At 44.4% G+C, this 70,358-nt stretch overlaps 2 protein-coding genes and 1 long non-coding RNA gene across 9 annotated transcripts; 2 read left to right on the forward strand and 1 right to left on the reverse strand.

Annotated features, from left to right (window-relative positions):
* Positions 1–330: 330 nt before the first annotated feature.
* On the forward strand, positions 331–12,162 carry LOC104145674 (V-set and immunoglobulin domain-containing protein 4). 2 transcript variants are annotated; one of them, XM_009677310.2, is made up of 11 exons: positions 331–402; positions 825–872; positions 1,426–1,688; positions 3,055–3,411; positions 4,066–4,347; positions 4,691–4,759; positions 6,088–6,165; positions 6,247–6,315; positions 7,148–7,258; positions 9,127–9,148; positions 10,269–12,162. In XM_009677310.2, exons 3-11 carry the CDS (start codon positions 1,634–1,636, stop codon positions 10,471–10,473), a joined length of 1,248 nt encoding a protein of 415 aa, XP_009675605.2. In that variant the 5' UTR covers positions 331–402; positions 825–872; positions 1,426–1,633; the 3' UTR covers positions 10,474–12,162. The 2 variants fall into 2 exon arrangements, with proteins under 2 accessions (XP_009675605.2, XP_009675606.2); XM_009677311.2 differs by lacking the exon at positions 9,127–9,148.
* A 7,494-nt stretch (positions 12,163–19,656) lies between these two features.
* LOC104145673 (V-set and immunoglobulin domain-containing protein 4) lies at positions 19,657–33,717 on the forward strand. 3 transcript variants are annotated; one of them, XM_068956876.1, is made up of 8 exons: positions 19,661–19,806; positions 21,884–22,133; positions 22,358–22,714; positions 23,469–23,750; positions 25,039–25,110; positions 25,781–25,894; positions 26,551–26,572; positions 27,420–33,717. In XM_068956876.1, exons 3-8 carry the CDS (start codon positions 22,474–22,476, stop codon positions 27,628–27,630), a joined length of 942 nt encoding a protein of 313 aa, XP_068812977.1. In that variant the 5' UTR covers positions 19,661–19,806; positions 21,884–22,133; positions 22,358–22,473; the 3' UTR covers positions 27,631–33,717. The 3 variants fall into 3 exon arrangements, with proteins under 3 accessions (XP_068812976.1, XP_068812979.1, XP_068812977.1); XM_068956875.1 differs by lacking the exon at positions 21,884–22,133 and having other exon boundaries at positions 19,657–19,806; XM_068956878.1 differs by lacking the exon at positions 21,884–22,133 and having other exon boundaries at positions 19,657–19,806; positions 26,551–26,624; positions 27,420–27,445.
* A 5,573-nt stretch (positions 33,718–39,290) lies between these two features.
* Positions 39,291–43,638, reverse strand: LOC104145672 (uncharacterized). Of its 4 annotated transcripts, XR_011143434.1 has the most exons (5): positions 43,482–43,638; positions 42,566–42,643; positions 42,359–42,430; positions 40,243–40,408; positions 39,291–39,524 (listed from the first exon to the last, which is right to left on the reverse strand). It is a non-coding gene; the product is annotated as an uncharacterized lncRNA (long non-coding RNA). The 4 variants fall into 4 exon arrangements; XR_011143433.1 differs by lacking the exon at positions 40,243–40,408; XR_694388.2 differs by lacking the exons at positions 40,243–40,408; positions 42,359–42,430.
* Positions 43,639–70,358: the final 26,720 nt, after the last annotated feature.

A 70,358-nucleotide genomic window follows, 5' to 3' on the forward strand; every position in this document is an offset into this window, starting at 1 on the left:
GCTGTCAGTTATTTGCAGTCAGTTGGAGATTGAGATAAGGGGGAGGGGAGGGGAGGGGAGGGATTGCACTCCGCCACACTTCGGGCTTGATACTGAGGGGGGGGAGGTAGTTGCACTCCATCACACTCTAGAATAAGGATGCATGAAAAGCAATCATATTATAAGTAAAAACCATGAAAGAAATAGGGTAATATCAGAGGCCCAGAGCTGTATATACAAATCTCCCATATTAATGTGACATTACATAACAACTTAACGAAGCTGCCCATAAATGATAACGTAGGTGGAGCCATCTTTAAGGTATATATAAGCAAACAAGCAAATTTTCCCCATATTTCCAGTACTTCAGAACCAGGTACGAGAACTGATTGGTCTGGTGTTATGTACTGTGATTCCACAGATGTAAGTATTGTCTTAACTATCATTCAAGGGAATTGTATTTTAGTATTTGATATAAGATTTTGTTGACTGTGTTTTGTTAGTCTGGCTACTTGCCTTTGAGGACTGGAGGTTGAATATGGACGTAATTATAGCAAAGTGCTTACATCAATTTAACTGAATACAATGAATCATTAAGCCTAAGAGATTTATGTCATGAATCAGAAGGTAAGAAAAAAGTGGAGCTACTGAGGAGAGAAAAAGGCATGCAAAGTCTCTTGAAGATTATACTTCAGTAGAGAATAGATATTTCTCCTAGACTGATCCAATACTCAAGTTAATAACAAAGATTAAATTCTGTTTATCTAACTGACTACATTCCATTAAAGTTAAGAAGTCATGATTTCATAGCCTCAGAGACTTTTTTTTTCTTCTTTTCTTTCTAGGCATATCATTGTGCACCTGTTTCCAAAGCAGCCCACAGGGAAATCCAGGTGCATATGTCTTTAATCTGTATTGTTAATTGAGTGCAGTTAATCCCTTATTCAACAAAACAGCTAAATTGCTCTGTGAGAAAAGAGTAGGATGGTCAAATGAGGTACTTGCAGTTTCTGGAAATGATTTGTTTTCAGATTTATATTCCTAAATTCCCCACCTCTTAAATGGGGTTAGTATGATATTTTTGTTTTATAGTGGTAATATAGAGATTTAGGGGGAGTTGATGAATATTAATTTAAACTACAGTGATTAGTTCCATAGAAAAGCTGATGAGAAAATGAATAGTGAGGATTGTTTACTTCTCCTAATTTTGCACATTCAGTTCTATAGTAATGCTCTATCAGACTTCCTTGTATGTAGCATGTATATTATTTTTTTATTTAGAAAGCAATGCAAGGAGGGAAAGAGGAAGAAGTAGGTGTTCAGGAATAAAAAACAAAACAGTTATTTTGAAATGGAGTTAAAAAAATGGGAAAAGCAAGCTCAGTAGGAAATATGAACTAGAGTAGAAATAATTCTTAATCTTTCTTCTTCTTCTCCTCTGTTAAGATTTCTTTTCTGCCCACCCTTCTGACAGCCGTTACTAAAACGCACTTGTTTTGTGAAAAAAGAGGAAGGAAAAAACGATCAGCAGCTGTTCTGGATTCTAGATGACAAAGTGAATAAAGAAAAGGAAGCGTTAGTGATTTACTCCCTGACCTTGAGAAAGTAGGTCTGTTTTACTTGAGGGGAGGAAGGAGCTGCAGTCCTGGAAAGGATGGGAATGCTGGTGAGAACTGCTGTGCTTATGAATCCTCTTCTTCTCTGCAATGGTGAGTAAATGAAAAACTTCTTATGTTCTGAGGAAGCTCCTTCCCTGACACTGGTGTGTGTGTAGGTGAGTGTTTGTACAGGGGCTTCAGGAACAGAAATATGGCTTTAAAAAAAAACAACTTATTTGCATACTTCTGGTTTGGTGTTCAGTAGCTTCAAATTTAGTGGCTGCAGACTGCAACAGTGCATGAAGTGTATGAAAATGCTGCCCAATACAAAGCTCTTGTGTCCAACATACTGAATTCTTTCAAAGAACGTAGCAAGCTGCACAGCACTAGACATCTAGTTGGCTCTGGTGTTCCTAGAGCTTAGAACCAAAAAGGACTGCCCAGGGTCCTCAGAGAGTTGCTGCTCTTGCTGGCATGTCAGCTTCTAAAAGTTCCCTGTGAAGAGAAGCATAAAGAGCTGTTCAATCTGAACAACAGTGGCAAGGAAAAAGGCATATTGCTGTAATCGCAAGGCTAGTGATACAGCCAGACATGCAATTCATCTGGGTCAGATCATGGTCTACTTATTCTCCACTTGCATGAAGAATAAAGAACCTGGAGTCTGAGATTAGATTCATAGAGCCCTTCAGTTTGACCTTAGATATGCCTCCATGTAATTTGTAGGATGGCACCAACAAAGGGGATGTTTGGAAACTAGGAGGGAAGGTAAAGGCTGATGTTACTTGAAGAAGTGCCTATGGAAGTATAGGTTCACCCCTAACAGTAAGGAAAATGGGGAGCAAGCTCTTCCAATTTTGCTATTTAAGAAAGAAAAAAGTTTTAGGCATCTCTTATCTTTTGCTTAAGTTGCTTAAATTAGGGTAGCATGGAATAGCAAGGAATGATTGTTTAGATGATAGGGGAGAGGAAGCATAAAAACTCTCTCGTAGTTTGCTGTTAACAAGCAGCCTTTCCCAGGAAAGCCCCAAAAGTGAAAGTAAGCGACAGAAGAATAAATGCAAAGAGTGACTGGGGGACTGTGGGACTTAAATTTGGAGACAAACTGTTTCCCTCAAGTTTAAACTTCTACTAATTCTGATCTTATGCTCCTCCTGAGGCTGAATTTAGTTCTTGTGCTTTGTGTAAACACCAGACAGAGCACAAGAGCCAAATTCAGCACACATGCCATATTTCAGTTCTTCTCATAATCAGCTGTCTCCTATCTGTCGTCTTAACATCATGTTGCTCTTCTGTTAGCCTGTCCCCTGAAAGATGTTCCATTGACTGCCAGTGCTGGTGACCTGGTGAATTCCACTTGCTGATGCCCTCATCATTGTTTCATGATCCAGGAGTTGCCTTCACCATGGTAGTGCAGTTTTGTTGGCTTAGGGTTTTTTTGATTTTTCTTTTCCTTTTTCTCTCTACGTTTTTCTTGCAGCTCTTCTGGACCTGATTGGCCCCGGTGAAATTGTAGGAGTGTGGAAGGGATTTAACATCTTGCCATGTACCTATGTGCCCGTGAAGGACTTTGTGCAGCAAACGGTTATTTGGACTGTGGTACATGACCAAAGTTCAGGCACTGTTTTTAGGAGGGATGACTCTGGTGATCACATTCTACTCTCTGAGTACAGAGATAGGGTCAGTGTTGTGAAGAACTCTCCAGGGAACGTGTCTCTTCATATTTGGAAACTTGAAATCTCCGACAGGGGAACCTACACTTGCCAAGTCACCTGGAAAACCAGCAACAACAGCCTGATAACAAATGAGATCACCACCAGAGTTGAGGTTGTTAAAGGTAAATCCAAAAAGGAAGCTGTGCAAGAGTGGAAGTCTCTGTCGTTCAGAAAGTATTTAACAACTGAATAGACCATGTAGCCATGGTAGACCATTTCTTTCCAATACAGGAGCGTTTTGCTGAGTGGAGTTTGACTCCTCTAACAAGCAGGAAATGGGTCAGGCAAGGAAATTGAGGCCTACTGGACTGTCTAGTTCAGCAATTGGGGGAAAGTTTTTGTGGCCTCTTACTTACTAATTTGTCCCTGACTCTACTTGTATCCAATTCCCAATGTTTCCATGGGATATTAAGCAGAAAGGAAATAACTAGGATATTGCGTTGCTCTTCTTTGATCAAATACCATTGCGCATCCCAGAATTCCCTTTGTTTGGGCAGTGATGATTTATAGAGGAATGGAGATGGCATCAACACAGCAGAAGAGGTCTTCCATATAGGAGTTATGGCAATTGGAATGGGTGGCATAACTAGTGTAAAGCTGTTTGTAGGTACAGGAGAACTGAGCTTAATCTGTGCAGAGAGGTGACATAACATTGGTGCCTCTGTTCCCTCTGGGGAAGGACTCAAACCCAGCAAGTGAACTGCTATGGAGCACAGGGAAGACTTCTAACACATCCAAGGCCCGCGTGACCTGAGCCCAATCTGCTTGTCTTTCAGTTGCAGTGACTAAGCCCATCATCAGGGCTGGTGAGCTGGGACTGATGGTCCCGGCAGGAGCCAGGACCAGCCTGACCTGTGTGGCCACTGGATCCCCACCCATCAGCTACCGCTGGTTCCTGGGAGAGCCGGGAGGAAAAGCTCGGCTTCTGGGCAGTCAGGCCGAACTCACGTTTGACAGTCTGCGACCCTCCGACTCGGGGAAATACTACTGTGAAGCAGAAAACAGGGTTGGGGCACGTGTCGCGCAGCAGAGCGATGCTGTAGAGCTGACAGTGAGAGGTGAGTCCCCATGCTAGAGCTTGTCATCTCAGCTGCAGGAAATGATCAAGGCAAACAGTTTCCTCTTTCTGTACACAGATCGGACACTTAATGCTGAATATGCATTGTGATTTTTGTAACAGTTGCGCATGAATGCAAAATTGTACAGCAAAGGATTAAGAATTATTTATGACCATACCTGCTTTCTAACACTGCTAGCAACCAGTCCCCTACCTGTCCTCTAGACAGTTGGTTGGTTTTTCACTGTGTTATTGGTCAAGTGGATAAACTCTTTTGTATTAGTACAGCAAAAGAAGCCATGGTCAAATCCCTTTGTTGCCTATTGCTCTTGTTCAACTTACAGATCTGCCCACAACAACAGTGGCTTTGGAGAGTGGTGTGGGAACCTCAGAGAGATACCAAACAACCACAGGTGAGGGGGTAATAGCAGTTATAACTGACAGCAAGAACAAGGAGTCAGCTGGAGGGTTAACACCAGCATTTTGCAATGGGTTTTGTTGCTGGGGAACATACTCTTGACAAAATATTGTTTTTAGTCTGTTTGCCTCAGGTTTTAATCCAGATGTTTCTGAATACAAAGCATCCTGCTTTCTGAGCTCTCCACTCTGTAGAGGGCTTTTTGCTTGCTTGTAGGGGATTAGTTTGTATCCAGTCCTTTCTGAGGTCTAATGAGAGGTTGAGGCAGCATATCTAGTTGTACGTATACATATTTTATGCGTTGTCATAAACTGCTCCATCCTTTGGGCCAGTTTTAGACTGGCAATGTTTTGAGCCTGTGTTCCCAAGGATGGCTATAGAGAGTCCAAACTTACAATTTTCATGGTCTATGTGGGCTGTCAGGTAAGGATTTCAGGTGTTGGATCACTGTGTTTTCTTTGTGGGTTTCGGGCTTTTTGGGTTGACTTTAAGTGAGCTCCTGCCCCAAGAACACTTTCACCCCACCCCTCCATATATGTGTCAGCCAGCCTAAAGGAGGATTGTCCTTGGAGAAACAAACCAATAACTTCATGGCTGGTGCTCCGGGTTACCTCAGTAGGCCTTCAAACTGTGTGCCTCCCCCCAGCAAAACAGAGGTCTTTCAGGGTGATGTGGAAACTTCTAGAGGGAGATAACAGAAATCACAAGTGCAGGGAGCTTAGTGAAAGTTAATGGCAAAGAAAAGTGTCAAGTTGGAGGTTTAATGCCAGTGCTTAGCATTGTAATCTGCTCCTGGGGAAAAGGTACTTAATGTTTCTGTTGTTTTTGCTCCAGCTTTCTGTCTGAATGAATTTGTATGTGTCTAAGGGCAGGGCTGTTAGAAATACCATTTCTTAACTTAGAGACCCTATAGGTTTTTCTAGAATTTGTTCTCCCCCCCCACCTCTTTAAAAGAGTTTTCTGCCTTTTTTTTTTTTTTTTTTTTGTGCTGATCTTGACTGAGAATCCTAAAGTAGGAGGCAGAGGTAGTATCTCTACTGGTAGATACAGGTGATGCAAAAAGTGCTTCAAACTTGACCAGAAATGGTCCAGATTACCAAGGACCGTTGTTTTGAAGGTGGCTTGTAATTTGCATGGTTTGTCTTTGTGGCTTGTGGAAATTTGGGCTTGGAATAGAGTAGATCTGCTTATGGAAACTGTATTTTTGGGTAACACTTTGGTGGCATATTATAAATTCAGACAGTCCCACAGCAGGCTGTGTGAATGGCCTTCAGGAACTAGAAACTAAGGGAAGATGTTGACAATTCTTGACTATTCTTACAGAAAAGAATCCAACGGAGCTGGTGTTCAGAGGTACCTCAGTAATCCCTTGGACTCCACGAGGCCCTACCACTGTGACAGGTACACACCTGTATATAGTCCTCTTAGGGCTTGCTGTTTTCACTGCATTGTAAAGGTAATGGAGATGATGTGTTTTTGCAGATCTGCCCCTAACAGTAATGACTTCTGAGAATGATGTAGGAAATCCGGGAAAGAATCATACAACTAAAGGTAAGCGGAGAGCAGAACAAAAGCTAAGAAGGAGACTAGGGACCCAAACTGGCCACTCAGTCACTACCTTCAGTCCTCAAGCCCCTCAAACATCTTGGCTGCAAACGGTGCTTTCAGGGTGTCTACGTTCCTGCAGTGCTGACCTGTTCCTGTATCTTATCCTAGTACAGCTTTTTTCATGATGGCTCTTGATAAGACTCTGGATATAAGAAAAGATACAGTTTTATAATCGGAGCGGTCACAGAGTTCTTGTGGCATTCCCAAACAGTAGTCCGTTCTGGTCTTTTCTTTGAGTGGGGAAGTTGGATGAGCAGAAAAGCGTCAATGTTCAGCTCAGGCAGATCTTTCATAGCTCATCTAGCTTTGCAGTGCTGTGGTAGGTTTAAACTGTTCCAAATACAGCTGAATTGTATCTGTGGATGAAAAGGGCTGATGGTTCAGGCTGAGCCCTCAGATCTCATGGCTTGTGTTGTAACTATTCTTTTCAGCTTTGTTCAGAGTGGTTCTTACAGCACTGGTTAGCCTGAGCATCTCTGAGTAAGAAGTTATGCCAGTGGGCTTTATGGTCCCAGTGTCTCAGTGAGATACGTGAACGGTAAGTCTAGCTAGCTTACACAAACGCACCTATTCAGAGCCAAATGACAAGGTGGTGTTAGGATGGGGAAAAGCAGGGACAAGAGCATGCAGTATAACTGCCTGCCCGTTACAAGGGCTGACTGAGCAACCAGCCCATTTCTGCCTTCAGGGAGATGGTCAATATCATGTAACTGCTGCTGGTATTGCAACCCAGGAGCCTTTCTCTGTTTGAAAGGCTTGTGCTTTGTTGTTCCAGATTTCCAGAAGACTCGCCTGTCCCTGTACCTGATCATCCTGATTGCTGTGGTTTGTGGTGCTGTGGTTTTCCTTATCGTCTTTATCTTGTGCATTAGAAAGCCCAAAAGTGGTGAGTAGGTTGTTCTGGAAAACTTGAGTGTGTTGTACATATCCAACTTGGTTTTACTTTTGAGGGCTTTTGTGGATAGGTGTGCTACTGTGCTCATTACTACCTGTAGCTACCTGTAGCAGCTCTAATGTTTGAATTATGAAGGTACTTAATTGAAATATACATGAATCAAAATGGGACTTCTCTGCCCTTTACAATCTTTCTTTTTACTTTGGGGGGTGGGGGGGGATCTCATAAGTCTAAGAGGCTCTTTTAGACGCAAAATACACCCCCTTAGAAGGGCATCAATCACATTACATGCTCTCGGGCTGCTTTCTGGACTTGCTCAGCTTCTGCTCACTGTGAGACTCTGGGGATGTAATCATTCCCCAAAGGGCTTTGGCCAGTCTAGTAGATAGTCCACAATGAATCCAGACCCTGTCGGGTAACGCTGGGTGTTTCAAAGTGCCTGCCTGCAACTACTTCTAGAAAACTGAACACCAGAGGGCAGGCAATCTTCAGCAAGGGCCAGACTGGCTCAAATAACTGGCCCCGGAGCCATCTCAGATTTCCGCTTAGACCTGAATCTAAAATATTTTGCCAATAACTTCAGTGCTGCATGTGTTTCCTGGCATGGTTTCTAGTAACACCAGGTGCTAAAAGCAGCCTCCTTCTGACACTGAGGACCATGCCTGTGACTGACTGGCTGGAGCCCGCAGGATCTAGTTGCGCTCAGCAATTAGACCTTAGAAACAAAATGAGAGAGAAGCATTTCACACTTGCTGCCTCTAAGCAGGCACCATAGCAGTGCTGCTCCTACAAGCTGTGGAGAGAGAAAGGGGCTACCAGAGGAGAGGCCAGCTTGATGTCAATTCTGCTGTAGAAAGTACTTTAAACTTCTTTAAATAAGTTATTGAATATTCATCTAAATGTTGATTTGAATAGGATCATATCATGGTCTCTTTCATCAGAGTGCAATGTTGGTGTTACTCAGCTTCTTTCCTACGTTTTTCTTTGCTCTGTCAAGCTTACTTACATGATGGTTATTTTCCTCTAGTCCTCATGGACATCTCATAGTTCCCAAACCTATATGCTCTACAGAGTTTCTTAATCGGATCTTTTAAGGTTTTTGATAGCAAATTAATCTTGTCCTGCTGTTTTAAAAATACCTGTTTACCCCAGCTGCTGTTTAATATTTTCCATAGCAGTTTTTCATCTAGGTACTAGCTGTCATTATTTCTCCTTATTTGATAGGAATTCCTTGCCTGTTTAACATTCAAGCATAGGTTAAACATATTCATTGACTGCTTGTCTTCTGTACTAACATTAGAAAATTCCTGACCAAACACTTTGTTAAAAACTTGTCTCGCTAATAATATAGCAGAGTTCAGAAAGCTTTTTTTATTTTAAATACCACTGGCCATAGTTTTCTCCTTGTCCCTTTGTTTCCTTAATCAATCACCTTTCTGCAACTCCTTGCTATTATTTAATATTATTATCAAATACCCCTTCTTTTTTTGTTTCTTCTTAAGAAATCCAAAGTAGCTCCTTCCAAAATTGTCCTTTATTGAACTAATGAATAACAAAAGTGCGGGAACTGAGAACTTCTGGTTTCTAAACTCAACTTTACCTGCAGACATAAGCAAATTACTTTGACCCAGTTGTGCTCTAGCTAGGATTTTTTTTTTTTTCAATTTTCTTGGATTGAATCCTGGGAATAAGAGTCATCACTCGCCTAACACAATCTTTAAGGTGTCCGTTTTTATTCACTATAAGCAAGTAACTTCTGAAGAGAGACTTATAGTGTCTTAGAAAAGATACAGTAGAGACTTTCTTTTAAGAATAAAAATGTAAATTATTGATACACATTTTTGATTGTTCTTTTCCAGCACATGTCTATGAAGTAAAACTGTGAGTATAATCCTTTATCTAACATTCTGAGGAGGCTTTGAGGACTGTATCAGAGCAGAAAAAAAATTTTGCCACTTAGCTGTCAAGATGAAAAATCTCTTCCTCAGTATGGATGAGGAGATTAAAAGTTATCTCAGTGGTACATTTTATGGATGTTTTGTGGGCTTTCCACATCAACATATAACGGAGGAAGAGAGATCTTTTGCTTTGCAATATTAGAATAATAAAAATGAGTGAGAACTGTTCAATTACTTCTCAGACCAATGAGGCTGAGTGAAGATTGTTGTCCAGGATAAATTCCCAGTGTTTTTCCAAATTCAAAAAATAGGAATTCCCCTCTTTCTAGAGAGCCAGTACTCCTGATACACGAATCACATGCTGATGTTATCCCCAAAAAATCCTTGGCTCAAGTTGTCTCTTTTAATCATAGCTTGGGCAGGATATTATAGCTATTTCTAAACTCAAATGTCAGCATCCTGTTCTACTTGTAACTTAGGCTTTTCATTTTGTCATGCATAATAATCTAGACAAAACATACAGGGAGAATCACTTATCTGGGTATAAATTAAAATACGGATGACTTGAATGTCATGATACAATGTGCCAGTGATGCTTACCTAGATGCTACGTTTCCCAAACGGTCTATAAAATGGCATGTTGAAGTAACAGTTGAGCCGTGAGCAACTGAATACATGATATGATGGTATTTGTTCCCGCAGATGTATCTTCATTTTAAAGGATGTTAGGTGCCTTAAGCCACATGGTGCATATGGGCTGCATTAAGCTTGCCATTTTCTTCACTGTTCTCTGTATCCTTATTCTGCAAAGAGCAATTGTCTGATTATAGCGTTCCAAGAAGTGATATCATAAGGCTTGTATTGCTTAAGTATCTTTTGCTGCCTCTGAAACTCTCCCTGAACTTGTAGCAATGTTGATATAACGTCCAACATTCTTCTGGAAGCCAAGGATGAGATTTTTTCCTTCAGGATACTGTTATAACTAGGTGGCTCGGGCTTACCTGGCTCTGAGTCAGATCAGAATCCAGCTCAAAATCTCTTTAACTTGGAGATACTTTGTCTACTCTAGTTGCAACTTTTCTTTCATATTGTATTTTTTTCAGCTATAACAACTCAATGAGAGCAGAGGCTTCTTCAAGATTTGATAGTGTGGGTCTTTATGAAGAACCCATCTCCTCTACTGAAAACAACTATGTGACAGAGCCCATGAAAAGCAACAGATCTGAAGAAACAAACATGAAAGAGAACAAATATGACGCACTTGGAAATGCAAAGGAATCTGAATATGAAGTGGGGGACACTGTATAAGAACCAACAGTTCTCTACAGGTAGCAATCCTGAAGAGCACCCCCATCCAGGCAAAATTTATCTTCCTATTCACTTTTTTTTCCTCTGAAAAATAGGTTGAACAAGCAGTTTTTGATCCTCCATGTTTTATGGAGCCTTAAACTTCTGCAATGAAAATGCAAACCTTTTTTTAGAAACTTCACAGCTATAGATTGCTGTACAGGTCTCTTGATTTTGCTTTTCTTGATTCCTTTTCACCACCTCTGTAGAAGAGAGCCCTTTGAAAACTAGGGTCTTCAGATCTCAGGCTGAAAGCACTGAAGTAGCCTTCTTGCTCTATATGGTCAAAAGGAACTTCATTCTCTTTATAAACAATCTTTGTCTGGTGTAGTAGAACTAGCACAAAGTATTGCTAAATAGCTCTATTCAACTTAGTGCATTAAAAAAGGCAGGAGAATGCTGGCCTGGGAAGTGGTGTCTCTCTGCACGCTATCTGCCTAAAATACCACCAAAATGGCGTTACATCCTTTTTAAATGCAAGACGACTGTTAAAAGAACAGCTGAAAGACAGCTTAAAGCTAGGTTATAATCAAGGCCCTTACCACACAAAGCAGCAGGTTGAAAAGAAATGTCCTGTGAATCCATCATGCTGTACTCAGTATGCCTTTCTGCAGTACACTCGCAATAAAATACAGACACTTTCTAATTACAGTAAAAGCTGTCAGTTTTAGAGCTGGACAGCTTAGGCAATTTTAATATTATAACAAATATTATTTCTGAGAGCAACTTTTCTATTCTACTTTTATTGCACTACTAATATTTGAAAGAGATTATATACTTTTCCTTAAGCTTGTGGCTAGGATTGTGTACATATGCCTAAATTACTTTGATACAAACATGAATATTTGTACATGACCTGCTCATCTTTAAAATGCCAGCAAGCACTCATTATTGCAGATATCCAGTAGTTACTCATGAAGTGCTTTCCTTACAACTTAAAAGGTATGAAGGTAAGTAGGGAGGTGCAAAGCTTTGTTATTCATAATTTTTACTATCCTGAATAAATCAATAATGCAGATAGTACCAAGTTACAGGAGAGCCTTTTTATAATGAATAGTAGGGCAGTATCGTGTCAGACCAAAAGCAGTGCTGATGGAGAACAAGGGAGAACATGAGCAGAGTGTACTAAAACATGACCAGCATAAGGATGATGGCTAGGCAGTATTGTTTACAGTTTCTCAAAACAAAATGGAGCAGACATCAGTTAAAACAATTTGGTAGCAGTTTTAAGAGAGATAAGAAGTACTTCTGATATGTAATACATAACTGAGCATGGAACACATTGTTGCTCGTCTACTGCTATGAAAGCCCAAACTACATGGAGGCTCCATGAGTAATTAGAAAAATTAATGATATAAAGGTCATCAATGACTATTAAACACAAAGAATCAGGGATATTTTACCAGTGCATATAAGTGGTCTTGCACTTCTTCCCTAAACTTCCTGTATCACAAGTTTCATTTCTCTTTGTTAATAACATAAAAATCAAGGGCTGGGCAACCTCCCTTTCAAAGGGAGAGGGAACAAAAGAACGGTAGGTTTTGCTGGTGATAATGTCTTGGAAAAAATTTATCAACATGTGCATGTAGCTTAAAAAATGTGGGGAAACAAATGAAAATCATTAAAACTCAGATTTGTGAAGTTAGCAAATTTTGTTGTGCTTCTCCTTATTTTGCCTATAAGGCTGGGTGTGCATGAATATCTGCATGTGCCTATGAATTCAGCTCCTAGGTGCTTATCACACCTCTCTACTTGAAAGCAGAGGAATTGTACATCTGCTGGAGTTTGGGATATGTTTTGGATGTTGTGTTGGGTGATATTTGTAGACTGTAGTCAGCCATAGTTGAGGAGATAGAAGATGCAAGAGTTTCTGCTAGTCCAGTTTGAGATTAGGAGTTAGTGAAATAAGATATTTTGCATGTGGTAGAAAATGAGTCTTATTATGGAGAATGAAAAAAGCTAGTGAAGTCTTACCAATGTTTTTTCCTAAGGAAGAAGATGAGTAGGGAGGGAGAACTCTTGCATTCATACTGCAAGACACACAATTACCACTAAAAGTTTTCTAGAGGGCAAAAGAAAAATTGTAACTGGACAATGAGATGCAATGATAAATCAACAGTCATGAAATCTTTTGGATAACTGTTGCATTTGCTTGTCTTTCAGCTCTAGGTGAGGTTGTGGTTTTTGGAACTCTGCAGTAATGTCCTCTTAGAAGAAGAAATTAAAAGAAAAAAGTTTGTGTGCTTGTTTGGCCAGGGGTCATGTTAGGAAGAGAATGCTAATGTTACTGGACAGCAGCCCACTCCTTTGAGGTCCATCTCAGAAACTAGCTCATTACAATGAGAATATAGGGCTTCAGCAATATATGGAGCAACTGGAAAGCAGAAGTACTCCAAAATCAAGTGACAGGGTGTTGGAGGGAACATTTGAGAAAAGAGGTGTGGGGATGACGTGTGTTGCTTGGAGAATGAGGAGAAAGGAGCTTGTCTTTTTTGTAAGTGGAGGTGGTAGGTACAGCCAACAGCCCCAGAAAACTTCTCCCTTCAGGACAGAGTTGAGCTCTGTATGAACAAAAGAACAGTAATGCTGTCAGCACAGCAAACTATTCCCTAGCAGTATTTCCATTGCTGCTGGTTTTGACCCCATGTGCTGTGCTAGTTAGAGGCAGTTATTTTAAGCAGTGTAGCCTCTACTATCAGTTCTCAAGAGTTAGCTGGTTTTTTCCTTATTTTCATCTTTGTTTTCAGAGAGAAGTTGTGGGTTTTGCGCTAGATGATGGTACCCCTTTCCCCCCCCCCCCCCCCAACAAAAGGATGTAGGTGAAGTTGGAGTGCCATTACAATTGGATGGAGACACCCATGTCAGTAAATACACTGCACCAGAACGATGCGTTTTCTCTGAGGGGAGTGTGGTGATGCTTGATATACTTGGCATGACTGCTACCACTAAACAAACTGATGCCTCACTCTGACTGCCCTGATGTTACTTGCACAGTTGTCCATCTGGTGTGATGTGGGGGGGGGGAATGTTTTATATCTCACAGGCAGAGCTCTGGCACAAAAAAAGAGCATTAAGAAGTCAAGTAGCAATACAGATACAGAAACAAAGAGGATTCCAGTGAAGGGCAGGTTGGTTACAGCACGATCCGAGTATATCCAAGCACTCTCGCTGTCCATATCCTATGGATGATGGCTTTCATTTATTCTACAGCTGTATTTCAGCTGTGCTGCAAATTCAAAAACCAATTCAATTTCAGTTGTGTTGCAAAACTACAGATGATGCAGCCCTGCAAACATGGATAAATAGCAGTTTTGTATTGGCTGGACAACTGTAATGTGGAGCTGATGAGGTAAAATAAACTGTTTTAAGGCCAGCAGTAAAAATCAGGCTCATGAAACTAAGAAGAAATCGATTAACTAGGTTCTCTGCATGGTTTGTATCGCAGAGGGTGCACCAGGATTGCATGCACTGTTGGACAGCAGGATAATGTAAGATAGGGATTGTATCCTAATCCAGCATGGGATATCTCTGGGGAAAAGAGAGCAGTTGCTGTGCGTCCCGTGGAGTACATTGCAGCTCCTTATGGTACTTCAGCAAGCCAGGAAGATGAACTGAGGTTAAGGCAGACCTTCCCAGACCAACACTTCTGTTTACCAAAATCAGAGTTCAGCTAGCCTTTATGGAGCTACTCGAGGAGGAACAGGAAAGCCTGCAAATAACAGGCCTTGTGAGAGCAGTGAGACTGTCAAAACCATCAGTAGCCAGTAAGAGTGTGAGAACTGCAGGTAAAGGAAAGATTTGTACTGACCTAATAGCTGAATCTGTGAAGCCCACCTGTACTCACCTCTAGGTGAGGCAAGGATGTGGGCACAAGCAAGAAATGAATGCTCGGCCAACAGCATATGTAGATTGCTTGCTTACCGCTAGGAAGCGCTTAAAAGGGTTTGACTGAGGTAACGGACAACCCAGAACTGATGTGACCTGGAGAGTCCTGGTAAGGGAAGTTAATTTTCAGAAAGGTCACTTGTACATCATGTTCATTTTGCATGACTCAGGCCTTGAAAGAGAAGCTCATTTACACTAACTTTCTGGTTCTTTAGGTGGATCAAAGTTTGTGTTCTCATGACTGTCTGTACTGTTGTGCGGCTAATACAGTCAACTGCTCTGAAACATCCCCAAAGTATTTAGTAAACCTGATTCTGTTCAATCAGTTCTGTGAGTTTGCTATGGCTGCACCTAGTATCTAGTATCTTGCAGTAAAATTTGTCTTTTTTTTCCCTGGATGCAAATAGTTCATAAAGAGTACTTTCTTTCTCCCTTACCTACTTTTGGTGGTTTGCACAAAACTCAGTATTGCATGTCACCCCGCTGCAGACTGGAAAAGTTATTTGCCTCACCAGGAAAACACTGTAGCAAACTCTATTCTGCCAGAGGCTAGAGAATCTCAAAGCGTGAGGGTAAGGATTCAGGCTCTGCGGAGCTGGGGCCTATGAGTATCCAAGGTCCCGTCTGTACTCCTTTTAAATATTTCGTTATAATAAACCAGGTAACTAGGCATAATGTCTGAGACGTTCCAGACTTTTTCTTCTCCAGACTTTTTCTTCATACTTTCAGATGCAAAACTATGAGGAGTCCCTTTAGAAAGAAGGAAATGGGCAGACTGTGTGACTCAAGGAGGAGAAAACTAGGAGATATGTCTCTGTCCAAAAGGAAAGCTAATGTTAAGTAAATCACATTTGAGGAACTACAGTTCTTGGTGTTTGTTTTAGCTAAGTAGTCAACTTTTATCCTTTATAATTATAGCTTCAGGAAGTCTTGCATGTCCGGTTCAGAAAATAGTCATATCAGCAGTTTTAGCTTAGGTTTTGAGCTTGTGATGGGGCATGTTTTCCCCCAAATCCAACTTCTTTTAAAGTCTTTTGAATAGGAGATAAGTGGTAAGGACAAGCTTCTCTTACCAGTCATGAGCCAGGATGTACAAATGGCTGGTTTTAAATCCTGTCTCTGAAAATGGACTCATTCACTCTTTCAGAGATGTTGTTTGAATCTTAAGAGTGCTTTTTTCTCTCCAGGCAGGAAACTTTGAAATCTAGCTAGTGGCACCTTGGTGACAGAAAATGGGCAGATGGGGTACAGGCATTAGCCCACAAGCTAGATGTTTCTGTTCCAATTCAAACAAACTGGTTCCATACTGGTAGCTTCAGGAAAGAAGTTGAGAAGAAAAGGCAGCAAAAATTAACTTTCCATCATACCAGCAAGGATCCGATCTCAAGAGCATGCAGTGCTCTCCCTGTGTTGTTTTCCTCTGCAGGATAACAGCTGGTGGCACTCTTAGCCTGGAGCCTCACATATGTTTGCTGCACCACACCACACCCAGCTTGCTCCTCCAGGCTGCATATGCATGCCACAAGCAGGTTTTAGTGCAACAATAAGCAGAACTCGGCTCAAATCACATTCAGAAGGCCACCAAGCATGGATGTGCTTCTACTAGAAGAGTGAAATGAGATCTGCGCTTTGCTCATCAGTTGACAGAGTCTGTGAAAACGAAGGTAGTAATTGGTCTTCAGTGCCCTGCGCAGAGTTGGGAACAAGCCATCACTGACAAACTGTAGCACTTCCAGAGAAAGGCCTGGCCTCAGCTGCTATGTAAACGCTTCCTAACTGAACAAATATCTGTTGTGATGGGACATAACTGGGGCAAAATCACGCATATTAACCTTCCCTCCTAGGCCCATCAGAAAATGGCTCCCTGTATTTCAAACATGTCTACCTTATGCTGAAATTTTATTCTGAATTTCTTGTGAACCCTAGACTTCCCATACTGACGTATGTGAGAGAAGACTTGCAGGGGAATCTGCTCTTTCTTTCTGTTTGTTATTCTTTCAAGCAGAGAAGACTGTGCAGACAGAAATCTTCCCTGTTGGCACAACAACAAGCAAGTTGAAGGGAAATGAAATTATTCCTTGAAAGCATTTCAGTGGATGTGTTAAGAAATGCTCTTCTTAAAACTAAATGCTAAGGCATAAATATTGAATAAATAGCAACAAGCTGCTTTAGCGAGTGTTTAAATGCCTATAACAGAATCTACTAGGTCAGTAGATTTGCTTATATATGCATTTCTTATCTTCTGTAATTCCTTCTCCTGTTGTTAATAATTAGCAGGCACGTATTGATCCTACACATAACATCTGCTACTAACTTTTGCATCTAGTTATAAAGGTACTCCTACAGAGTGTGCCCAGATCATCTCTCCTAGGTTAAAATCTGCTGCCCCCCCCCCGCCGCCATTTGTAAGCTGCACCCTCAGAAAACACTGCATGTGTTTGCAGAACATGAAGCATGATGGCTTTTGCACGAGTTTGACTATTGCAACAGGGATGGGTACAAAGACAGTCGGTGATGCTGTGAAAATGAGAGCACCAGGCAGTGATTATCTGCTCACCTGTAGATGGTAAAAACTTGTGTAACGTTAAATGCAGATGACTAGGTGGTTAACCTCTGGTTTCCTTATGTACCTTCTCTATATCCCTGGTAGATATGACTGCATCTATAGCTGTACCACAATCAGGCATAGTTTTGGCCAAGTGGTGAAAAAGGCAGCTGTTCCCTTCCTATTGTAGTAAAGAGCAGGATGTTGTTTTTAAATACCTCTTCTTCCCATTACCAAAGTGGTAGTGTACAAATTCGAGTTACTCCAGTTAGAGCATAAGGTTTTTTCTGTTCCCTGGCATCAGCTGACTGGGCTTAGGTGCTAGTTCTTATTTCCTCATACAGACTTAATAGTAGGAGGAAGAAAAAAAGAAACCCTCCCTGGACTGTAAGAGGTGGTGCACTTATAGGAAGGCAAAGGAAAAGCACTGCATTAGCAAGCTAGAAATATAAACCCACATCTTTTTCTTCATGTGTTCTCAACTTTTTTCACACCATGACTCAGACATCTGTGCGCTTCCAACTCCTCGAGATTCACAAATACTTTGTGCCTGCCCAAACACTGCTTTCTACATGAGACGGTTGGTCCCACAGTAGTTTAAAAGACGTGCTAATGCCTGGACTGCCGTGGTTTATGGGACATCTTTGCCTCTCTAAAGGGGACTATTGCATTTGAAAAGAAGGCAGGACCAGGGCAGGGAGCTGAGCTCACCCTGTGACTGCCCTCACAGATCTGCAATAGAGATTTCCCATGCATTTTCTGTGTTTAGTGGAAAATCACATTAAAAAATATTATTTCATTTAACTTTCTAAATTTTAAACAAATGAAAGATATCAGAAGATTTTACTAAAAAAACCAATAGCAATGTATCAAAAAATTGCTTATATTTTAGGAAATTTCATCACAAAAGAAAAGTTATAGAAAGACTTAGACTGAAAATTTCTTTTACTCTAAGTTCCATTTTCTGTTGAAAAAAAAACAGTAAAAGTGGCATCCTAAGGTTTTGTGGTCTGTAATATTTTGTTATTCCAGACTTTGTGTTCAGCATTGCTAAGGGTGATTTAAATTGTGCCAGTTTCAGGTCTGAGAATGCATCATTCATCTTTCCTGAACTGCCAATCATACTTAGGTACTGAAATTCCTTATTACGTTGCAGTGATATTCCTTATCATATGAACTCATTCTCAGTTGGTTTTAGTTGTCACACTGGTGCTAGTTCAGCTGGTAACTCCTATATTTGAGTTCGTCTCTGCCTGAATAATTAAAAAAAAAAAAAATTAGTCACATCATCTCAGCCGTTACTGGGAACAGAAAGGCTTAGACAAATATGCTTGCAGCCCATATCAATAAAATAGGAAACTGCTTCAGATCTGTAGTATTTTGTCTATGTTTTGGCTTTTAAGTAAATGAAATATATCAGTGCACTTTTTTTTTTAAGATAGTAGCAATATATTTAAAAATTAGCAGCAAGGGGGAAAAAAGGATGTATCTTTGTGCCTTTCAGCAAGAACTTGAATTTGGCAGGGGATGCTAAGGATGTACCTTTTGTTGTTTGCCATAGAAGTCTGCCCAAGCTGGGTCCAAGTCAGAACCTTGGGGAAAAAAGGGCTCAGACTGATAGGCAAAGAAGCTAGGGCTGGCTTTCCTCCTTATTCAGGTCACAGACTGACCTGCTCAGATGAGCGGGGTTGCATCAAAGAAGTTCCTTGCTGCAGAAGTTGGTACGTGTGCATGGTGGAAGAGCTAAGCGCCAACAGGAGGAGAAGATAGTGAGGAAATGGAATTGAGCCTGCCCAGATTGGTCTCTGCCTTACTTATGCTCCTATGTGATCTTAGGTGAGTCAGTTCAAATTTCCCAAGTATAGGCTACTGTGCTTTCCATTTCTGGATGCCTGGTTAGAAGCCCTTATGGTGTGATGGATAGAGATGCTGAGCACTCCCAGCCACTCGCAAAGGTGATGGAAGCAATGTTTTGGATGTCCCAAGTGTTGTGGGATGTTATTTACTCTGGAAAATCAGATCATCTGTGACCGCTGTAATTGACCATCCAAAACCAGGAGATATTTTAGACTTTCAATTCCTTGTGCCACAGTTCTTTGCACTTACAATGTGGCTAATATCATGCTTAGCCTTACAAAGGTGCTGGGAAGATGAACTGACTGATGGGCAGCAGCTCTATTCTAGAACCACAGAGGAAGATGGGATGACATAAATCATAATGTTAGAAGTGGAGGCAGTGAATTGACACCACCTGTCCTGTGCGTGGCAAAATAGTATGTAATTGTGTAAGTAATGCTAATGTCATCACACAAAAGTCTGAAAGTTGAATTCATGCTTCTCAAGCAGCCAGAACTTTGCTTTCCCTTGCTACTGAGTGCTTGACTGTGTAGTCATAATAAAGCTCTTTCATTGTGAAATGTCTGCAAACATGGAAAGAAAGGAAGCAAAAAAACAAAAACAAAAACAAAAAATACCCAGTTATGAAGAGAATAAAAAAAGAGCATTTAGAGCATCCCTTGGAGAAAGTCAGGAGAATGGTAAGAGAAGTGGATGGGGATAGCAGAACGTAAAATGGAAGCAGAAAGATCCTTATAGTCTTTGTTCATCCTTCAACCCAGTCATCAGTGAAATGGACTCGTGATATTTCAGAAAGAAGGAAGGAAAAAGGGCAGCAGCACAGCCCGGATCCTAGATGATATATAGGACAGAAGAAAAGGAAGTATTCTTGACTTGCACTCTGGTCTCGGGAGTGTGGGTCTCTCTCTGAGTAAGTGGAGGGAAAGGAGGACAAACCTGCAGGTCCAGGAGAATGGAAAAAATAGTATGGATAGCAGTGTTTGTGAAGGCTTTCATCAGCTGTAGTGGTGAGTAAATGCTTCCTCACATTAGAAGAAATATCTGAGTACTAAGAGGGCAGGGGAAATCTTTTGAATTTTAGTGTCTTAATTTCTAAAAATTGTCAAGTGGGGAAAATCTCTATTGCATGAAAAAAATAAAGCCTGGGAACTCACAAGAGTCTCCTTTGGCATCAGACACAGTGATGTGCTTTTGAGAGTAAGAGTGAGAACGAAACAGGATTGTTCAAGATCCTTGGAGAGGATCTGCTCTGGTGTGTCAGCTTCCAAAACAGTCTTTGTGGAGCTGGAATATGCACATACTTTTAGAGCTGAATGATGCATCACCACTGTTTTACCAGCCTGGTTCTGGGAAGGAAGAAGTACCGCTGTAATTGTGAGCCTAGATTCAGACACGTGCATAATTCACCTTGGTCTCTCCTGCTCTACTGACTGTCTAGGTGCATTAGGATAGGTGATACTGGAATCTTTGCCTCAATTTATATGCCCATGAAGCATCTGAGCGTGCTCCTAGTGCATTGATACTGGCAGAGAAAGGTCTTGGGAAACAGGAGAAAGGGAAAAGCTACAGATGCTTTGACAGTTGTATACAGAAGCACAGAATTGCTCCTGATATTCAGAAAAACAGACTTAGACTACTTTCCCCATTTCATTATGAAAAAAGCAGCTTTAGAGATTTCTGTGATCAGCCTCTTAAGCTGCTTATTGTGTGTTAATGCAACTGAATATAACCAGTGCCTTTCTGGGGGGAAAAAAAAGAAGCAGGGAGAGGGAGAAGGCAACATGGATAGAGGTGAGCCAAGTCTAGCTCAGTTCAGGTAATTTGCCGCTTGGATGAGGCACTTCCCAAAGGAACTGTGGTCTCACCGGCAGACAGCCAGAGAGATTGGGAAAATGAGCTGGATACCACAACATACCTGCTACCCCTCCTCCCCATTTTCCTGTGCCCACTTGAGTACTTGGAAGGTACTTGTTTATCGGCATGGGGTAGGCATGAACTAAGAAAGCTAGGTCACATATGAAGTCTTCCAAGGCTAAAGCACAAAGTTCAGCTTTGGGTTCATGGTTCTTGTTTCAGGTCCAGGACTTCAGAGCAGATACCTAAAGGCCCCTATCTGCAAGGCGCTTCCACACTACCAGGAAAGCTGGGTGCTGGCAGTCTAGGGAGATGTTTAGTTACTTTATAAACTGCATCAGAATTTGAGAGTTTAAAATTTTGTGCCATTATCGTGCATTATGGGTGATACAAATCCCTCTGACCTATCTGGGCTACTCTCTAATACAGCTCTTCAGATTTTATCTAATCCAGCTCTATCTACCTCTGGCAGGAGGGTTCACATTGTTTTGAAGATTACATTCCAGTTTAATAATTGTCCTAGGAGGAAATATTTCCATTACAAATGCTCTGTTGGAGATTTTTCTTTTGCTGCGTTTCTCCATTCCTTCCGATTAGCTCTCTTTTGATGTCAGCCCCAGTAGTGCTGGAATCAATTATACACAGAGTGCAGCCGATTCCACAGTGAATCAGTGCATACTAGCAGCTGTTTCATGGCACACAGCAATACAAAGCAATATTGGAGAAATGTTTAACTAAAATTATGTCCAGATGAATACACTGGATGCTAAATACACTTGAGCATCAAATGCCTTGAGAGTATATCTGAGCTTCCAGAAAAACCTTCAAAAGCAGATATATCAAGGAGTTGCATTTGCTAGAGGTGCGAGATTCAAAGAATGGAGCTGTGCCTGCCCTCTCAAAGTCATTTGCTAAAGGAAAAACAGTGCTCCATGTCAGAAACAAACTTCCACTGTATTCAGCCCCAGCAGTCCCCTAGGCTGTCCTCCTGGACGGAGATCTGCAGATCCTCACTTCCCCCTGAATGGTCCCTCCTGATAGCTCTGGGACAGGCTGTTGCACAGAGAAGTGCTAATGCCTGCACAGCTGTACTGCTGTGACCTGTGAGCAACAGGGAAGTTACATAAGAAATTAGTGACGTTGATAAGTGCAAATGCTGGACCTAACAAATATGCTTGATTGCAGTAAAACAATAAAATTGACTTGTTCATCCTTCCTCCCTCATGTAAGGTACAGAACAACATTGCATCTGGTGTCGTCAGAGCACCCAGTGTCTTTGGGGATGGGAGGAAGTCCACTGCTGTTTGACTCATCACCTGCAAGTGGAAGCAGAAAGCCAAGCAGCAAAAGCAGAACATGAAGGCTGGAGCTAGGGAGCAGGAATAAGAGTGCTTCTTAAGGTCTTGTGAACACTATAGCTGTGATGCTGCAGCAGGAGCAGGATTTGTGCCTCTCTGTACCAAGAGGGAATTAAAACCTGGCAAGTAACCAGAGAGAATCAAAAACAGCCATGGAGTTTAAGCAACTGTTCACTTCCCTGTGCTCAGTGAGATGTACACAGGTCCAGGTTTAGCCAGCTGTGGTCTGCAGCACATCTAACATGCTGCTTCATGCTGGTTTCTACCTTCTGGTGATTCCTGTTCCTAAGGACATTTTCTCCTTTGCAGTTTTTGATTTCTTTTCTTCAACTGTTTTTCCCTGCAGCCATCCTGGATCTGTCTGGCCTACACCAGATCAATGGGACATGGAAAGGATCCACTGCTTTACCTTGTACCTATGTGCCCTCAGAAGGTTTCACGCAGCAAACGCTCATCTGGAGCATGGAGCGAGACTATAGTACCTCTGCCATCTTTCGTAGGGATAACTCTGGTGACCACGTCTTGTTGTCTCGGTTCAGAGACCGTGTCAGTGTCCCAGAGAACAGCCCAGGGGATGTCACACTTCAAATCAAGAGCCTTGAAATCCCTGACAGTGGACACTACACCTGTCAAGTCACCTGGAGGTCTAAAAATAACAGCTTGATAACAAAGGAGGTGACCACTATAGTTAAAGTTGTCAAAGGTAAATCCGGCAATGAAGCCCTGCTCTTGCATAGCCTTTCTAATTCACAAAGCACGTAGCACAAGAGGCAGCTGGTAGGGAGCACGTAGCTCAGGGAAGAGTCTTTCACACCACATTGTCTACCCACATCCAAACTGGGTGCTGAGGCATCTCGATGGGAAGAGTGTCTGCCTCTTCCTTGCGGCTAGTCCTGCTTCTCCGAGGAGGAGGAAATGATACTTCTCAGGACTGTGGTGGTGTGGTAGACTGGGGAAGGGGGAGCAGTTAGTTCAGACCCGAATCTGGATCTACCAACAGGCCATTTGAACCCACTGCTGTCTGAGATAGCACTCAAATCTGTCCTTGGTTCTGTCCAGATAACCGGTGTTTCTGTGGCTCCTATAGCAAGTGGGAAATCAGGTGGGTGTTGTATTGGCCAAATATGCCCTCTCTCCTTCCAGAACATCCCCAATGTGTGCTAGAACTAAATCTCTTTCTGCAAGGTGGGTTTAGGGCAGGATGGAGAGGGCACCAATCCAGCAGAGCAGGCCTTCTGTGATAGCGCAATTGGAATGGGTGGCATAACTAGTGTAAAGCTGTTTGTAGGTACAGGAGAACTGAGCTTAATCTGTGCAGAGAGGTGACATAACATTGGTGCCTCTGTTCCCTCTGGGGAAGGACTCAAACCCAGCAAGTGAACTGCTATGGAGCACAGGGAAGACTTCTAACACATCCAAGGCCCGCGTGACCTGAGCCCAATCTGCTTGTCTTTCAGTTGCAGTGACTAAGCCCATCATCAGGGCTGGTGAGCTGGGACTGATGGTCCCGGCAGGAGCCAGGACCAGCCTGACCTGTGTGGCCACTGGATCCCCACCCATCAGCTACCGCTGGTTCCTGGGAGAGCCGGGAGGAAAAGCTCGGCTTCTGGGCAGTCAGGCCGAACTCACGTTTGACAGTCTGCGACCCTCCGACTCGGGGAAATACTACTGTGAAGCAGAAAACAGGGTTGGGGCACGTGTCGCGCAGCAGAGCGATGCTGTAGAGCTGACAGTGAGAGGTGAGTCCCCATGCTAGAGCTTGTCATCTCAGCTGCAGGAAATGATCAAGGCAAACAGTTTCTGTACACAGATCGGACACTTAATGCTGAACATGCATTGTGATTATAGTGCCACTCAGAGAGGAAATCACAGGGTCTGACATCCTCCCTGCTTCACAGCATGGCTGATCACGGCAGGGTTGAGAAATATGTCCCTGTGGGACCCAGATTCTGCAAGGTGGGAGCCTTGCTCCTGCCCTTGGCATGTCTTCCTTTTACCTGGGTTGTAATGCTGATGGGGAGTGAGGGAAATCGTCTGGTGGCCAGTCCCTCCCACAGGGTCCCCAGTCAGACAGCGGTCCGGCACTGGGACCTGCAGACACACCAGACCCAAGCTCACCTCACAGGGAGGTGAGACCAGCAAGGGCTGGAAGGGACACAGGCTCAGGGCTGCAAAGGAAGTGCCGCTTTCTTCCTGGCAGTGTGTGAATGACACAGGGCTTGGAAATAAGACTTTGAACTGAGTGAGACAAATTTACTTTAGTGTCTTTTTGGGCTGCAGATCCTCTTTCCAGGAGGGATAGAAGTGGGTGTCCGTGTGCCCTGGATGCGGGTGCTCAGCTCTGGGTGGCTGGGCCAGAGCCCCCTCGTGACGGCAGCCATGCCGGTGCTTGGGGCGGGGGGGAGCCGGGGGGGGTCACACAACTTCAGCCGGGCACAGGAAACCTACCTTGGGGCTTCATCCATCAGAGAGCTTCAAGGCACAGCTGCCATCTGTAAAACACCCCAGGACAGCTGGGGCATCATTGCAGGAGAAATGAAGTGAGACAGTCCTGTGGAAACCTCAGTGAGGCCCAGCGAGACAGAAAATTGAAGCATCCTCTGTAGTTGTAGATGTGGATTCGATCTGAAGCCAGCCACAAGCGCTTATATCTACAACACACCATGTCTGGTAGGGTTACCATCGATGTGTTGGGGTGTGGAGGCCAGGAGAGAGATGGCACATCAGGGAGAAAAACGTGGCTTGCTGCTGAGAGCAGGTCAAATAGGTGTTTTCTTTCCTTTTACCTCAGAAGTGTTAGCCTGAGAGAGCCAGAGCAAAGTTGTTGCCGAAATGGGCCAGGCAACTTCAGGGCAGCCATTACCTGCAGGTGCAAGGAGCGGAGCAGGTGAGGCCTCGCTGATGGCCGAGGCGGGTAGGACAGGGCTCGCCGGGCACGCAGAGATCACCCCAGAGCAAACCCCGCTCCCACCCGACGCAGCCCTGACGTTTGGGAAGCGTTACAGTTGCGCTCTTCCACTTTTGCAGAGCTGCCTGCAGCAACGCCAACCTCTGGGAAGGATGTCGTTTCAGTAGGGCCTCCCACTCCCATTGCCACAGGTAAGCAGAGACCTTCACAGCGCTAAGCAAAAGGCTCATGCAGAAAAATACAAGATTAGCACTGATGAGGGCTGATGGACAGCTGCTGTCTGGCAGACCAGACGGTGAACTTGGCAGTAGATCTTGTTTCAGGGAACAAATTCCTAGCCTGTCAAAGATCGGATTTTTCTCTAAGCAGGGATTCCCCCCCTTGGCCTCCCATCCGCAGGTGTTTCTGTCTTGAAGGGGATGAAAATTTTAACATTGAACTCAGGCACAGACGTCACATTTTATGTACCTTTTCACTGCTGTTGAAGGTTTTGTTTGGTTTTAAAGCAAAATGAGTATCTACTGCAAATATTCACCAGCCTTAGTGACTCTGCGTAGCGGGGGCTGAATGCAGAGGCTCCGGAGCAGGTGGACACAGCTTGGTTTGAGGTGCCACTTAAAATGTTTTACATGGCTGTGCTCAGCACCGCTCTTGCAACGCCAGCCCATCCTACCCATTAACCCCTGGGTCAGAAATGCTGCCCCATGGGCATGGACCGGGCTGCCCGGCTGGGCGGGGAGGGGGCAGGTCCCGGTACCCAACCCCACGTCAGCATTCGTCCGAGCACCCCGGGCATCAGGGAGGGACGCAGCCTGGCCCGGCCACGGCGCCTGCGGACCAGGGCTTGTCTGTTGCACCCAGGGCTGCAGTGGGGCAGCCTGCTGCCATACCTCATCGTCCTGGCCGCCGGGCTCTGCGGGGCCGCGCTCGTCGCTGTTGCCGTGGCCATCGCGCGCCGAGGGAAGACGAGGGACGGTGAGTGGAGTGCCCGGCCGCGGTGGCGGGTGACGGGAGTGGAGCGAAGTGCGGCCCATAGGAGATGGGCGGTGGGCGGGCGAGCGCCAGGACTGGCGTGGTCCATCAGGGACAGGCGCTGCCTCGGCCGGGCTGTGCCACGTGGCCGCTGCTGCCCACGGTGCTGCTTTGCACGGGCTGCCCCGAGTAAAGATCAGGAGGCTCGGCTGGAGCCAACCCCAGGGAGTCCCTCTGCCAGGACAGCTCTGGCCTCTCCTGCCCATCACCCTCCCTCTGTGCCAGACACCTCGGTGCAGAGCATGAACCCCTGGGAATCACCATCGCTCTCCTCCATGCCACACAACCCAGTGCAGAGCATGACCCCCCCCCAGTCAGCTGGGAACTGTGTTAGCTCATGGGCTGGGGAGGTAAAAGACCCGACAGCCCCATATGTTACTGCTCATTTTTGTCTGGACACTCTGAAACATCTCTGTGCTGACGGGAAGTCTCTTTTAGGGAGAAGCAAGGTGGGAAGGTGATTTCCTGAAGGCAGGAATGCCTGGGAGCAGCTGATTTTTTTCTTTAGCAGATTAATAATAAAATATATTGATCTATATTTTTATTGATGAAATATATTGATATTGATTGACATCTTTGATTCTCCTTCTGTTTTTCAGAAGCCCTCTACGAAGTTGCATTGTGAGTACAATTCATCTGTGATGCTGAGAAGATTTTGAGGGCTTCAGTACTGGTATCTGTTTCAGGAAAACCTCTTTTCTCACTGAACAATCAAAGATTTCTTTGACTTTCTGGAGAGGAGGATCTGAATACCTTGACAGTGCATTTGATTAGCAGCATGAGGACATTAACATTTCAATGCGGGAGATACTAAGAGAGGGTCTCTTCTTTAATACGTTAGAATGAAAGGAAGATATTTTGGGTCCTTCACTCTGTTCTTGCAAGTGCCATGGGAAAACTCTATTAAATTTCCAACATTATTTCACGAAGCAGAGAACACAAATTCTCATCTCTTCCCTCAAGATAAGTTCCTCCTGTACATGCCTTTCTCTTAAGAAACATACCCCAGCAGTTATCCAAATATGTTATTTTGTGCAGTTCCTGTTTGCTTCTACCTATAAGAACATATTTCCTGCCCCATCTTAATCTTAGCCCTTAATCCCCTAATCCTACTTTTCTATTTATAGATATACCTTACCCCCACAGTGGCCCCACCAATTGCCATTTTAGCAATTATTAATAGTAGTTATTTTGCAAAGGCTGGACTATGTGGTGCTAGTCCAGCCTTTGGAAAGTCTGTTGAATGCCGGTATGATAATGCCACCAGTGATTGTAGTACCTATGTTAATTGTTTATTTCCTCTCTTTGAGTGTGTGTACAATTCTTTTAATATTGCTTTCTAGTGTCTTTCAGAGCTGCTCAGATTCTTAGTAGATTAGTGTAAGGTTTGCTATTCTCTGGTAAAGGTGTAGATCAAATGATTTCTGATTTATTCCTCCTCCTGATTAATCTCTCTCTATTTTTTCAGCCATAGCACCGTAGATGTCATGAGAACAGAGACTGGTTTGGAAGTCCCTGCTAAGGGCCTACAAGAAGAGGAAAATTCTAGGACTGAGGCATCGTATGAAATTCTCACCATGAAAGACAATGACTACAGCAACATATGTACTGGGAAAAACACTGAGTGTGATACTCTTCTGAAGGCAATGGAATCAGAATACGAAGTAGAAAACTTTTAGTAGAATACCTGCATTTCCACATGAGCAGCTCTGCAGAAGATGGAGCTGCACATCTTGAGTGGTGAATTTTACCAAAGGAAACTATTTTTCCTATCTGCTTTCTCCACTGATAAATATACCAGTCTCATTGCTTTTGTTTAACCTGGGGGAAATGCATAACCTTGGGCTTTGGTGAATGAGATCCTGCCCGTTGGTGCAGAAACCCTTAGCCAAGTGGGTATCTACCTTCATTTATGTAGCTATAAATTTAAGAGCAGCCTGAAGGGCAAAGGTGAGGAAGAAGGGACCTAGAGGAGTAGAAACACAAAAGCCTTTAGCCTGCAGGTCTAGGTGTAGCTGGTTGCAACACTAGCCAAAAATACCAGCAGGGTATATTCTCAAGCATATGTTCCCCTCTTAGGACATCACAGACTGCGAGGAACCAGGAATTGTGCTGGGAGTGGAATATTCCCTGACTTTTACAGTTCAACACATACTGGTTGTACAGCTTGTTTGCCCTTAAGTCTTTTTCATTTGAGGATGGTAAAGGGACCATGGAGGGGGGGTTGATGTCCCAGGAATGTCATTCTTCCGATCAGACTGGAGTAAATTACTTAGAGGAAGAGGGAATGGCCCAGTAGCTGATGATCCTCCTAACCCCCACTGGCTGTTTTTCTCCGGGAAAAGCAGAAGGGATGTTGAAAGAAATGTTAGCGTTTTATTATATGGGGGGGGGGGGGGGGGGGCAGAGGCATAATAAAATAAAAGCGATGCAGAATACTGGCTTTCTTGATGATTGCTTAGAAAGAAAATTAAGGCATTTGGTATAGTGATTGAGCAAGGGACCTCCCTGGACTCCACACAGATTGATGCTGATTCACTGTGCGGAACATGACTCAATCTATCTGATTACATTGGAGATATTAATGCTGACCTATGTCACGGGGGTGCTGTGAGTTTTCATGTTTGTAAAATGTCTTGAAAAGTGCTTGATTAGCACAAAGTATTTTCTCCCTCAAGGCAAATACAGAAGACTTCAAAGGAGTCGACTGCAAACAGATTCTGACTTCCCTGATATTTCACCATCCAGTGCCTTTGTATTTCTATTGCTTACAAATTTGTGCTTTTGCTCTGTCTCCTGATTTAATTCTATAGAACAGGCAGGGGCCCAGTCATGGCCACAATTTGACTTGGGAGTTTGACTTGTGTTTGTCTTCTAAAGATGAGAGGACAGGAGGGGGACAGTATGCCAGCACATCAGCTCAAATCAAACTCCTCTCATGGCCATAGCCTACATCAAACCCCCAAAGGCTAGTTTTCAGGGTCATGGTGCTGCTTCTACTTGTAAATTGTCACAAATCTGCAGCCACCAACCCCTGTAGTGAAAGCACAGTAAGATATAGAAAAACGAAGGTGACAGCCTGAGGCCTGAAGTCGATGGAAAAACTGATTTCAGTGAGTTGGTTAGGCACATCAGTGATTAAGCAGGGCACATCTGGCTGAGGGTTTCCCAATAGCACCTTTCTTCCAGACCCTTCAGCTAGTTCTGGTTTTTCAGGAGTTTATCAGTCATAGTGGGGTGATAAGTGTTATGCTACTAAGTCACTGTCAGAGGTTAGAAGGACTCTGAGCTTGCTGCAGTACTGATTCTTCCTTCACTGCCACTGGAAGGCTAAGATAGGAGCTGGAAAAGACAGATCATCTAAAATGTCATAAAAAACTTGCCTGTGATTAAGCTCACGAGTTAAAATCCTTGACTTTCATCTCACATCATTACTCAGTATGTTGGTCTGCTCTGAAAAGCAGTTATTTAAAAAAATGTTCTGTGGCTCCCTGTTTATTGGCTTTCAGAGACTCAGATCAACTATTCCCTTCCAAGGGGAAGCAAAGCTGTCTTCTAACAGCCAGAGCTGCAAATGTCTTTCAGTCCCAGAGTCTCAAGCCAGATTCTTTCACCCCAGGCTGTGCAGACCTTTAAGCTACACAAGCCTTAAGGACAGCAGAATCAGCAAGCCCTTTGCTAACCTATGATAGCCTTGAATCTGCAACACCTTCCAAGGCTGTGTATAAGCTGCAGTTCAGGTGTCGTGATGTGCAGATTTATGGGAGGGAAAAGACATGGAATAACAGTGTGGTTATCTTCTACTGCCCACCACCATGCTGTATGCGAGCTCTTCAACCCCAAGGTACCACAGGAGCTAGAGGAAGTCTCCCCCACACTATGGGCCTGTCCCAGGCATTAACCTGTGAGGACCACCCATCCTCCCTACTCACAGCGGGGCTGTTGCTGGCACAGCTGAACCACCCCAGGTCCAGCTAGCAGACTTCATCACCAGCTGGCAGGCCCTCCAGGGTGAGCGCCTCGGGCAGTTCCACAGGACTCTATTGCCACGGGCTCCTCAGCTGCCCATCCTCAGCATACCTGGGCAATGCCTAAGCTTGTCACAATCTCAGCCTCATTGGAAGGTAAAGGTTGCATTGACTCCACAGGTCTGACAGGAACACACTAAACCTTAAGAGTTCATTGCTTCTCCTTCCCCCTGCCACTGACTTAATACACTGATGACTAAATCTGTTCCCAGGGTTAATTCTGAATAGTCACACTGTGAAAATATAACTTTGCATGCAGAAAACAACTTCCTATCCACCTGACGAATATAGAGAAGCTTTGAGGACAAGAGACAGAGCAAGGCTGGAGAAAACAATACTGAGAAACAGTAAGTCATTTCTTCCTGAGACACCATGAAGTATACATCTTAAATGTCAGGGCCAGGCCAAGAGAAGCGCCATGACTGTGGCCTTAGAGATGTGTGTGGCAATTAAAAGAACTAATACTGCCAGGAGAAGTGCAGAGAAGGTCACGTCCTCATCACTCCAGAAGGCAGGAAGCCACATTCAGCAGCCTGGATGAAATCAGCTGGTGGTATTCATCCAGCTCCCAGATATCAGGTGTCTGTCTCAAAACCTCCAGCTCTTTGAAAGGTACATCACACCAGATAGCGTTTTATGTCCCCAAGCTAGAGCTAGAGGGCTTTACTCTTCTAGCACCATCTGCTGACAAGGAGACAAAAACTGCTCTGCTGTACAAAACAACCCAAAATGAGAACAGACTGGAGGCGTACGCTTACACATGCTGCTGGCAAGTAGCTTAACAAAGCAGGAGGGATGAACAGTGCACATGCTTGAGTGCTTAAGAGGGGATATCATGCTTATGCGAGTTAGGTGGCGTAAGGCTTGGCTAGAGAATGAGGTGAGATTGCTTGGAAAGGAAAGAGTGAAAACGGTCCAGGCTCTGTGCCCCCTCCTCTGCCTGTAGCAGGGCTCAGCACTGGCTCTGGCTGTCCCAGACTCTGCCTGAAGGCATTCACCATTCTGGGAGATGACATATGAAAAACCCTTGCAGTCCAGAGACTTGTCAGAGCTAGGGTGTTTCCAGGAAGCATTTCAGTTTCCACATAGCTCCATGTCACAATAAAGAAAACTATTAAAAGTATTTCAAACAACGGTCCCCCACCAGGCCACAAACATGCCTTGCTCTGACACCATTTTCCACTAGACCTCAAGTCCTGGGAAACTCAGCTCTAGCTGCCGGACAGCTGCGTTTGCTTTGCCTGGAGCTGCACCTGAGTGCCTCTGGCATCAAACAGCCATTCACCAAGCCTAGACTGAGCTGTCGGTCATGCATACTGCAAGACTTTGAGCAAAAAGTTGGGGCTTCTTTTAAACTGCTTTTTGTCTTTGTAGCCTGACAGGTTCACGTTTTCAAAGCGTCTCCGTAACCACAAGCTCCAGAAGGGCATATACTATTAAAGCTAATATTTTTACCTGATCCTTTGGCTCCAGGAGCTGGAGCTTTGAGAAGGACACTGATTATTGTGAGTCTTGCAATGAAATCTCAAGCACTGCCGATGCCAGTTCCCTAAGTGGCCGAACTCTTTGTTGACTCTGCTGTCATCTCCATGCCACGTGGCTCTGTCATGAATCCTGCAGCCACCAGGCCCCACCAGTCAGCCAATGCCCGCAGGGGTCCTCAAGAGCTTTCAGCCTGCATTTCTGCTAAGCAAAACTTCCTTTCTATGGAGGACTGCTGCCTCTTCCTACCACAGGGCTTCCAGCAACCATTTCCTCTCCTTGGCTTTAACACAATTAAAAGCAGATGGAACAGGCCCAAAAATACCTTGCCAAGGCCTGCTGCCACCTTTAGGGAAATACAGACCCAGACCTTCCAAGATTCAGCTCTTGGCTTGAGTCCACTTTAGTTCTGCCACTAACTGCCCCTTGGACCTTATCTGAACAACCGACCGACTGCAGCTTCTATGCGACCCAAGGAAAGGGGCAGCCTCCTGGTGCTGAAAGAGTTAAAAGAAAAACTGCTGCATTCTGCAAACCCTACATCTCTCTACAGTCCTGTCCTGCTGTCCCAGGTAGAGAAGGGGTTTAAAACTGCAGGAGGAGGAGGTTGGGGGGCGGGGGAGCAGAAACAGCTGGGCTTTGAGAGGCCTTAAAGAAGGGGAGGGAGGAGGAGGAGGCTGAGGCTGGTCTTCCAGGGCTTTTCTCTGTGGGGTAAAGGGGAGGGGGGGGGGAGAGGGAGTCCCCCTGTGCCAGTGAGCACTGGAGCTTCTGCAGGCAGGAAACATCTCTGCTTGGCTGAAGAAAGTTGGGACTCAGAGTAGATCAGCTCTGAGCAAGGAGGCCTGAGGCAAGATGGAACCAGCTGCAAGATGGAAAAGTGAGGCAGCCCTGCAGGTGTGTGCTCAGAGCAGGGAGGGTCCTGTTGTCTCCTCTTCTGGTGCTTGGAGGCTTTGGAGCTGCTTAGCCAGTATCTCTTTTAGAGCAGCAGTACTTCTGCTGTCAACTGCTCTAAAATTGAGAGAGCAGCTTAAAAAAAGCAAAAGCCCACATGCTCTTGCATTGCTGTTAAGAATTTTCTCTGAATGTGCACTTTGGCTTTCCCTTTTTGCCCTGTGGTTCCTGAGCTATAAGGTCATACCTTGCATTCCCAGGCTCTTCCACTCAAGCAGGAGTGCTCAAAAATATGTTCTTTAATGCAAAAACCTGTAAATTTTGTTAACCTTGAATTTCTTGCAATTGTGAGGAGCAGCCTCCAAGCTGTGAGCCTAGTGCTAGGGGGGTGTAGGGTTTGCTGTAGGGTGTGTGAGCTGTCACCTGTGCTTAAACCCACCCCCAGGGCATTCCTGGATCTCTGGCAAAAACAAAGCAGCAACGTTTCTTTTTATAAAGGGGTGTAATGCTGGGAGTGCTGTTCCTGCCTTCAGCTGAAGTTTCCTATAATAAGCTTTGTGACTGAACAGGGAACAGGCTTATTTGTGTCCCCTTTGTTAATTATTTGCATTTTACATGAGGAAGCTGTTGTGGGCACTTTGCCCAGGGGCTTCTTGCCTCTGTCCTGCCCTGTGTGCTGGTGCTGCTCATGCTGTCCCCCCTCTCCCCCCCCCCCCCATGTTGGACACCTCCAGATAGCAGCCATCTATCCTATGCATTTGAGATGCAAATACTTGGGGGGGAGAGTGAATGCCAGTCCTGCTTTAGCAAACCAAATTTATAGGGAGAGTCACTATCTCTTATTAAATCAGTCAGCACAGTTGGGGGTGAGGCATCAGATGAGATCTGGGGCATACAAGCCCTCCCTCATGGACTTTTACCAATCTGGCATATGTCACTGCTGCCTCGATCTTCCTTTCCTGGGTGGCAGCGTAATTGCAAGTTTATGTAGCTTTTTACGGCCTGAGCACAGGAAAGAACAATGCCTAACTTTTACCTTTAGAGCCCTGGATTACAGTGATGCTGCTTCTTCAGGCCATTAGTTGATTATCGAGCAAGATGAGAGAGAAAAATTTTCCTTCTCTCTGTTCAAGCACTACCTACTGCCTGTATTATGAAAGGTTTTGTAACGCAGTAGCAGACACTAAAGGATGGTTGTGCTGCAGTGTCAGGCTGTTGTGCTTCTGGGGGGGCTGGCAGGGCCTGACCGTCCTTGTTTGGGCTGTGGCGGGGCCAGGACCTGCTCCAGGCGTTGCCCTCTTGGCATATATGTTGGTGCTGCTCTCTCGCACATCTGGCTGACTCCCAGGTAAAGCTGGAGGAGGAGGGGAGCCTTGTCCCACCCAGTGGCAAGAAGTGTTGAGACCATCAAAGAGGTGTGTAAGGTCTCTTGTGCTTTGCTGTTGGGGGTAGTGTAATTCATCCCCACACAGCAGTGGTAGCCAGTGCATAGACTGCAGAGCACGCTTCACCAGAAGCTGCTCTTGAAGACACCATGTTGAAACAGCAGCTTTTGGTGTTAGCAGTTTCAGGGGCAATACAGAACAAGAGAAATGGGTGGACGGGATAGCCACCGCTGTGATCACGTGGGGTAGAAGTGTGTGGTGCAAGGCTGGAGCTGTGAGGGGAAGGAACTGAAAATGTCTCAGCGTCCTCATCCTCTCCTCACAGCAGAGTCAGACCCAACAGGCAGAACTGCCTATCTTTTTCTTCACAAGTCCCATCCTTTTTTTTTTTTTTAAACAATTAACCTAGTGTTTTATTTAAGATTTGCTGCCGTCATAATCTCCCAACTCCAAGGTCCCTCACAGACTGTGTAAGACCATGATTTGTTCCTACTTCTGATTCCTCTGAGCACTGATGTACTCTGAGGAGTTTCGTGCAGCTTCTTCAGAAACCCTGAAGCCTGGGAGGAGCTACAGATGGAAAAGGCAACAGGGCTAAGGAAGGGTTAGCAAATGCCCCAGCTGGAGCAGACTATGTGCTTCAGTTGTTGGCACTGCCTCTAGTTCAGGCAGCAAACTAGTTTTGATCATCATCAGCAGAACAGCAGAAATGCAAATAGACCCTCTCCATTGCCTAGGTGGTTGTTTCTCCCTGTGCAGCAAGTGTGTGATTTTTTTTTTTATTTATATTTTCGGAATGTAGTAAAAGCTTTTTTGATCAGAACATTTTTCTTCTGAAAGTTGCAGAGGACTTTACTGTGCTGTGTCTCCATTGAATGAGAGAACTTCTCCTTTCCTTGTGCTGGTCACTTACTCGGTGACTCATCCACTAAGCTCCAGCTCTGCACCAGCACAGAAAGGGAAACCTCAGCTTCCGCTCTAAAACGACACTGCCTCCAGATAAATGCTATTTTGTAGTGGCCAGTACAGTGTCATGAGATTTGCAACTCCCCTTGCTTCAAAGCAGGGTGGAATTGCAGGGTTTGTACATCTGAGGGGACGTGTTGGCTTTTAAATTGTCGGGTTTCCCTGGCTTTCAGAGCCATTCTGAAACCGCTGTTCTCCTCCTGGAGAAAGGAGAGGATGTTCTGGACAGAGAAATTTGTCCCACTGTAAGTTGATGTTTCCTCTTGCAGGAGAGGATGGAATTAAACTTCTTCCCCTTCCCCCCAGCCATTCAGAAGGAACTGGGGGCTGCCCGGAGAAAACTTAGCAAAAAAGGAGAAGGGCAAACACCAGCAAAGGTTAATAACTGGGAAGCTGTAAGAAAACAGTGCTGAGGAGCTTAAAATGTATCCTCAGCTAGCTGTGGCGCAAGAGAGTTTAGGTTTTCTGAAACCATGGGGACTGTAATGGCAGAAAGAGTTTAGGTTGATATATCTGCCTCCTACATTAAGGATCCATTGGGGACAAAAAGACCCTCGAAATAATAGACTTTGTTCTCTTTTGAAGCTGACCTCAGCGATATGGATCAGGGTGATGTCTGTGAGTCATGAGTAGGTGCTGGAGAGAGACCACGGGAGCGTGAGTCATAATGAGTAGGACCGTGTTTGTCCAGAAGTGCACAATAAGCCCTGCTGATAGGACTTATTCAGAAAGCAGAACACAATTTGCTTAGGCAATGCTATATATCCATTGGTCACAGCTTTGTAAAGATCCCAACTTCTTCAAAATATTTGGCAAGAAACAGTGGCAAGAAAAAAAAAAAAAAAAAAACCACAGTGTTGAAGTTTATCAATATTCTCAAATATTGCAAAATTTGCTGGTGATACTGCTCTGAAACAAGTCAGTAGTATCTTAGGACTTTCTTTTAGTTTCTGCATTTTCAATTTTAAACCTCTTCAGAGAGTTCAAATTGTCAAACGTGGCTGGTGCTTGCCCTGTGACACTCACCCCCCGAGATATCTCAAGCTGTGAATATGAAATACCATGACTCAGCCATTAAAAATGTTAACCAATCATTAGATCTTCAGCTGGGATGATTTAGAGGGAATTATTTTAATAAAATAGCAGGAATGTAGCAAAAGCAATAGGCAACCTTGCAGCAAGTGCTGATTAGGAATAACCAGCCAAAAGCAATGAGTCTTTTCCAAACAATAAGGGCTTCAAGAACAAGAGATGGACTATAGGGTTTAATTTAAAAATGGATTGAGCAAACAACCAATTTGCACTGGCTAATGGAATACAGGGAAGTGAAAAAGCAGCTTCATTAGTTTCCACTTCAATTAAAAGAAGATTCCTATAAGTCCAATGAAAGAATTCTGTTATGGATAATGCTGCTGCTACCATATTGCTGTGACTGTAGGTAGTAGCCATAACCTTTAACTGAACAGGAGCTTAATTAACACCTGCTAGTTAATGTTGTGAAAGAGAACAGCACTGTGTTTGGCCGCAGAGAATAAAATTCTCTGGGCCAAATTCTGTGCTTTCCTATCACAGTGGAATTGTGCCAGCGCTGCTTTTATAGAGATCTGCCAATAAGATGAGTACCCCAATAGGCATTTCCAAAACTGGGGTGGAAGGGAATGGGAGTCAGAGTCAGACATTCAGTAATGAAATGGTTTGTTCTATACCTCTTTGGGTTTTTGGCGAAGGGAAGAATATGGACAGGAAATTTCCCACCCGAGTCAGAGGAAGGGGTCGGTCTCCTTGGTGTCGCGCTGTGTCGCTAAGCAAATGCCTCACTTGGGGTATTTGACAAACTGACACTCTGCCACACTGAGTGTCAAACTCAGCTTGTCAAATACACGCAGTGCTGCACTGCAGCTCTCTGAAGTGTCGTCGGACAGATCTTTGAGGTGGCATCCTAGGCAGATGGAGAGGAAAAAGAAGGGCTGAAGCAGCTGTTAACTTCAGAGGCTTTTTTTCAGTTAGCAAAAACCTTCATTATCCCCACCCTATTCCTCCCTCCAATGCTTTTCTTCGGGTGAGAGAACTCCATGAGCAGACAGACACTGCCTTCTGCTGCAGAAAACATCTGCTGTGTTGATCCAAAGGCTGAAGATCAGTGAAACTGGAAATGATGCTGAAAGCTCCAAGCTAACCTTCTGCCTTATTTATACAGCCTGCCTTAGTAGCTTGAAATACTGACAAAATGGCTAAGCAAATACTCAGACATGCGGTCTGGGTACCTCATCAGGAAGACCAGCGCCTCTGTAGACAAAGTCTAGACAAAGACCCAGCGAACACAGGGCAGGGGAGCAATCTTGCATTGGACAGAGATAAGGGCATGATAATCTAATAGACTTTTCATAGCTTTCATTTTTATCCTCCTAAATTCAAACAAGTTGTTAAAGTTTCTCAATTTAATTTCTTTTATTGGGTCCCTATGGTAATTTTGCATTCAAGTGGTCAGGCACTCCCCAGTGCCTCCATATAGTAAGGTACTTCAGCTAAATGCCTCACCCTAGATATGTGAGTAGTTCAGTTGTAACTGGTGTGACAGATCCCAAAGAACATGGGATGGGGCTTCTGTATCTAACACAGGTTGGGGTAAAATCCTGGCTCCATGAATGCCAAAGACAGAATTCCTATTGGCAGGAGAGGCTCAGTGTTTTACTTCTTACTGTACCACTGATACATAAAAACCAACCTTTTAACCCAGACCTAAGCAATTGAAGAGGGAACCTTTCAAGCCTAACTGGAAAAAAAAAAATGTATAAATCTGCCTCTGCATGCACAGGGTGATTTGTCATTGACCCTGTTGGAAGTAAGTCTAGTGACCAGCACTGGACTCTGAGCCATGTTTTCACTTTTGTGAAAAAAGCAGCCACTGCAACCTTTCATCCTTGCAAACATCAGGCCCAGTCTCCACCTGCCATTAGGAAGCTGCACTATTAGGCAGAATGGTTGCAGAGATTGTAGCGGTAAATGAAAACCAAACCATCGCATATGGAAACAATGAACTTTTTCAAGAATGAAGTGAAACTTTCTCTTCTGTTGTCGAAACTAACCCCTTCTGCTTCATTTCCAGCTCACAGAAAAAGCCTCTGCTGCAAGAAATTGAGCTTTCCACCCCCATAGGCTGGCATAATCCAACCTTTAAGCACAAACATAACCCCTCTCTCCCACTATTTCTTTGCATAAAGATCAAAAGATTCCTTTAGCAAGGTTGTGCATTAAATGCAGAAATGCATTTAAAAAATTAAATACCAAAATATACAGGAGAAAATGTATTGCTAAATATTACTGTGCTCTGTGTCCTTCTGGGATGCTGACAGTTCAGAAGCTGAATCTAAAAGCATAGTATCAGAATTTCAAATCTGTAACTCAAAAAACTCATCATGACTCCTATACTGCTCCTGTTCTATATAACACTATTTTAATGTAATGCATACTCTTTGCAGGCCAGGCCCAGGCATAGCCTAGTTTTAATGATGATGCTTTTAGCTTTCTTCCAGTTCTCGATTTTAATTTCACACGACCAGCAGCACTAGTTTCTAAGAAAGCAGCCAGGCTGTTTTTGATACCGCAATGATAAACTAAAACGAATATGTTAACTATATGTTGGAAGGCAGATCATTAAAGGGCACAAAAGTAGGATTCAGCTAAGCTCTATTAACAGTGGCTTGCAGTGGGTGATTTATTCAGTCTTCTCTAACTTCTCTAGCTAGTAGAATCTCTGACTTCTAGGATTCTACTTTAGAAAGATGATCATAAGATCCCATCTAATATTACACACACAGAAATAAGCCTGGAAAGAGGAGACGTTTTTATGTAAAAGTACAAAATAAAAAGTGGTAACGTCAAGTATGTAGTTTCTATATGTGCTCCACAAACAACAGAGAATGAAACAAGGATTTAACAGCAAAGAACAGCTATAGCTTTGAAGATAAAATCCATTTCTAGACAGGGTTACTACAAAGCCTTTGCCATTCTTACATTCCCCCAACCCTTCACTTTAGGCCTTTAGTGAGACGTAAACAGTGGATAGTTCTTTGTTCTGGTCCTAATTCAGAATGAATTTCAACCACAGTAGATAAAAGAAGTATGTGTATGAGTACTGGAAACCTTGTGTTAGTGTTAATAAGCTGATTTAAGATCAGTCTAGCAAAAGATATATTGGTTTAAGCACAATTAAAACTGATTTCTGTTATCTCCTTCAAGGTTTCACACCAATGTAGTGATATTGTCTGAGGTACAAGGCGGTCAGGAACCTGACTTCTCTTGGTTACTGGGGCAGAGGGGCACCCACCTATCTTCTAGGCCTTCCCAGCATTTTGTCACTAACCAAGGCAATTAACAATTTTGTTAATCTAAAATACTCTCATCTGTGGGTTTTAACAACAGATCAGTCATAAAGACACCTGGGTCCCTGTCTAAAGTCAGTCTGGTTGTCAAATTACTGTCCTTCTGAATTAAACTCTGTTGTATACGGCAGAGTAACATTTTTTAACAAGCTCTGAAGGGCTTGCATGGTTGTTGCTGATGTTAGTAAAACAGGGATGCCCAGTCTCTACCTGGAAATTATTTATTGGTAAGAGTTAGATACCACATACTATTGAGAACATTGTCTCAGCAATTTGGATAGAAGAAAAATGAACCTGTGGTCCCCATAAAGACTCTTAGCCATGTGAAATTGTGATGCAGAGGCCGCACAAAGAAAAGACTGAATAGGCTCTTCAGCAGATACCAGTCACCAGACTTTCCTCAGCTTCAGTGCTGACTTCTAACAGTGGGAGATCTGGCCTTGAGAGGAAAAAAAAAAAAAAAAAAGACAGCATTGCTTCTTCTATTGCATCTTAAAATTATCCCCCCACTGTGGCTTTCTTGGTGGAGGGGAGCCATTTGAAATGTTGCTGTTAGCAACAGATTAGAGGAGGGTCACACAGTGGAGATAATTCTATCAGTAGATAGGAATGGAGCTCACTACCCCACCCTGTAACGATAGTATCTGTTTTGAATGGATTTGTCATTGTCAGAGCTTCTGGTTTCAAGCTGAAATGAGTATTTCCAAGTAAAAGCCTTGTGTTATAAAACAGACTGAGCAACCAGGTGCTAGAGTTTTTCCTTCTGCATTCTTCTGTCAGACCCTTAAAGTCACAAAAAGCTTCAGCTTTCCCCTTCCAAGACCCATGTGATCTCTCAGGAATTTTTACAGGGCTGTCAGACTGTTCTGCAACTAGTGATGAAAATCAGTGAAAAGTAAAATTATTGGATGGATTTGATTCTAAACCTAACAATAGCATGCATAAAAGTGTGACTATGGGGGTTGTGCATGCTGAGTGACAGGGTCCTAAGATGCAGACTGCAGCCATTTCAGGACAAGCACTTGTCATGCAGAATTTGAGCTGAATTCAAAGCCGTCTCTGTTTTCCGCTTAGCAGAGGAAACCCAATTCTCAGATTGAATTGAAAGCAAGAATTCCCAAAGAACTGTGGGGAACAGACTTTGCTGAATCCCTGACCTTGGAAGTCTCCTTCCTTGGATATATTCTAAAGCCATCTGGACACAATCCTGGGCAATGTGCTCTAGGTGACCCGTCCCAAGCAGGGTGTTTGGACTAGATGATCTCCAGAGGTCCCTTCCAGCTGCAACCATTCTGTGATTCTCCTAGAAACTGCAAACCTTCACTGTAGCAAACGCAAATTCAGAAGTCTTTAGTCAGTGCAAACTTGGATTGGATGTCGTTCTGATCCATTTTGGACCTTTCCATGATCCCAACCCTTCAGCTGATTCTGCTGGGATCTTTGCCCGACAAACATTTGAACGTTTCACTCAATGAATTCAATCTCATGTAGCAGGCAGGCTCCAGCAAAACCTGGAGCTGCTGCCAAAATGGCTTGCTGCATCGCAGGCAAGCTGGGCTGCATATCCAAGCGTATATCTGTAACACATCTGCTGACTTGGATGAGGCCAAATGCCACAGCTTGTTAATTAATAATGCCTGCTTCTTAGCTAACGGGTGCCAAAGCAGCTCTGCGGCTGCCTGCTTGGCTGTGCCATGCAGCTCCAGGCTAAGGAGGCTTACTTAGCTGCTGGTTCTGCAACAGGTTCTGCTTTCCCAAAGGGCTGACATAGGTGAGGAAAAAGTCTTTTCAGTGGTGCACAAGTCACTTGTACCCCAGGAGGAGCAGTGCAATAGCAGTGCAGGGCAACAGCTTGTGTGACACCCTTGTCCCTGCCTTTGTTACAAACAGGAGGTGCCAGGCATGAGATGATCCTCTCTCCCCCTGGCTCTAGAGTGACTGGGGAGAGCCTTGCTTCCTCACGGCGGGCTTTGAGGTGTCTTTTGGCTGTAGCTTACTGGATGGTGTGCAGAGGAGCTGCCATGCCCTAAGGAAAGCTTTTGGAAACTGCAATTCCACAGCACTTGTCCCAGCCTTGAGCAGGAGGTGACAGCCTTAAGTAGTTCAATAAGGACTGTCGCTGAGCAGCAGACATCCTTCTGCAAATGTGCAGAAGTTCAGAAGAATGACTGCACGGCCTCCCCAGAGCTGAAAATCACCCCCGCTCTCTGTGCCCTGTAATTTAGTAGGGAATTCATACCATGGCTGCAAACTTGGCAGTTGCCACTGATCAAATGATCACAACATATAGGTTGTGGGACGCATAAAACCAGCAATGAATTCCCACTGCAATTTATCCCTCTTGTCAAACTGTTACCCCAACAACTTAGCCTTGTGTACCCTGATTTTTTCCTTGCCTTGTCATAAGATCAAAGAAGCTGTTAGTCCTAGTTCACTGTCTTTCCTAGGCAATCCCTTCCCCTTGTTCTCCCTTTCCCAAGCTGAAAGTCCTTTCTGCCTAGCCCTGCTTCACGGTAACGTCTTCCTCCATCTTGTCCTACAGGTCCCAACTTTAGTTTTTCATACTCCCAAACAAGTAAAACAAGTAATTCATCACGCTTCCCCCATGGACATATATGCCTCACTTCTAATAAGCAGCCACATGGTTTTATAGCCTGTACCTTGATCTCTCCTTCCCATTCTTTCTTGCTGTTTGCACCTCAGCTTCACCTGCAAGTTCTTTCACTGTCAATTCTGGTATTACTGTCAATTTGTTTGTGCACAGCACCATGCTCATGGGTGATGTCATGTAAGAGATGATAGTAACACTGCACTCCTGTCTTGCCAGTGCAGTGAGTGAAATAATTGACGCAATCTTGGTGTCTTTATTTCACATGGTCTCAAGGAGTTCAGCAGGATTTTACAGAGTGCTGCATCCTTCTTAACATGAAGGATCAGCATTAGACCTCTAACACTGGAAAGATTTTCCTGAAGTACCGAAGAGCAAAGCTGTCTTCTCTGGTTCAGGATTAAAAACCTATCCTATGAGATAGCAAGGCGGATGGGCCAATTTACAGCTTTGCTAAACTAAGCATCAGAAGTAAGCATGTCCCTGATAGACGCATTGCTGAAGTTTGGGATATGCAAAAATCTGGATCTAGATTTCAGGCCTAGGATTCACATCATTGTAAGAGACAAAAAAAAAATGAAGCATTTCCCTGCATTCTTGTCTGCCCCACAATTTAGAGCACAGAGAAATAGAAAGTCACAAGTGGTAAGGAGCCTTTTCAACACCTGGTAAATACATCGGCGAGGAGGCGAGGAGGCTGTGGGTTTCAGTTACGGCTGCAGAAATGGCTTGAGAGGCTAAGAACCAGAACACTGCAATTAGTTCTTCACGATTTATGCAAAAACACCAGGGAAGGGTTTGTGAAAACCCTCGTTATCTTGAACACCACTGATCCCCCACATCCCCTTCTCCAATCCCTCCTCAACACTCACCTTTGAGCTCCGGCCTCCACCCTCAGCTCCGCTCTGCTTTCGCTGGTCTCTGCTCTCTCTGACTGCTCACATCAGTAACTTTTAAGAAAAGAGAAAAGAAAAGTGTGTGTTGGCGGGGAGGGGGAGGAGGTGCGACCCTTGTCTAATATTCCAAAGTCATCTAGGCAGAAGTCAAGAAAAAGAATTGAAGAGCGTGCCTGCACTGGGACACCATCTCTCCCTGTAAAGCCCTCCTCCGTTCCGCAACTTCCCCTGCTCTTTGTTCGTTGTTGCCCTATCTCATCTATGACTAATTTAGATCAAAATCTCCCTATGGCCAGCAACTTCTCTGTAGCGTGTGTGCGTGTGTGTGTGTGTGTGTGTGTGTGCGTGCGTGCGTGCGTGCATGGGGGTGGAGAGCGCACGCATTGGGGTGGAGAGCATGCACATGCGTCTGAGTACCAGGTATGGCTATGTACACATCATTATTGCTATTAATTATAATATACACTAATCAATGAATCATGGTTCCAAGGGCAGACCTCGCTGACTGAAATCAGAGGCATTTCCATCCCCTAACCATACACTTACAAAAATATACACTGCTCAACAGCACAGCTTTTCCTTGGAAGGGAAATACCAAGAAACTCCTCTCATTAAAGAATGTGTGCTCTCAGGCCCATGATCATGCTTAGGAGATGCAATTCAAAGGCGATCTGACTTTGGTCCCCTAGCAACTACACGTATAATGTAGGGTAGCAGGACAACTTCCTGTGTTTCCAGGAATGTGCATATTATGGGGTTTCGATATCCCAACCCCTGTGGACCTTTGAGACCTCCCAGAGAAGAAATGGGACAACAAGCCCTGAGGGACCAATCCTTCCCCCCATCCCAAGCAACCCGTTTTAGCCAAACAGAAAGAGGAGCTGGTACCTACCGTGCCTAACCATCCTGGCCCTCTCATGAGGGTGGGGACTGTGCAGTGCAGGCCAGGCACTCGGGGCACCCGGGGGACAGCAGAGGAGGAGAGCAGTGTGGGGGTGCAGCCCGGGCACACAGCTCGTTTTTGAAGGGGCTGCTCCTCCTTCAAGAGGAAGCTGCGAATGGGGAAGATAAGGCTGAGGTTAGATAACAGGAAATGTCTGGATGTGAGTGACAACATGTCCAAGTTGTGAAAGCAGCGCCGCTCTCCATCCTGCTGCCGGGGTGCAGAGCTCACAGGCAGAGCGGAGAGGGAGCTGGGGAGGGCATGGCGGGGGGCACTCTGCCTTGGCAGCACATATAACCCTGCCACTTAACAGCAGGCCCTGAGGCCGAGGCACAGCTGGGCAGCCATACTCCTTGCACTGATGCCAATAGCCTAGGGAAGGTCACACGTCGGAGTCTAGGCTACAGTCCAGCAGACCTTCGCTTTTAGACAGGAAAACCGTTTAAGCAGCTGCACTCCCTCGGCTTGCCCTGAAGTCCAGCCATCGACTGGCTCCCCTGCCCACAGCAAAGCCAGGCCCTGCGCGGTCAGCTGCCAAGGACCAGGGGAGCTGCAGGGTGTGCCAGGAGAGGAGAGCGGCAGAGTGCCATGGAGGCAGAGTCTGCCAGAGAGGCTTTGTCTCAGGAGACAGGGTCACTCACCTGCTCTGCCCAGAGGGATTTCTTATTTTATACCTCTAACTGTGTAAGGAGTAGAGTAAGAAAAGGTTCTGCTTGGCAAAGGAGAACTGCCTCTCCAGCCCATTCAGATGGTTTTGCTCTGAGAGGTTCCCTGGGGCCTGTCTCTCTTTTAAACGAACTGATGCAGCTGCAACGTCTCTGCTCCCCAGTACGTACGAGGACAGACAGCCTTCGTTTTCTCAGAACCACAGCACCTGATAGGGAAATCAGTCTTGGTGCTCACCCTCTCTGAATCTGCCAGTCCATCTGCATAGCCATCAACATTAACCAAGGATCACTGTCACTGGAGTAGCTTAACATTCCCAATGCCTGCATAGAACAGTATAGATCAGTGTTTTGTTTAACATCCTCTAAAATTATAATCAAAGCCAGATCCACTGTTTCTCTCCTGGCCTGCCTGCAATAATGGGTGCTTTAAGATAGACAACACATCATCGCTTAATGTCATTTTCATCTAACCTGGCTGGAAACAAGATTAGTCAATGCAGCTCTGGAAACAGTGGCCAAAAAGTCTGCACTCAGGCCCCGAGCACAACCAGTGCTACAGAAGCCAAATTGATTCGAGCAAAAGCAGGAATTCTAGAAAGAAATTCCTTAGTGTGGCCAGCATGGTGTACCACATATTTTATAAGGCTAGGCCTCATTAAAAATATGTCAGTCTGGTTGCATTATCTGTAACATCTTTGCCATCAGCTAGCAGTGCCACTGTGATGAAGATTTTGGGATCATTCTCATGGGATCAGTTTTCTCATTCCCAACACTCAGTTGCTGCCTTTCCTTTCCAGTTTCTACCTCTCAAGATTTCCTTTTTCCAGCCTCTCCACTGTTATCCCAGCTCTGCAGCCAAACCACATGGAGATTCTGTAGTATTTGCTGCCGGGGCCCTAAATGAGGCCAGCAGCTTTCAGTTACGTTATCAGCATGCTTGGGTTGCAGCCACATTTTTTATTACGTTCTTGTAGTTCTGTCCAAACCCCTGATCTGGAAAACACTTATGCATCTGAGTAACTATGCGCACTTTGAACTCCTTGGAGCTGCTCACAAAAGCTGCTCATGAGCCTGCATGCAGACACAAGTGAGGCCCAACGTTCCTGCTAAAAGCAAAATCTGGCCCTTGTGCCTGAAGGATAGCTAGAAAATGAGGAATACAGTCAGTGTCAAGTTCCTCTTTCATTTGCCTATGTTTTAAAATACATAACGAAAGAGGAATGGAAAGGTTTGAGTGATTTGGTTTTGGTTTTAACTGGGGAAAGAAGTAGGTGCGTTTATGCAGTTTGTGCAATTTTTTCTAGGTTTTTTTTTCTTCACTCTCTCTTTCTCCTACTTGTACTAAAAGGGCTTTGAAACAGGTGAACTTCCAGGTCAAGCTCTACGGAAAGACCAATGGGCAGACATTTTATTTCCTTTTTTTTTTTTTTTTTTTGTGGAGATGCAGTGCAAAGAAAGTGCTGAAAAGCAAAATGTTTGGTCCCTCTCATTGGAAGATAATTTTAAAAAATCATGAGCTGGCCAGAGTGAGAACCCCAAAGCCAATACCACAGCATTTTCTAATTTCTAAAAGCCAGACCTAAACTCAGATCCAACATCCACAGTCCACATCTATCTCTTAAAAGAGATGTTCACAATTATCTTCTCAAACAGAAGCTGTTAACTACACATCTCTCTTAATTTTCTACTAACTGAATTGTAGATCTGAATTCTAATCACTCATTTGTGCTACAGTTTCCATCTCAGGTTTGCAATGTTATTGATAAAACACTGTCGGCTTATTTCTGAACTTGCTCTTATGTCATTTCCATCTGTGTGACTCCTTGAACTTTACTGGAGTTAGTAGTGATTTGCAACAGTGTGGCTCAGAACAGATTCAGCCCTCAAAGCAAAGACAGAAGCAGGACTTGATAGATACAGAAAAATGTAAAGACAATTCAAATACTTTCCTTAGGAGAACAAAAGCAGTATCGACACATTCCTCCACAAATTAAACTGCCATGAACAAATTGCAATGCACAAGCACATTTGGCTTCATGTTCATGATAAACATCCCCATATTGCTCTAAAGTTAATTGTCACCATGTGGTACATTTCTTATTTAGGAGGTTAGAGTAGTTAATCAGAATAGTCTCTTTTAGCCACTACATCTTACAATGATTTGTGAACTGTTTCAAATTGGTATGCCCAAACGTAGGCTATTACATTTGCAAGTAGCCTGGCAAGTAAAAGCAGCCCTCTGGCAAAGATGTGGATCCCTAGCCTCACAACTGTGGACTTCTGCATATCAGTCCTTCGAATTTCATGAGTTCAAGAGATTGTTACAGGTTTGGTGAGTTTGTCCTGCTCATTTTTGTGTCATCTGGCTGCATCTGACAGCAAGCCTTGTGAATCTGGATCTGAGTCGGGTTGGAAAATGCTCGTTGGATATTTCATGTTCCCCTTGGGTGGTTGCACAAACTATTATTGACTTTACCTGTCCACGGCAAGAAACAGACCAGTAAAAAAATGATAGTAATGAAACTGAATCAATATGAAAAGAAGTAAGACACTTGCACATCCAACAGAAGGGCTTGGACCCTAAGGGCATTTCTGTAAACCTTGCATTAGAAGCTGAGAGATGCTTCACTGTTAACCTGCACTGAATCCCTTGCTGCCATGTCTACATGGCTAGCACCATCCAATCCAGCTAGCTTAAAGGTTATTCAGGCATGGCAGCATCAGCTGCAGTCAATGAAGACTTCCTAGTAGACATGCCAGCACAGACCTTTAAACCTGAACCTCATTAGCCTTCACAGTAGGAGATCCAGTGTCTCTCTCCAGGCAGGACACCCTGCTTTGCACTGCACCTAATTGCTGCAGTCTTACAACCCAATGTTGATATCCAAGGTGGATGTTTCATAGTGAAGCTGATTTCCTCTACAGTTTGCAGATGTCACCACACTACACTGCTCAGTGCAATAGCCTTGAAATTGCACTCAACATTTCCTAATCAACCTATCTTTTTCAGTACATTTGCAGCATACAGCTCTGTGGCCTGCTCTGGGAGGAGAGAAGAGGAAGAAAGGAGGTAGAGAAGCTGAGGGCATTACAGACTGCTAACAAATATTGTCTCACAGAGGTTTTTGCATATTGCTTCCAAAAAGCACACATTTTTCTTGGAAAGCAACTTGAGAAAAGGAGCTAAAATGGGTCATGCAGCCCATTTAGTTAGCACAGAGCACATTCTCTTGAGTTTTGGCTTCGAATACTTGCCCTTTTTACCTGAAATGGAATAAGGCAGGAAGAATTAGCGAGTTTGTATCAAACAAAAACAAATATGGGCTCATTCTACATCTATTCGGGAAAAGTTCTGGACTCCCTTGCCCAAGTAGGACAAGGCCAGATGAATGCAATTTGGTCCATTGGTCAGTGTAATATAAATGATGTCCCCCTCCCTTCCTGCCCCCTTCTCAGGCAGCCTCACAGTGGTAAGAGTCAAGAGATCAGGCTCAAGCAAACAGAGGATGTTTCTGTTTGTGGTTGATTATGTGCTTGTCGCTTTTATTTTAGACTTCTGGTTAAGAAAAAAAGAGAGAGAGAGAGAAAGACAGACAGACACAAACCAGGAGGTTCAAACTGTTTTTCAGATGGACAATGACAGATAAGAAAAACCCCATTAACTGTCACAGCCATTGAATGACCTGAAAGACATCCTGTACAGTGAATACTATTAATTATAGCAGCATATAATGAATAATAGTAGTATTAATATAGTAATTCTAGAGGGGTAGAAAAATCAGCAGCAGCTACAGGCCGAGTGGGTTCAGGTAGCTTAGGTCCATTCTTATTCTATATAAATTAGTACATATAGATTTGTATATGACAGGAAAAAGATCTTCTTCTGTTTTCCCTCAATCCATCATCCTTGTTCAGCAGAGACCAGTTCTCTCTTCATGTGCGCTGAAAAAGAATCACAACCTTGCCTAGAAGGTTTGCCTTAAAATAAGCTCTTATTACAGCTATCTATCTCCTTAATTCCAGCACAGTATATATCATTGAAAAATAAAGCCCTTTTTTTCTATCTTTACTCACTCAAAGGACCATGTTTCTCTTGAAGTAATCTTATTATATGGCTAGACAAAGAGAGGCGTCTAATGCTGTGTGTGAAAGATTGATAGAATTTATCTCTGAAAGATTAAAGAAATTAGGAGCTATGGAGCTGCATTTTATTCACCACTGATGTCAGTGCAGTTACTCCATACATATATATCCCTGAGACCAGAATTCAGCCCTGGAATACTAGAAAAACAGCATTGGATAGACATTTTTTTTTTTTAGTATCAGAAAGTTTTAACGTGTGTTTAAGTCTTCAGAAAGACGGTATTGTGCTGATTTTTTTTTTAAACAGATGATGATGACGGAGAGAGATTATGCTTCTGATGCTAATCATTGTCTTTTACTGAACACATTAAGATACTTTTCTCTACATATTACTTTCAGAAACCACATGTTAACCAAGTTTGTCTACTGCCACTTTCTGGAGATCTTATCAAATATATATATATCTTGGGTATAAAGCACTGCCAGTTGCTACACAGCACAAGAAAAGGCCTACGTTAAACCCATACACTCTCCTTTCTGCGACTACAGTCTTTGAACCACACCAGGCCCTTTCCTGCATGCGAACACATTAGAGGTTTCCAGGTGTACTACGGTTCGTGGAAATCAAGGATGCACAGCTAACACTTCTGGTCTGGCTTTGTTCGACTGCTCAAAAACACCTGTGTTCCCTGTTGGCTTTGCAGAACCAAGACACACTGTAGCCAGGTCCAGGCCATCAGAGCGTTGGCTCCACTGATGGGGAGCCCCAGTGCCTGCAAGGCTGAGGTGAATCAGTAAAACCTGTCAAAGACACTCCTCGTGTCCCTTGCACTTTCAGGGACTCAGGTCAAGCCAGCTGATCAGCACAGATCTCCTCTGTGCACTTTTAGAAGGGGAGAAAGGAGCTTTGTAGAGTGGTGTCCCAAGGTGGTAGTCTTGAACTGGCCCTCTGCTGTTGCTCAAGGTGCCATTGCTGGCAAAAGCAATTAGGAAAGTCAGGGAAGAAAAATGCATCAGAAGAATGTTACTGAGCCACAGATAACTGGAGACTGGGACTGCACTAGGGAGATATTGGCTGCCCTGTTCTTCGGTTCTTCCCTTGGCATCTGCTGTTGGCTAACCTCAGAGATATGGTGCGGAGTTGGCTGGCCTGGTCTGACCCTGGACAGATGTTCTGCTGTTCTGTTAGGCCTCAGACACAACTGCAGAAACAACATGGAACCCACAGTACCAGGAATACCTTTAATACAAAAATGGTGTGTTTATCATCAGCCCTGTGCTTCTACAGGCCTGGAGGCAGCCACCACAGCATAGCCAAGATGTTAGCATTTGCTGTTCTTGGCGTCTTCACTTTGGGCTTCCGAGAGGAGGCAGATGTGTAGCTTATCGCTCACCCCACTTCTAACACACAGAGGGCATTTCAACACTGCTGCCTTTGCTTGCAGAGTCATTGTTGTAGGGAAGTATGTGACCACCAGGCTTCAGCTCATAGCTAGCATGCTGTTACTCAACAGTGACAGTTAGGTTTACATCAGCCATCATCCTCTGTGGCAATGAAGCGCTTCCCTAACACCAGAGCTGTTCTTGAGCTGAAGAAACTGTTGTGACAGAACAAACTGGGGTTTTGCTATACAATGCACAGCTGTGTCTCAGTCCATGAAGTATTGCACTGCTGAGCCTCCCTGAAAGCACTGCATCAAACTCGTCTTCTGTTTGGATATGGAAGAGCTTTGCAGCAAATTGTTCCCCAAAATCACCTCTCACAGCAGGACCACTTGCTCCAACAGGCCTCTTAATGGTGGGTGGGGCAAGAAAGGCCCAAGCAAAATTATGGGTTGGTACAACTGCCATTGATTTTTGTAAAGGTGGGAGCCCTTTCTTTCTGTAAGCATTGCGTTGGCTGCCCAGTGATGTTTCTCACCCTTCCCAAGAAAAAAACTATACTTTGAAAAAGGTCATAGTCCTTGTAACCTAGGCAATCCTTTCTCTTCTCCTGATGCTCTTAAGAGGTTATTCATGAAATCATACCTATGGAGCTGAACTGGGATGGACCCACAAAATAGACCAAAATAGCTCCAACAATCAGTATACACTCCTTTTGTGGGATGGAGTTCTTGAAACATTCCACGGCATTTTCCACTCCAGCGAAATTCCTTCAGCACAGCACTCCCCACTGCAACACTTCAGATGCTATTACCTAGAGCAGAGATGCCAGCTGACGTGCAAGCATGTAGAAATTGGGGATTTCTTCTCCTTTCTCAGACTCTCTGAACTGCTTGTCATCCTTTACTCAGTCAAGTATGAATGAAAGACTCCTTCAGGCAAGAGTATGGAAAGATAATAAAGGGAAGTGATTGATTTTTGTCTCCTTGACCATGATATTGAACCTATGAAGGTTCTATTGAACGTGATGGCTGTGTCCTTAATCTATCCCATGATGTGATTGCCAGTGAGCTTTGAAAACCCTCAATCAAGAGAGTTCAAATGTATAAACAAAATAACGTCTCTTTTCCAAGAAGCTTATTATCCAACTGGGCACATGAAAAGCATATTTTAAGTGACACCCCAGGCTTGTTCAGGCAGTGAACTTACACATTTGGCACCAAGAGAGACAAGAAGTTGCCATCAAAGCACACTGTCTGAGCATTAGTGTCAGAGCGCTGATTACTGTGCTGAGCGGGTTAGGAGGCCACCAGGCAACCACACAGGTTTTCCACAGGCCTTCTGCCAGGCAGTTTGGAGGGCTTGTCGGTGGCATGGCTGTTCTCACGGCCCCTGTCAAAGGCTGCCTAAGTATAGAAGTTGAATCTGAAATTCGGAGCAGACAAGATAACTCTGTAAGGCAGGGTAATTTTTCTAAGCAGTAGGTAAACATCTAGCCTGGTGGGAAGCTGTGCTCGTGTGGTGCTCTCAAGGAAGGACAAAGTTGCTATCATGGCACTTTATAGCGGAAACCTCCGTGTAGGATCCAGTAGGGCCCACAGACACGGGTATAAATACTTTTTAAACCGCTGTGTGGTATCACTTCTACATGTTATATTAAGGTTTTACCTAAGGATTTGTAACCTTTTAGTAAATACAAAGCCAAACGCAGGAGCAAGGATAGGAGGCAGGGGAGGACGAGGTGTCAGGGCACACCCTCTGCACCCCAGCTCCGCGCTCGCCATCGCTCGCCCCTCCAGTCCGCGCCTGCGTCGTCCTCCCTCGCTCCCCCACCCAAAATAATCTGGCCACTGCAGGTCCAGATAACGAGGCTGTTAAAACACAGGGGGTCCTCAAGAGCCTGTCTTTAGCTGTGACCGTGCTCTTCAAGACGGTCAGCCCTGGGGGAAAACCCGCACGCCTCAGCCGAGCCGGGGGGGCGCCGAGAGCGGCCAGGCCCCGCCAGAGCTGCCCGAGCAGCAGCAGCAGCAGCCGCCCGGCCCGGCCCGGCCGCACCCCGCGGGGCCCGTTTAAGGCCGGCCCAGACCCTCGGCCCGGCCCCCCCACACGGAGCGCGGCTCGGGCGGGGGCGGAGGCGGGGGCGGAGGCGCCCCCAGCTGCGGCCCGGCCCGGCCCGGCCCTGTCGGCGGCGGGCGCGAGGTGGCGCTGCCGCCCGCCGCAAGGCCCAGCGCGGCCGGGGCCGGGCCGGGGCCGGGCCGGGGCCGGGGCCGGGGTCGGGGCCGGGGTCGGGGTCGGGGCCGGGCGGCGTGGAGCGGGCCCCGCTCCCCCCCGCGGCCTCTCGCACCCTCGGAGGCGCCGGGCAGGCCCGGCCGCGCCGGGCGAGCGGAGCCGCCGCCCCGTTTCTGAGCCAGTCGTTCTGGAAATGATCCCCCCTTTGCGCTTCCCTTCCTCCCCCGCTTTACTCTCTCCCCCGCCCACCCCCTTTTTTTAACTGAGAAAAATTCAGTGAATGGGTTCCGAGATATTTTTGCCCTTCTTCAAAGAAGCACTGCCACTGTTTAGCTTTCGTAAGCTTAGATTCAGCTTAGCGGGGAAGAAACGCCAAAGAGCTACAAAAGGAAGAAAATAAGGACAAGAACAAAACCATCCCTCGCTCCTTTCCCCAGCACAGATTACTCATCCCACAGAGGTGAAAACCTGGCAGGTTTCACCACCGCTTTTAGAGGTCTCTCCGTAGGCCTCACCGCAAAGCGGGGGCCGGGTAGCGGTGCGGTTGCCGATGGGTGACACCCCTGCAACGACAGAGGCCCCACAGCTTCCCTGCCTGAGCCCTTCCAGTGCTGCATCACCCCTTGTGAGAAAGTTTTCCCTTTTGCCCAGCTTGCACTGTTTTTTGCAGCTGAACTCCATGAGATCTTTTTTCTCTATCCATCATGGACATGGAAAACAGCTTCTTTTACTTCCTCTTTGCAACAAACCTCAGACATCTCTTGTTAGGTTAAGCATGCCCAGTTCATTCAGTCTTTCGTCATGCCTCCTTTCTCCCCCAAGCCCTGGACATCGTTCATCCTATCACTATCAGCGGCAAAGCAGTCAGATCTAGGTGAACTTGTTTTGAGCACCTGTGTGAACAGGTGAGCTCCTGAGATCGCTTTCAGCTTGAATTATCCTGTGATTTTATTCTAAGAAAACCCTGGGGAGAGCAGAGAGGTGAAGGTGGCAAGAAGGGAGTGCACCAGAGCAGAACCATCTCTGCAGAGTGGAGGTCTCCCAGGCTGCCACCAAGTGCAGGATAGTCTGTGCGATGTGTGCAAGTGGCCACATGTCCCTAGGGTTTGCCTCCAAGCCTGCACAGCCAACAGAGAGAGTGTTAGCTGGCAAAACAAAACACCTGCTCCTGCAGGAGTTAATGGGAATTTTGTCTTTGTCTTTAACGGAAAAAAAAAAGAAGACCAATCATCTCCTGTCTAGAGACCAGTAAGTGGTACATGTCCATTGCACTTGATCCTGAGCAGCTGCTGTATTTTCATCATGTCTCCAGGTCTAAAACAAGACCTGCCTCGTGGTCTTGTCTTTGCCAAAAAATAGCTGCTAACGCTAAGGCATAAGAGCGGTTTCCCCTTAACCATCTCATTTCTCCAAGCTCAGCCTATCCATGACCATTTCTGTGGTTCATTTGGGGGCAAGGGTGGTCTACTGAGCAAGTGTGGTGGAAGAATAGTTAGTTGCCTTTGTTGCCTCTCCAATTGCCTGCTAGTTGGCAGATACCCTATTTCCATGACGGGCGGTGCTGTAGAAACTGCATGGGAACATTCTTTGCAATCCTAGGCTTACAGTCTCTCCAGGGAAAGAGCTGCTGGTCAGAAAAATACAAGGAGGACTTTTCAGTCTGGGGGCTGGATTTTATTTTTAAAGCCCGTGTAAAAATAACGCAAATAAAGATTTGTGTCTGCTTGTGGAATCCAGAACACGGAGTGGTGAAACAGTTGTACAGTTTTCCCAGGCAGCTTAGAACAGTCTCACAGAACAGTGTGACTGAAATAAAAGCAGCACTACTGAATTCTTTGCCCTGGGAATTGCCTTCCTACCAAATTAAATATGACCTTTGGTATCATTATGTCAGCAACAGCATTCTGCTAGGACCTGATTAAGAAAACAAAGAAGGGTCTCATAATTACAGTAATCTTAGGAACCTGGTTCTTGTTGACCTCCCAACCAAGGAATGATTGGAACTATCATGGCCCACTGCCTGCCTCATTCCTCCCTATCTCAGCGTTTCTCCCTGAAGCACAATGCACTTTCAGACAACCGTCAGCAGCAGTGTCCCCTGAGAGTGTCTGCAAGCAGAGACATCGGCAGCCCCCCATGATGGGACTGCTGCCCGGTCGCAGGACACGTTCTGCATCTGCACAGGATTGCCTGCTTGTCTGAGCATCTGCTGTCTTGCAGAGCCCCCCTCCTCTTGGGACTGTACAGAGTTATCATTGCGGATTATTCCTAAAATCCAGGGTGGCCAACACTTCAGCAGAAAAGTAATTAAAATCATTTCAGGGTCATTAAGCTAAAAGAAAAAGCATTTAGGAAGAAAGGCTTTTAATGTGTTTTGAAGGATGTTAGAATCTTTGAAACAACTCGTTTTCTTCTTTCGAGAACAGCAGGAATTACGTTCTGCATCTGCACAGGATTGCCTGCTTGTCTGAGCATCTGCTGTCTCACCAAGCCCCCTTCCTCTTGGGTCTATATGGAGTTGAGCAGAGGGCTGGCTTTCCCAGGCAGGCAGCAGCTGCCTCCCTTAGCAGAAAAGTAAGGACACCAAAAAAGCAAATTTTTAGCAGTGGGCTGTCTGCTCTTTTCCTGCAACCACTGTTCTGGTTGGAGTGGGCAGAACTGCTTCCTTTAGGCATTTTGGGACATAGAAGTCAGGAGGGCAGTAGGAGAGGACACACAACAATGTTTCTGTTTCTTTTAGAAAATAGGTAAATGCTGGCACTGCACCCAGAGAAAGTAGCTGGAGGGGTTATCAACCTCTTGCATAACCCCCTCCATGCCGCCTTTGCCGTCCCTTGGGGCACAAGACCAGTGGGAGAGCCTTGCAGAGGTCTAACAGGGAGCAAGCAAGGGAGAGTATGGAGACCGGGAGATCAGGGCTTTCTCTAACTTACTCTCCAGGTCTGTTTTCAGCCATGTCTGTTCTTAATGGCAGTTTAAAATGAAAACCTTTCTGTGGAAACTACAGCTGCCTGTCAAACCCCAAATACTTAGCATGCCTGCCCTGAACAGGACTGCAGGACCACCAGCTTCTCCTTCACATCCCTCCTCCGAACCTCCATCTGTTATGATACCTGATTGAAGGCAGGCAGTTTTAATTGACCTTTATGTTATCACTGGGCAGATGTGCTGTGAGCATTCGTGATCATATCAGACTTTATACCTTGAAAGTGCTACCTCCTCCTTTCTCTTAGCAGTTCATCCATCTTGTGTTTCAAACTCTTCAAGGCAGGGGCAGCATTCATCATAGTCGTTCTGCTGTGCTGTAATGGAATACAATTGTATTTGTATAGGCATTTGTATGACAGGTCAGGGCCTGACTGGACTGGTGCCTCTAAACAGACGGGGGAGAGGTCCTCTCTGCCCCGGAGGACTTAAAGGTTACGTAGCGTAGACAAAGCTGAGAAGGCAGCAATCAGAGTGATGTGAAGTACTTGGTCCAGGATCACACAAGTATTCCTCATGTTCAGTTCTTGGACTGTTAATGACAGTCCCAGACCACTGTGGCAATGTAAATCTTAAAGTGATTTGGGTTTGATTTTAAGTTGCTCAGCATGAGTCATAAGCAGTCATACTTAATATACCTAAAACTTAATCCTCCTACTATTGTCACAGTCTGATGTCAGGCACCTAATTTTAGATTCCCAAGCTAAGAGCCTAGCTCCCTTGCTGTGCATATTAATATTGCATATTGCTATTAATATAGAGAGGTAGACACCATTTTGCCTGAAAATGCTTCCATCAGATGCTTTGTAACTGCTGCCTACCCTGGATGCTCTGCATTGGCTTCTGGAAAAACCTCCCCTTTCGCATGGACCACAGAGAGAGTTGAGGCTCCCAACTTTGGCTCCACTGGAGATATCTGCATTACATGTCACTGGTCTTACTCTCCTTATGATTCTTCTTCAAAGGAGTCCAGACTGTCCTCATTATATTTGGGTTGCTCCTTCTCGGGCCCCTTTGAGAGCCTGTACAAAACATCTCTTGTGGATACCTAAAGCAACCAGGATCAGAGCTGCATGTGATGATGAAATGGTTTGGAAGGGCTTCCCTAGTGGTGGTTCTTCAAGTGCTTAGCTTAGCCCTAGGAGAAGTATCAGGGCTGGGAAGGAATCACTGCTGATTATTCCTAAAATCCAGGGTGGCCAACACTTCAGCAGAAAAGTAATTAAAATCATTTCAGGGTCATTAAGCTAAAAGAAAAAGCATTTAGGAAGAAAGGCTTTTAATGTGTTTTGAAGGATGTTAGCATCTTTGAAACAACTCGTTTTCTTCTCTCGAGAGCAGCAGGAATTGTTAACAATCAGTAATGTATTCAAAACAGTTCATCCTTTATCTGCACGTTTTCTCTGCCCCCACCTCTCCCCCCAACACAATTTTCTCTAATTGACTTATTTTTTGAAACTACTTGCTTGTTCCAATCTGTGAACTCATCCTCCATGCACAGTCCCTTCACAGGCAGCTCCCAGCTCAGATGCGCTATTCAGAACCTAACCTGCTTTCCTAATACACCTGGCTCACATGAAGTGACTCTGTCCCCAGTGAGGTGACCATTACCACCAGACTCTCCTTTCTGCTGCTGTTCCCTAATTTAATATTTGTTCTCAGCACATCTTTTTCGTTAGTTCAGATTTTCTTAGCTATTTCTACCAGTCAGTTCTTCTAGGGAGCATTCATGGAAAGTTAGGGCAGAAGAAAACCAACCTCTATTTCCTTTTTAAAAGGGAATCTCTATTTTCATATACTGCTTTGCTGTCACAGCAGGCGGAGCCCCTGGCACCAAGGGTTGAATTGGAAAGCTCTAGTTATTCCTTACCACTGACATTCCCCACCGTCTGCTTCTGTTTAGGTGGTAGTGTTGGCCTGGTTAGGTTTATCTTTGCCTCAGAGAAACCCAGGCACTATAGTGTCTGGTTTCACTAACACTTGCGCATTCATCGCTGCTGCCTTCCCAGCTTACTAATGTCGCCTGACACTGTGAGTGTTTTGGCCAGCATATAAGAGCCTTCTGAATGAGGAGGTGCTTTGCTTTCTCTGTTCTTTATTCTCTTTCTACCTGCTACAGAAGTCACAGGGCACAAAGGATAAATTGATCTCAGATTTGTCTCTTGGACAAAGAAATGTCTGCCCTCCATGGCATCCTTTTCAAGCCTCAGCTCTGGGATGGGAAGATACGTAGGGGTGGAAAGGCACTTTGGCCCAGCGTAAGTTGGTTTCCTGTAGCACGTTTGGAAGCTGCCTATCAAGCCCAGATTAAAATCAATTAAATGCTAGGGTTTCCATCTATTCAGCTTGGGAAATGATCCCAGGGTTTTACAGATCTTGTTGCTAGGACATTTTTCTAACTAGGTTCAAATCTTAAACATCCTTTTGCACAATTTAATCCCATTAGTTTTAGATACAGGCTAAAATTAAAAAGAATGGGATGAAATGGAGCCAAAGGAAATGCATTAAGTCATGTTTGCAGAGCACATGGAGAGAACAGGACAAAATGTCCTAGGGAAGACAAATAAATTGATTATTAATAATACATCTCACAGTGCAGGCACTGAAGAGGTTGTACAACCTGCTGTGAAGTCAGCGTGTACTAACCTCATTGTGCAGAGCTGCAAAATGAGCACAGGCTAGTTGGGATAAGGGTGGCTCAAGGTATGTGACTACAAGGTTCATCTAGATCTCGGGAAGTATAGAGCAGCTCTCAGTCCTGCCACCACACACTTAGGAGGCCTGAAAATCAGATTTCTTCAGCATTAGGCACCCACATGGGCATCTTTTGGATCTGCTGACTTGCTGGATACACACCATAACTGGTTGACTTTTAGGAACAGGGATGAAACTCAAGAAAAGTGGGTTAATCTGACTCTGGGTGGCTGACAAACCATATTCATTCATGTGGGAGTTAAACAGTGTGGAGGGATGTGATCAACCATAGTGGACACTTGAGTGAAAGCGGATTCTTGTTCTAACCCCTAGGTAGAGGATCTGGGTCCAGCAACTCTGACAGTAGCTGTGTTTGTCCCAGTTACGCTTGGCAATCAAAAAAGTTTTAAACTGCTTTAATCTTTTCTGCTTTCTGTAATGATCAAGTTCAAATGAGAGTTATGCTGCGAATGGAAGGAACAGTCCAGGTCAGCAGGCCCCAGTATCTGTCAGGAGAGAGGAGTATGAAGATGGATAAATAGGAGAGATGATGAAAGATGGCAAAAAAGTGAATGCCGAAACTTGACAAAGACAAATTAAATAAAGTGGGGATCTCTCAGTGAGTGGAGCAGCAGCAAGGCAAATTCTAAACATGCTGGGACATCGGACCAGTCCCAAACCCCAAATCACCTGAATCGCTGCCAGTGGTTTTCCTTTAACAGTTTCAGCTACAAAACCACTGCCAAAGGGAAGAATTAGGCAGCAATTGCAGATGAGGAGATCCAGATATCCTCACAGCAGGTATAGCACAGATGGCTGCAAGCTCAATCTCTTTTAGGCAACACATTGGAGTCTTAATGGCAGCAACATGTATAACAAATGAGGTCACCAGGACTAATATTATTACAACAAATTCCACAGAAATTAATCACGTTTGAGCCATAACGATAACAAGAGTGTTGGTTAGCAAGTTATCTCTCAAGCCTCCCATCTCTCTGGCAGTGTCTCATAGGCCAGTTTCTTGGGCTGGAGCATGAGACTGTTTTCTTTCAAACTAAAGAAGAAGATTCATTTAGTCTAACTGAGGTTTATTCTCGAGTAGGTCAGGTTTACAGTGTAAGTTGTTCTAAAACTGCATTATGATATACTTTTCTGTGAGATTTTTTTTCCTTCTTTCTATGCAAAATACTGTCAATACCCTGGGAAAACTCCATTTAGCCCCTCACTAGGCTTACGGCTTTGGGTTAAAGGTAATCTCTTTATACAAACACACACTTACACGTCTCACTCCCAGCCTGGTTCTGGGTAAAGTGTCTGCAATAAATCAAACCAGTTCTCTCTCACAGCAGGTCTGAAACACAATGAAGGAAACATCTTGGTAAATGCTCATCTTAATTTTTGTTCTTTAATAACAGGAAGCTCAAGTTTAAGACTTGACCATGTATGTTAGTCCATGCACCAACAAAGCCTGTGAGGTCTCCAGAAAAAGATTTTCCTGAATTCATATACCACATACATCAATATAGATCAATAAATAGAAACTATTATGACTGTGACAGGGAAAAACTGTGCAGGGGGAGCTACCTGTGTGCATGTGTGTGAGATCTCTAGGTCTGGAAACTGCACTGACATAGCGTTCATGTCTTCCCTGATGCTGGGTGGCTGATAGATTTTTACCAAAGGAATGAGAACAATACAAATAAATAAATAAATGAATAAATGAGAGAGAAAGAACTTTGACCATACTTGTGGAAATCACAGCAGTAGTTAGGAATTGCATATCACAAAAAAGGTTAAAGTCAGGTTAGTGGCAGTGGGTTATCAGTGGGCTATTTTTCATAATCTGATCATCCCAGAATAGCCGCTCTGCTTCAGTTTCCAATACAAAAGCTGTCTCTGTTGCTCACATGTAGTAAGCAGGAAACCAGCAGGAAAGAGTGAAGATTCCACAAAAATTCCGCCTTTTCCTGTATTGCTGGCTGTGCTGATGCTTTCTCTACTCAGCTCTTGTTTGACTCCTGGGCACCCATCCAGATTTACCCTCTGGCAGGAGACAAAAAGTGCCGTTCATAGACTGAAAATTGGAGAGTCAGTCTTGAGAGAACATTTGGCTGACAGATGTTTCTTCTTGTCTGTCTCCATCATTATTTTTTTCTCTTACTAATTTCTACCCTAGGAAGTGCGTGGCACTAATGCAAAGAAGGAAGGGTAAAAAAAAAAACCCACAAAAAATAAAAACATTTAAAAAGACTTGGGACATGAATTCTTAATCAAACACTGGAGGTCCGGTTATGCTTGGAGGGGTGCGTCTGTACCTTTGGGTTTGGGTGGGAGTCTGCCTGCAATGAATATTTCATTCAAATCAAAGGGCAAATGTTACACAATGTCTCTCAACTTCCATTTCACAGAACAGGGAGTGTCAGCAGTCTTACAGTTCGCAGAAATGTCATGGTACAAAATTTGCAAAGTTGGACCACAATCCCGCAATAAGCAAGAATGCCTCTACCTGGATAGAGTTTGTAGTTGATGTCCAGGCCTTTGATATAAGACCAACAGTCCTAGTGATAGATGTGTTAGAGTGAGAGGTCAGTGAACTATCAGGTAAACTTCTGGAGGAATTCTGCTTTCTTAATTCCTTGAGAGGATGAGATCTCATGTTATTTTTGCCCCTTCAGTGAGTCCCTGGTGGATTAAACTAGCCCATAGAAAGGGAGCACAAAGCTCAGTGTTTTATCTTTGGAAAGCGCCCTCACACACACCTTCAGAAGAAACCACCTGACTCCCTGGCAGCTCTTTGGCAGCTTTTCTGCACTCACTGATGCAGACTCACTGACTCATTAGCACTCATCCTCTTGCTGGCTATGTCCCCTGTCCTCTACAGCCTCTCTTCCCCTGACTCTTGTGAGTTTCATCTAACCAAAGTTCTCCTTCCTAGAGGAAAGACTGGCCACCTCTCTTCTGCTGTGATTAAGAGGAGAAAGGGAGCTATTCACAAGGGATGCGAAATAACTTCTGGAATAGTGCTTTTAAAGAAGTTAAGGAAAGAAAGCAGTATGTTAATTTGCAAAATGCAGCACTTGCAATCCTGTGCTGACCTAAGCATGTCAGTAAGTGATCTGCTGACCTAAGCATGTCAATAAGTGATCTCCTGCTTTCTCCAGAAGCCTTTTGACTGCAGCTACAGCTTCAATATAGTCCATCACCTGCTCAAGTCAAGCCTGAATCAGCATAATCAACCAATATCTGCTTGACTGATTATATAAAATAGGTCAGTGTTTTTCAGGCCCTCCTCTGCTGCACAGGTATAACCATGTACCTATACTATAGCTAAACAGAGACTGTCACCTTCCACAGTTGCTGTGGGAACCCTTTTTATTGGTACTGAATTCATCCACTAAAGCTAGACTGTGACGTATTCAGCCTTCCTCTTCATCATGAAAGAGTAACTTCAGGACATAGCTACACTTCAAAACTTGCTGCTTTCATTTACTGGGGTAGGTAGTAAACCCAGAGAGAATGGCTTAGGATACAAAGGGTCATCTTCATCATGGGATCCAAAAAGCTTGGAAGATAAGCAGCTCCTCCAGCCCTTTGATAGTGAGTAAATTCAGGATCAGGTTAGGCAAGTGCAGTTGCTCATCACAGCAAACAGTGGAAACTATTTCACTGTTTACAGTAAAAGATAATTCAGGAAGAGCTGTATTAGAGCTCTGCATTCTGTGAGAGGCAGCCTGTTTTACCTTCTTGTGTATGACTCGCTTTTCTACATGAGTCAGAGGCTACAGCCCTGACCAGGGCAGGACAAGTTATTGAGTTTGTTTGGATGGAGCAGGACATGAAAATGAAGGGGTTTAGTTTGCCAATGTCTCTGCCACATCTCTAGGCCCTGAGGACCTGCTCCAGACCTCACAGTCCCTTCCTTCATAGTTCTGACACGTGCTGAGGCCCAAAGCGCTGCTTCCCAGCAGAGGGGACTGTGGATACCCAGGGCTTCTGAGGAGAAGGTAAACACTTTGAGCTGTTATTCTTCTTCTTTCCTTCCGAAAAAAGCCAGTGGCACAGGATGGGGGTCCTCAAACTTATGTAAGAAACAAGATCATTTTCAATGGCCTTTCAAAACAGTGCCTTTTAAGGAGAAGAACTCCATGCTAGCAAGTGATATACAGGTGTCAGCCACACCCAAGTGCCTGAAATGGTCTCCACTGTACATATCTACAAAGCTATTCTGGAGCCATCACAGAAGATGAAGCCGGCAAGCCTAGAGCAATGAGACCTGAAACCCAGAAGAGCTCAGCAGCACCTGAATTTTCATTTACTTCTGAATAAAGCTGTCTTTGGATATGCGTAAGCCGTACCACCATCCAGCCATGTGTAATCCATCCACTGCAAAAAACAAACAAGATGTCAGGGGGACATCTTTTCTCTTTTGCAAGTATTTAATGATCTAAATGCAAGAACAAAGAAAGAAGGAAAAGAAATCCCTGGATCTGCAGCATGCTGTTGGTGCTGTGTTATATAATGCAGGGCCTGTGACTCAATACAGCTCCCTTTTCCCTTCAGATCTACGATGAACCAGGACCCAGAAGGCTGTGACAGGGAAGCATCAATGAAAACAGCACATTTTCTTTGGGATGGTAAAACCATAGCTCCTCACACAGGTGGACAGAAATGTTGCCTTTTGCTATGGTTCCCAAAGAGAGCACAGCAATTCATGCAAACTGCAGGCTGCCACGTAGTGCCTTTAAACCAAAGGGACTGGCAGAAGCGTGGCCAAGGCCTCTGCCACATGGCAGAGCCAGGCCTAGGGCTTGCATTGCACTGACAGCATGCAGGAGGCTTGGGAGACATCAAGACACACTGGCTTCAGAGGACCGGAGAGAATGCACTCGCGTGGCTCCAACGTTTCCTGATACAGTCGGAGGGGCTCATCTCAGAGGCTTTAATCTCAGGAGATAGGAGTGTTCAAGGGGGAGGGTGGTGAGGGACTGAGGGTACATGCAGCATAGGATGTGGTTAACTTCTCCCCCACCACGTTCCTGCACACTTTGCAGCCACAGTGCCAGCCAGGCAGAAGGAAGAGGGTGACAGAGATCAAATTAACCTCTTCCTCGTCCCTGAGTACTCTGGCTGCTGGCTTTCCTCCCAGCTCTCGTCTCTGCCCTTGCAGCAAAGATCAGCAAGGGCCAGACCAGCGCTAGGAAAGCATTCATCTCTCGGAGGCCCCCTCAGCGCAAAATTCCTCACTGAATAAAGAGGGGAAAGGGAAGAGGAAGAAGGGTGAGGTCAGGACCATGTCCACCTCCAGCCAGCCCACGAGATTTAAAGACTGCTCTGTTCCGAGCCTGACTGCAGACTTAGTGCCAGGTCCAGGAAAGCAGGAAGGAGATGAACAGTGGAAACTGGAAAACTTCAGAGTGTCTGGTCTGGGACAGGGAAATTGTTCTATTTAAGACCTGTCATTTAATTTTATTTTTAACATGGGCTCTTAGACTCACACGCTGTTGTTATTGATTTTACAAAAGGAGGGTGGAGGGGTTTCCTTGCTGCAAGGCGTCTGTGTCTCACTGGGCACAGGATGGGCTTGGAAGGTTTCTAATTCCAGGAATGCATCTTTTTATAGGTCCTGATCCAGGAAACAAAATCACATGGCTGAGTTCTACGCTCAGATATAAGCCATGCAGCCCTTGCACATTAGGAAAAGATTAACCAGAGGAGCACAGAGACAGCGCAGACATAAACTTGGTGATATGAAAAATGGGGAGAAATGGTGCATTTTGGTTGGAAGTCTACAGCTGGGAGGAATGTGAAAATTGTGCAAAGGAGACATTAAGCTAACTACCAAGTAAAACTTCCTTACAGTGAGGTGCAAGCTTCAAAGGGAAATAACAAAAGCTCTTGTACCTGAGCATGTTTTGTATTTTTGCCACCCCTAAGCAACTTTAAATCCATCTCTCAGGCCTTTTAAACCTATACTAGATAAGTCCCTGGAGCATATTCTTAGAAGATACTGCACATGCACTGTAAAAACCTACTAAAACTGATTAAACACCAGCTGAGGCAAAAGACTGAACATACAAGGGTTGTGTACAATTTTTTCTGGAGTGGACACAGTAGCCTTAGAGAAGTGACACATGCTCGTGCTTACATGCATATGCCCAGCATGAAGGGAAGACATCTAACAAGAGAAAAATGGTGCAAAAGACTTTAGATTGGTCTGGAACGGCCCCAGAGCTCCATTCCACCTTCTCTCTAACTTACTTGCAAACTGTTAAAGCGTCTCATCAACTTCAGTATGCTCAGGGAGTTTGACAAAATCAGACCGCTCTAATCATCACCCTCTTTCAGTAGGACCTACTTTAATGATGAGTTAATTGCCCATGATGAGACTTTGATTTTCTTGGAATGCTTTAGCTCTTTGTAATTTTCAGGTTCTGGCTTATTCACTGGCATTATCATGAATAATTGCAGTCCTTCATGAGTAATACATAAAGACACAGTCCCACCGAGGAAAATGAGCTACATATTTTCAGTCAATTTACTTCTTTCAGTCTTCAGTCAGGTTTCATCTGCCCCATGGAAGTCACTCTGAGAAGGCCAACATCCACGCCCTCTCCAAACTGTATTTCTTCATAGGATTCTTTACTCAAGCCTTTACTCAGTACTTTACTTTTACTCAATCCAGGTGAACAGAAAATAATTGTGGAGCCAACAGTTTTCAACACTGAGCAAAGCCTATGCTGCTGCTGGAATCCACATTGGACATCTTGAGGCTTTGGGGCTTTACAGCAAGGTTTTTTTAAATTAGGAATGTGTAGATTTTAATGTGGTTTGGCATATAGGCAACATTCCATAGATGCATCCCAGAAATTAAACATAGAAAAGACCTGTTGGTAGATCTAATCCACTTTGCTTGGTCCCACACAGAATTGGTCCCTATGGGACAATTTCTATTGTTTGCTCAAGACAAGTTTTAAATTTCCCAGGTGATGAAGCTTCCACCAATTCTTCTGAGGAAACAATTAACAGCCTAACACATCTCGCTGTCAAGACATTTTCCTGAGATTCTTCCTACATTTTTTTCAACATAGACCTCCTAGCTATGTCTCACTGGACTGTTATAAATAATTTCCTTCCCACCTGAGTGCATACATTTTCAAATATTTCTGGTGTGCTACATGAACTAGGCAGAGGATAGAATTACATATATTGTGATTTCCTAACTCAATCCTTTTTTATTCCTTCAAATAAGTTTTTCCCTTGAAATCCTCAATCAGTAAGTTGTTCTTTTCTAGGTCCTCCCAGCTTGGCACTGTTTTTTCAACAAAATGGTGCTCAGGATGGATAGAACAGTCTCTGAGGTATGGGAGAGTGCACACAGACTATTCAACATTTTACCTTCCTTACAATGAGTGTGCTGTAGGAGTTTTTCACAGGCTGCATTAACCTCTATGTTCCCAAGCTGTCAATCATTTTAGCATTTGTTTAATCTTTGACCACAAGTACAGTTTTATAATATTGGAAGGTATGCCAAGGCTTTAGTAACCAGAACACAAGCTCCTCTTCAGTACTTGTTTTGGTCAAGTTCAGTGCATAATGTAGGTCTCATCCTGGTGTTTGTGCAATGGTTACTCATTGCCTTTCACCACTCTTTAATTTGGCTCAGTGAATTAAAGTAAGTGAATTAAAGTTAGTACTGTAGTTCTGGAATGAAGAGCGTTGGCAGAAGTGCAGGGTCCTGATCTAGAAACGGAGCAGCAGTTATGTGCCACAGCAGGTGAGGCAGGACCTGAAATAACAACAGTGCTGATGATCGGGACCAAGTTCATCTCTGGGTCTTACAGGGCTGACAGATGATATAGCATGTCACAGTTTAAACACAGCTGTGTGCAGAGGCAGGACTGCAGTGGCAGGGTAAATAATTTAAGAATGAAAAGCTTTGGCAGAGAGCACTTGGAAATTTTTATCTTTCAAGGGAAGACTTTCTGAGACCTCAAAGACACTCTCATTCATCTTATTACAAGGCCCTCTGCCAGCTTTCCCTAACTGTAAAATATAGACTGAGATGTGCACCATTCTTTGTTAAGTGCTGTGAACTACAAATGAAAAATGCAATGTACTTTTGTAAATTTAAATGCTGTTTACATATATGTAAATAAAATGCAAAAATGCTATTTCTATGAATATCATTTCATGACAAAAAACACCACTAAAGGAAATCTGGTGCCATTTGTTTCTTCACAAAACATGACTACAACCGTGCAAAAGATTATTTAGTTCCCCTTTGGTCTACTGCTGCTGAGTTTGATGAAGGCCTTGCTTACAGGCGCTAAAATATTGCACACTGAAGTTGGATGAATTTGTTTGATGGTGAAAGTTTTCAAATTTTCTAGGAATAATCTTTGTGCTCTCCCAGATTTGTCACATCTGGCATTCCCTTCCACAGACAATTTGCAGTGAGGAATAAATTAGGATAAAACAGGACTCATGGGATTCCTGTTCAATGCAGTGCTGACGTCCCAAATATTCAACTGTGTGAGAAGTGGTAAACAAGCCCAAGACTGACTGCAGCCCAGAGCATGTATATTGAGTCAGTTTAATATTTTCTATGCCCTCTTTACTGATTTGTTTAGCCTAAAGTATCTTTACTACATACTGTCTTTAACCTCAAGGCTTCTCTGGTAGGATTCATGTCACTTCACTACAAGTTCATAAACATTTTGACAGTTCTCATACAATTAAGGTTGTTTTTATATACATACAATGAACCTCACTTGTACTTTAAAGTGATAAAGATTTACTATTTCTCCTTGGCTCTTCCTAGGAACACAGTAGCAATTCCTAATCTAGCCGGGTTGCTTTGGGATCCAGAACAAGTTTTCTCTGTTCACAGAGATGTTAAAACTGGATCAACCCTACATGCTCGACTTGTACTTTGATTTGCTAGCATGAGCCTGTCCATTAGGAAGACAGTACAAAATTATGGCTGCTATTGAACACCCACATTTCTGAGGATTTTTTTTTTCTGCTTATTTGTGTTTTTAATGACTGGAATCATATTGGAAAATAATTAATTCAACTGGAGAAGGAATGGTAGCCTTTACAGACTGTTTATTTCCTGTCACTCCTAGAGATGCTCCTACCATGCGCCAAGCTCAGGACTTCTTGTTGGGGCTTTCTCAAAAAAAGATCAGTTTGCAACCAGTGTTGCTTCCCAGTAGTGAAGCCTGTAGGATAAAAGTAGGGAGTGGGTCTGCTGCTGACTGCCCACAGATTGGTGGCCACAGTCCCTTCTTCCAGATACTGCAGTGAATAACCGCCTGTCTCATTTTCTGAGACTAATGGTGATATGAATCATCCTTCCAGTGGGCAGGTGAACCCCAATATCTCCAATAGACAGGTGAGGAAATAGGGAGATCTAGTGCATTCCTCAGGGTTCAGAGCAAATCACAGGTCAGATCTGGAGCAGAGGCCAGGATTCCTCTCACTTTTAGGCAACTAGCCTGGGACAAGACAGTGTGATATGCACTTCATGCCTTCACAGCCTGAAGTCTTGCCTACTCATGCTGGTGTGCTATTGGTAGCATAAATGCATTGTCACCATGCCTAAAATTGCCTGGAAACTTAGAGATTCTTCCTTCAGACAGACCTTGCAGAACAGGCTCCTATAAAACAAATTTCTTCTGCATATTTTAGAGCCCATAGGAAACTGCACTCTGTCAGAGAGTGGGTCCCTTGTCCGCAGAGGCATGTCGGTGTTCACAGACTAACACAAGGAGCCTTCAGCGGGGATCACCTTGTGAATAAATCACTCTAGGAGTGCTCTGCTGGGAAAGGAATTGGCTATGGCCCTCATGCTCTCGTTTGTAGGCTGTTGAGAGGGCAAACCGGTGAGGCAGAAAGCTGGCTCCAGCAGTGGTGTGCTCCGTTGCTCACATCTGCTCCCACAATATTATCCCACTCATGTCCTCTCTTTCCACAACCCTCTCCTCTGTGTGTGTCATTCCTGGAGTCTGTATTTCCTTCCATTGTTCCCTAGCAGCTCCTAGGGTAATGTTGTCTCCTTTCTCAGCCTTGTAGTCTTGGCCATCAAGTGTGAACTGATGGGTGGGCTTTAAACAGCAGAACAGAATGAACAATTCCTTCTCCTCGGATGTCCCCTCCCTCACCAGTATCCACTTCCCTATGCACACACTGAAATCACGTCTTTCTTCTCAAGTCTCTTGACTCAGGATGGAGGGTGGGGAGGGTTTTAAAGAGGTTCTCATGTTGTCTTGTCCCTTGGATAAAATGAGCTCCTGTTAGAGCCACCAACACAGCCTAGCTTAGCATTGAGCTGCTGGGCAAGTGTTGAGCTGTGCTTTCCTACCCCTCACCCTTTTCTCAAGCATTAGGTGATGTAAGCTGGAATCGCCAAGGTGTTGAGCATCTCCATCTACAGTCCTCAAGCCTATGAAAGCCAAGGCTTTTTGAGACTTTGCATCATTGATCTTTGGGTTTATTTCTCTTTTCTCCTCTCTCTTCCTCCCTAATCATCAAACATTGCTTTGTCAGTGAAGACAGGCAGAAGGAATCTGCTCCTTAGTGACTCCGGAGCAAATGTAGGAACACTACTTCAACCCAAATGCCCCCAATATTTCTTCAAACCAAAGCCATTTATATCAAATTCTTAAAATTTGTTTTAGCCAGAAAACCTGAAAAACTCAGAGAAGTCAAAAGATGGTCATTTTTCAATTTGGAATAAAGTTTCATTTCAAACAACCTAAGATTAATTAAGAAAAAAATAGAAACGTATAATAGGATTTTTTTGTTTTTTGTTTTTTTAACTGCAAACAAACCAAAAGAAAAAGAAGCTTAATTTGGCCTGGCATGATGTGGTTTCTGAAAGGATTTGGCCTTGCTGCAAAAAGGTGAGAAAATGGAAACAAAAATGTTGTTTTTGTCATAGGAGCCACAAAAATCCATTGCTGAGATTGTTTTATTCCTACCTAATGCCTATTAACTTTACAGTGTCCCACAAATGGGCCCATAGAACCCTTGGAAATATGGACAGCAGAACAGCTGCTTATTCTGTCCAAATGACGATGTGACAATGAAGGGTGTCAACAGCACTATCTTACCACAAACTCAGTTACATCTTTCATTAGCCCTGATGCTCTTACTGGTCTGATAAGAATATTCTGTTCCTCATGGTGCCCGAGGACTTGCACAGGGAGGAATTTTTATTTCCTCAGTGGTACAATAGGGCTCACCATTCAAACAGGGAGGCTGGCAATTATTTACAAGCGGTCATAAAACTTGAGCATCTTTGCAGACATATGCAGGATTTTGGCTTCCTGGAGATCTCTCCAAGCTGGTCCAGCTTTGGAAAAGTGTAGGACAATGGAGTTAGAGGGAGAGATTAAAATCTTGCAGTGCTCTTTTAATGAGTAAGCGAGGTCACAGGCAAATTATCAGATTGTTGGGAGCAGATCAGGACTGTTTCCAAATATCTGTCATTTTCCTATTTGGGAGTTTTACCATCCCAGTAAGCAACTTTCCAGGACAGGAGTAGATTGAGGGAAACGCTTTGATCACACCATGACCATCCAGTTCCCAATAAGGCTTTCAGGAGTTAGACAGCTTTGCAAAACTCCTCCGCCCAACTCAAAGCATTGTGACTAACTCTCCTGCATACAGCCCATTTCCTCAAAACAGCAATCAGAGGCTGCAGGCAGCAGACAAAACCTTCCGATCAGAGACTGGTCATGCCTGTGTGATGTCCTCAGTATAACCAGTTTAGTGCAGCATGGTGGAAGGAGTGTTAACATGGGTGTGATACCATGCCTAGGAATTCCAGTGTCACTAAGTAATTATTTGTAATAACCAAGAGTAACAATTTCCATATGTACAACCCAAAAACAAGAACTACAAGTCAGGAGATGCCTTCTCCAGCTTGTTAGATGAAAGCAGGATTTCTAACTCCTCTAAATTAAGAACTCTGCTATTCTCTACACTGCTCTCCACTACTCTAGCAAAAATAAAATCAGCTGAACACATGTATTTCACTGAGGAGAGATGGGATTTTTGCTAGAGGTTTGGGGTGAGGATGGGTTGGCAGGGAACTGACTCTCTAGACACCATGATCGTATTTTCCCGATTAAGGAACTTGGGCAAATGCACTTTTCACATCCATTTTAGATGATAGCCTCAAATGTCTGCTCCAGGATGGTGAGTTCTGCTCAGTAAGTCTGAGAAGCCCCTGAGATGAGCCTCCCTTATGGGGCTGGGGCTTTCCAGGCCTGTCCAGAATGTGCAAATTCAGAAACCAAGTGAAAAATGGGTTAAAAAACTAAAAAATATGGCTTACCAAGAACTTCCTTCCAAAGTGGTTTGTGTCATTCTTTGCATGGAGGAATGGGATTTCTCCTTAACCATCCCTCAGAGCGTTCCTTTGTTCAACTGGGCAGAAGAAGCCACCATCTTATGATGGGTTAATCTTGGGTTAATGCCAACAAGATTATTTAACTTTTTTTTTCCTCAATGTACACCTCGACACACATAGCCTGAAGCAAGAAGAAAGGAATTCCCTGCGAAATGGGGCAGCAGGACATTGGCCAGGACCTTGGTGGCACCACAAGCTGGTGCCACCCTTCTTCTCCCTCTGTGCCCCCCTCCACTAGCACCACCTTCAACCCTGCCCTCCTCAGCCACTCTGAGAGCCAAATCACGGGGACTGGAGACAGCACAAATGTTTTTCTGTTCCTCGATCCACTGCGTCATCTTGACCGTAGCCAGTACAAATCCT

This window comes from Struthio camelus, chromosome 11 (genome assembly GCF_040807025.1).
Source record: "Struthio camelus isolate bStrCam1 chromosome 11, bStrCam1.hap1, whole genome shotgun sequence".
NCBI lineage: Eukaryota > Metazoa > Chordata > Aves > Struthioniformes > Struthionidae > Struthio > Struthio camelus.

Coding starts and splice junctions, on each gene's coding strand:
- LOC104145674 (XM_009677310.2), top strand. CDS start 1,634: ATGGGAATGCTGGTGAGAACTGCTGTGCTTATGAATCCTCTTCTTCTC. Junction 4,760..6,087: donor GAGATACCAAACAACCACAG/GTGAGGGGGTAA, acceptor CTATTCTTACAG/AAAAGAATCCAACGGAGCTG. Junction 6,316..7,147: donor AAAGAATCATACAACTAAAG/GTAAGCGGAGAG, acceptor TTGTTGTTCCAG/ATTTCCAGAAGACTCGCCTG.
- LOC104145673 (XM_068956875.1), top strand. CDS start 19,752: ATGGAAAAAATAGTATGGATAGCAGTGTTTGTGAAGGCTTTCATCAGC. Junction 19,807..22,357: donor GGCTTTCATCAGCTGTAGTG/GTGAGTAAATGC, acceptor TTTTCCCTGCAG/CCATCCTGGATCTGTCTGGC. Junction 26,573..27,419: donor GCCCTCTACGAAGTTGCATT/GTGAGTACAATT, acceptor CTATTTTTTCAG/CCATAGCACCGTAGATGTCA.